This window comes from Hordeum vulgare, chromosome 5H (assembly GCF_904849725.1).
Source record: "Hordeum vulgare subsp. vulgare chromosome 5H, MorexV3_pseudomolecules_assembly, whole genome shotgun sequence".
In the NCBI taxonomy this organism is placed as follows: domain Eukaryota; kingdom Viridiplantae; phylum Streptophyta; class Magnoliopsida; order Poales; family Poaceae; genus Hordeum; species Hordeum vulgare.
The window spans coordinates 355,234,744-355,306,832 of record NC_058522.1 but is presented as its reverse complement, the minus strand read 5'-3'; the positions used below and the strand labels follow the sequence as shown (position 1 = coordinate 355,306,832).

The 72,089-nt window shown below is 43.7% G+C and overlaps 1 protein-coding gene and 1 long non-coding RNA gene across 5 annotated transcripts; both read left to right on the top strand.

Moving 5' to 3' along the window:
* Positions 1 to 37,799: 37,799 nt before the first annotated feature.
* LOC123398544 (protein DGS1, mitochondrial-like) lies at positions 37,800 to 50,193 on the top strand. Of its 3 annotated transcripts, XM_045093007.1 has the most exons (14): positions 37,800 to 39,516; positions 39,813 to 40,046; positions 40,319 to 40,433; positions 40,544 to 40,744; positions 40,942 to 41,070; positions 41,154 to 41,321; positions 44,999 to 45,190; positions 45,699 to 45,799; positions 47,520 to 47,603; positions 48,304 to 48,357; positions 49,239 to 49,350; positions 49,456 to 49,551; positions 49,845 to 49,945; positions 50,023 to 50,193. In XM_045093007.1, exons 2-14 carry the CDS (start codon positions 39,871 to 39,873, stop codon positions 50,138 to 50,140), a joined length of 1,647 nt encoding a protein of 548 aa, XP_044948942.1. In that variant the 5' UTR covers positions 37,800 to 39,516; positions 39,813 to 39,870; the 3' UTR covers positions 50,141 to 50,193. The 3 variants fall into 3 exon arrangements, with proteins under 3 accessions (XP_044948942.1, XP_044948941.1, XP_044948940.1); XM_045093006.1 differs by having other exon boundaries at positions 37,800 to 40,046; positions 49,239 to 49,341; XM_045093005.1 differs by having other exon boundaries at positions 37,800 to 40,046.
* A 2,092-nt stretch (positions 50,194 to 52,285) lies between these two features.
* LOC123398073 lies at positions 52,286 to 61,125 on the top strand. Of its 2 annotated transcripts, XR_006610065.1 has the most exons (3): positions 52,286 to 52,746; positions 54,721 to 54,808; positions 61,086 to 61,125. It is a non-coding gene; the product is annotated as an uncharacterized LOC123398073 (long non-coding RNA). The 2 variants fall into 2 exon arrangements; XR_006610064.1 differs by lacking the exon at positions 61,086 to 61,125 and having other exon boundaries at positions 54,721 to 57,854.
* The last annotated feature ends 10,964 nt before the right edge of the window (positions 61,126 to 72,089 follow it).

Sequence of the window (72,089 nt, the reverse complement as noted above, 5' to 3'; positions counted from 1 at the left end):
AGACCCGACGCATCTTTAACAAGATGACCCGGCCCTCGGAAGGCTAATGGGTGGAAGAGAATACGTAGTAGACGTACCTCATGCTTAACTTTCATCAGGTGAATCAAGCTCTTGTTAATTTCATAACTCGTCTCTAGGCGACTTGCGAAGCCAGAGCAGAGTTGGTCAAATTCCATCTTCTCATACTGGGGGAGCTTGAACTTACTGACGTCTTGATCGGTGGAAGGATGAGATTCCTTTGAGGTGTGCTTGGATAGCACTGCCGCCGAAGGTGTGGAGTAGCCAGTGCCGGTGATTATGACGGCATCTGGATCTTCAGTCGCCTTGAGAGGGCTCGACGGGTTAACCTTGTCAGCGGTTTCCTTCAAGATGACGGGCGAGTCATCCCGGACATCGGGGATATCATCCACAGGAATGTCGTGAGATGCCGCTTGGTCCTCATCAAGCTCTGGGACAGAGGCGCTCGTGCCTAAGGCCTCAGTCGTCTTAGGAGCAGAAGATAAGTCGCCAGTTTTTCTTTTCTTCGCCTGTGCTCTGAGATAAAGGCACCAAGATTAGGGCATATATCGTTATTTAGAGGAAAGAGAGTTAACAAAGGGACTCACCCTTGCACACGAATCATTGGAAGGAGAGCTGACATTGCTAAGTCACCAGATGAAGGGGGAGAAGTCTGACAGAATAAAAGTTTGAAAGCTAAGGAAGGTGAGAATCGTATTTTCCACAAGGAAGAGTATGATTAAACAAAAGTATACCTCGCTTGTGCGCTTCCGACCGGTTGTCTTCTCAGGCAGCCCGGAAATTAAGTCGCCAGAGTGACTCCGGGTTTTGCGCTTGGGAGTATATCTTGCCTTCTTCAAATGGAAATCAGGATCCATATAAGCATATGGGTGAGACATGGGGACTTTCCCACAGATCCGCATGGCTGGTCTAGGAGAAGGGGAAGGTGAGTCGGAAGAAATAGAAATTACCTCAACCACATCATCTTGGCTCTCGTTGTCCTCACCCTACACATAAAGACACATGGTATAAGCATGAGTCGGGATATAAAGGTCATAAGTAAAGGGCAAGTTTTACCTGTGACTGCTCTTCGACAGCTCGTGAAGATGAATCCTTGGCGGCGGCTTTGCCTTTGCCTGCTTTCTTCTTCTTCTTTGGCGGTGGTTTTCTGTTCTTCTGGGCTGTCACTTTTGGACCCCTTCGCCAAAAGGGATCATCTTTCTGATAAACAGAATTAAAATTCAAACCCAGAGCATTGGCAAGTGTATTTATAAGGTAAAGGAAGGCGGCTTAGACTCTTACTGGCGGAGCCGGGTTGGAGCGGCAGAAGGCCTTGAGCCCGATTTTGGCACATTCTTCCAAAGACTCGCCAACTAGCTTCTTGATTATTCCAACAATGTCACTCTCTGCGAGTTTTTTTGTGGTGGAAGCATTGCGGATGGTTCACCTTGCCATCATATTCACACATTAACCCGTCTCGGCGACTCAAGGGAAGAATGTTCCATTCCAGCCAGCAGCGGAACAGATCAATCCCAATGAGCCCGTTATTGGTCAAAGACCGTAACTCGGAGAAGATGGGGATAAATTCAGATTCTTCTCCTTTTGTGAGCTTCTCGAGCAGTTTGAAATCCATGGGAAGGTGATCCTCTCTGAAACCCGGAAGTGGGTTCTCGCCAGGTGGAGAGGTGTCGCGGCAATAAAACCATGACTCGGCCCAGCCTTTGGGATGGCTGGGCAGAAGGACTAATGGAAATCCGCGCTCACGGCATCTCTGGATGTTGACTCCTCCAAGTTCATGATTGGGTCCGTTGGTAAATTCAGTCTGGCAATTCAAGTGAAAGAAGTTCCAAAACAAAGAAACTATGGGCTCTCTTTGCAGGTATACCTCACAAAAACTTGGAACTGGCAAAGATTGCTGATGGAGTTGGGTCCCACGTCTTGAGGATGGACGTTAAGGAACTGCAAAACGTCTCAGAAAAACTTTGACCCGGGTGGCTTAAAACCTCGTTCAAGGTAGTCGGTGAAAATGACAACTTCTTCGTCGGTAGGGTTGGGGATCAACTCGCTCGGGGCGGTTTGCCAACCAATGACTTCCTTACTGTCAAGATGACCTGACTTAACAAATTTCTCGAGAGTGGCATCATCGATTTTGGTTGGTAACCAATTGCGCTTCGAAATAGCGACCATAAATACAAAAAAGAGGAAAACAAGGCAGTTCAGTGAGGACCATGAAGTGTGCTAACTCGCCAGTTCGGGTCTACAATGTGTTTGAGAAGGATTTGGTGACTCGCCAATAGGTAACAAAATATGGATGTAAGGGCATTCTAACTCGCTAGTTGGGCGATTCATGGAAACATCTTTAAAGGTATTGCGACTCGCCCTTCAACCGAAAAAAAGAGGGCGTAGCTATGATGATACGTCTATGTCGCTGTGGTGGGAGGAGCCGAGCGGCGACACTCAGAGGTCTTTTTTCCTTAGGGATATTCTCGGAAGACGGACAAACATGTTTCTTAAAAACAAGCAGTAAATTGCGGGTCTACGAGAGGACCAAATAAAAGGAATAATGCTTGATAAAATGATGAAGGCTATGAACGTAACGAAGCGACGGTACTATTGCTTGGATCTATGGTGCAAGAACTTAAGGTAACACAGAGATGCAATAAGGCGGTCGTGGTTTGCTACTGCAAAATCTACCATAAGGATATGAAGCGAGTCTGAAGCAAAAAGGGACGTTCGTTGTTGTTCAAAGCTAGCTTGCGGGAGCAATGGCAATGGCGTTTCTCGGTCTAACCCTAATGGGGAAATGTGTTTACCTGAGGAAGGAGACAGATGCAGGAGAAGTTCGCACCTCTTGTTGACTTGGGGGCGCTCGGGAACCCGCGGTGGACGAGGAAGCTTAGGGGACCGGTGAGGAAGCCGAGGCGTTGGCACGAGGAAGACGAAGTGCGCAGGGAAGACAAAGGTCGAAGAGGAGGCCGAGGTGGGGTAGGTGACGGTGTCCCCCATTCCCCCTGCGGTTATTTAAATGGTCAGAACAAGAATCGAGGCGGCCAGAGCGGGAATAGAGGCGGTCAAAGCGGAGATCGAGGCGACAAGTCAGAATCTGCAATGATGGCGCCTAGATTTTTTGGATAAGTAAATACGGAGCAAAAGATCCGTTGGGTGGTTATGGCGTTAAAAACCCCGGAATTAAGGGGATAAGGTGATGTCATCAAAGATTACCGGGCGGGTCAAATAAATTCACAACGAATGGCGGCTTATCATTCGTCGAAAGGCAAGGATGGTATGAGTCGCCCCAAGTGGGTGAAGGTTTATTGACGTGAATGAATTCAAGACAATCTAGGGCCAAATGTTGGGGATATTACCTGTGGGTAACCCGCCCTTGGTGGGCCGGGTCATCAAAGGGGCGACTCAACATTAGAAGTGTGGCCCTTGGCCCAGAAGCCGGATGGCGGTTCGAGGAACTATGCAGGTGATAGACTACCAAAGGAGTTCCCAATCTTGGAAGACACGGCGACTTAGAGATAGGGAAAGCTACGATGGGTAGCATGGCCAGGACTCTTGTAAACCCTAGGGTCTCGACCTGTATATAAAGGCGAGTCCCGGGGAAAGGTCGGGCAAGTTAGGAATTATCGAGAGCTAGGTCAGGCGAGTTACACCCTCCTTGTAATCGAAAACATCATCAATCCACACAAAGCAGGACGTAGGCTTTTACCTCGACACGAGGGGCTGAACCTAGGTAAATCTGAGTCCCGCTTTCACTCACCCCCTTCGATTTGCCACCAAGGTCTGATGGCTCCATCTTTAAGTCCTTTCACGAGGACATCTGCCGTGATAAAACCACGACATCTACCATACCCGAAGGAATCTCATAATAGATATTTTCAGTAGGTTCGACATGTTGAGGGATAATTTCCTCTACTTCCATTCGATGTGAAGATGCCCCGAACAAGCCATTCAAGGGGTGATCGTTCATAGTAACAAGTAACAGTAAATTTCGGCACATATCGAAAATGTTTCCTTACAAATTTCCACTAACCAAAGGCACTTTTTCTCCCCGGCAACGGCGCCAAAAAAGAGTCTTGATGACCCAAAAGTATAGGGGATCAATCATAGTCCTTTCAATAAGTAAGAGTGTCTAACCCAACGAGGAGCCGAAGGAAATGATAAGGAGTTTTCAGCAAGGGATTCTCTGTAAGTGTTGTAAGTAGTAGCTATAGATAGTTTCGTAGCAAGATAATTTGTAACTAGTGACAAATAACAATAGTAGCAAAGGTGCAGCAAGGTATCCCAATCCTTTTTATAGCAAAGCACATACATCAAAGTACTCTTATATTAATCAAGTGCTCCCAAGAACACATGGGAATATTTGTCAAGTCATGTTCATCATATTGAGTTGATTCACGTTCGCTACTTTGATAATTTGATATTTTGGTGGACCGGTGCTAATGTGTTGTTCTTACTTGAACTAACAACCTACTTATGATTAACCCCTCTCGCAAGCATCCGCTACTATGAATGAAGAATTAAGATAAATCTGACCATAGCATGAAACATGTGGATCCAAATCAGCCCCTTATGAAGCAACACATAAACTGGGGTTTAAGATTGTGTCACTCTCGCAACCCATCATCTACGTGTTACTCCACAATTACTTCCCTTACGCCCATAACATGGTGAAGTGTCATGTAGTCGATGTTCACATGACACGACTAAAGGAAGTAACAACATACATATCGAACGAATACTAATTTTATATGATTACTTATAACAAAACTTCTCCCATGTCCTTTGGAACAATAGTAACTACTCACACATCATCAACATGTTCAACATGAGAGGTATAATAATAATGATTAAGGATATGAACATAATGTCTTCCACCAAGTAATCAAGCTAGCATCAATTACAAGATGTAGTTAACACAACTGGCAACCCACAGGTACCAATCTGAGGTTTTGAGATAAAGATTGAATACACGAGATGAACTAGGGTTGGAGATGAGATGGTGCTGGTGAAGATGTTGATGAAGATTGATCCTCCCATGAAGGAGGAAGCGTTGGTGATGACGGTGGCTTCGATTTCCCCCTCCCGAAGAGGAATTCCTCCGGCAGAATCGCTCTATTGGAGAGCAAAAGGAACTCTGTCCAGGTTTGTGCCTCGAGACGGCGGCGCTTCATCCCGAAACTTAAGTCTTTATTTTTTTAGGGTAAAACATGCCATATAGGATAAGAGAGGCGTCGGGGGACTAGTAGGGCCCCCACAAGCCATTAGGGCGCGGCTTGGGGTGCCCTGTTGGCTTGGGCCCAGTTGGTTGCCCCTCTTCGGTATATTTTTAGCCCAATAATTCGTATATATTCAATAAAAATTCTCCGTGAAGTTTCAGGTCATTTGGAGCAACTTGATTTTTCTGCCTTTTTCTCGCTTAATCGGTCCAGAATTCAAGTTTTCACATACTTCCCTCTTCGTGATGTAACTTGCATATTCAAAGAGAAGAGGCTTAAGAATTACATAATAATAGGTAATAATGGATAATAATAAGACAAATATCAATAAAGATTCATGATGCAAAATGGACTTATCAACAGTCCACAACATGCATTTCAAAACATCCAAAGTGAGCATACTCAAAAGAGTTATAGATTAATGGCAATGAATGATATATACGCCCATTTTGCGTCATGGATTACTATTGATATTTATGTTACTCTTGTCAATCATTCCTTGTTGTCATATAGTTCTTATGCCTTTTCTCTCTTAATATGCAAGGTACATCACAAAGAGGGGAATCATTGGAATCTGGAATCCTCTACCTAAAAAACAAGGAAAAGGTTGAAAATCACTGGACTCCAAATGACCTGAAACTTCATGGAGATTTTTCATTGAATATATAATAATTATTGTCCCGAAAATATACCATAGGGGCCACCTACTGGCTACAAGCCAACACCCCCCCCCAGGGCGCACCCTGATGTCTTGTGTGGGCCTAGTAGGTCTCCCCTCTCTTCTCCTATATGGCGTGTTTTACCCTTGAAAAAATCATAAGCATACTTCCAGGATTAAGCGCTGCTTTCTCGAGGAGGAAACCTGGGTAGAGCCCTTTTTCTCTCCGGCAAAGAAATTCTACCGGGGAAACTTCCCTCCATCAGGGCTAAGAGTATAGCAGCGGAAAGTAAGACATGCAAATGTAAAGTAGAGGGTAAGGTAGGGAGATCAAACGCAAAGGTTGACACGGCGATTTTTGGCATGGTCCCGATAGGTGGCGCTATCGTACGTTCATATTAGTGGAGACTTCAACCCATAGAGGTAACGGCTGCGAGAGTCCATGGAGGGCTCCACCCACAAGGGGTCCACAAAGAAGCGGTCTTGTCTATTGGAAAGATCTTGGTTCAACTCCACAACACAAAGTAGGAGGCTCCCAAGCATCACCTAACCAATCTAGGAGGCACCACCCTCCAAAAGGTAATAGATGTGATAGAATGATGAACTCCTTACTCTTGTGCTTCTAAAGATAGTATCCTCAACACTTAATCACTTCTCACAAATTATGCATGGGTCAGAGAGATTGATATTGTGGAAAGCAACTTGGGGAGGCTATAAATAAAGGTTCAAATGGTTGGAATGGAATCTCTTGATCTCAACACATTAGTAGGTGGCTCTCTCTCAGAAAAATGGATCTCACAAGTGTAAGTGTGTTCTGAGTGCTTCCTCTGCAAATGAGAGGTAGGTGGACGGGTATATATAGGCATCCCCCAAAATCCAACCGTTATAACTTATTGCCCAACTCGGTGACACCAAAATGAATCTCGGTGGTATCGAGTTGCATTAAATCTGGCAAGTTTGAATTCTCGATTAAACCGATATTGTAATATTGATAGTAACGATCGATATAATGACCTAGACCAGCTTCCAAATCTCGGCGAGACCGATTTCAAACTCAAAAATTCCAATTCTTGAAATATTCTCAACAGAAAGTTGGTCACTGAATCTCAATGGCACCAATGTGAAAGTTGGTGGTACCGAGATGGTAGGGTTTGGTATAGTATTTGTCAAGTGTAAAATCGGTAGGGACAAATGAAAATAGTTGGTGGCACCGATTTTGCAGGTTTAGCGTTGGATAAAGATATTTTGTGGGAGAATGGTTGAGTACTTTTGGTGGCTACCTCTAAGTACTTGAGCAACCAATTCATCAGAATACCTCACCCCATTTTATAAGTATTGGCTTTCCTATGGATTCAAAGTGATCTCTCACAAATCTAAAATGTGGAGTCTTCTTGCTTGAAGCTTGAGCCAATCCTATTTCCTTCCTTGCAACAACGAGCATCTCCTCACAATCCTATAGCGAAGGCATCTTTGAACTTTTCTGAAATATACCTAAATAAGATCATTAGTACAATGATGCATATGTTGTGATTAATTACGGAAACCACCTTAGGGAGCAATTGTGCTTTCACCATCTCATCCCAAACCCTAGTTCATCTCTTGTATTCAATCTTTGTCTCGAAACCTCACATTGGCACCTAAGGGTTGCTAGTAGTGTTGATTACATCTTGTAGTTGATGCTTGTTGGTTTCCATTGGTGAAAGATATTATGTTCAGATCCTTGATCACTATTATTATACCTATGATCTTGAACATGTTGATGAGGTGTGAGTAGTTACTATTGTTCCTGAGGACAAGGGAGAAGTCCTGTCATAAGTAATCATGTGAAGTTGGTATTCGATCAATATTTTGATGATGTGTATGTTGTTGCTTCTCTTAGTGGTGTTCTGTGAACGTCGACTACACGACACTTCACCATGCTATGTGCCTAAGGGAAGGCATTGTGGAGTAACAAGTATATGATGGGTTGCAAGAGTGACAGAAGCTTAAACCCCAGTTTATGCGTTGCTTCTTAAGGGGATGATTAGGATCCACATGTTTCATGCTATGGTTAGATTTAACTTAGTTTTTATTTCATAGTTGCGGATGCTTACGAGAAGGGGTAATCATAAGTGGGTTGCTTGTTCAAGTAAGAACAACACCTTAGCACCGTTCCATCCACATATCAAATTATCAAAGTAACAAACATGAATCAACTAAACATGATGAACATGACTAGATAGAAACCCCCATGTGTCCTCGGGAGCACTTTATTCATATAAGAGTACTTTATGGCATGTCCTTTTCTATAAAAAGGATTGGACTATCTTGCTGCACACTTGCTACTACTAATACTTGTCACTTGTTACAGATTACCTTGATGCAAAACTATCTATTATTGTTACTCACAACACTTGCAAAGAATATCTTGCTGAAAACTGCTTATCATTTCCATCTGCTCCTCATTGGGTTTGACACTCTTACTTATCCTAAGGACTACGATTGGTCGCCTATACTTGTGGGTCATCAATTAATAAGACAAAAAGCTAAGTTGATGAACAGATTTTAGACTTAGAATTATTTAGCTAGATGAAAATAGCAACATTGTGTAGGCATGTTCACATGATAAAAACTATAGTTAAACATGGATTTCATGATATGGAAATAATATAAGCAACAAGTAGACATATCATAGAGAAAAACTCATGAAGAAACTACATGTAAAAGAGCTACGGATTAGGTGCAATCATCCACACAAGTTTGAATAACATAACACTTTTTGTTGATTATGACGCGAAGCACTTTTGCAATATAGATTTAAGCATGTATATGGATTCTACTATGTGTGCAAATTACACAATCATGTAGAGCATGAAACATAGATCTTTGTACATATGAAGTTCATTTTCATCGTATGAATATGCAAAAAAGTTATGCCCTCACAATATGCTAATGTGGATGAATTTTTGACACGAAATGACTTCGTCTTTTTCAGACATGAGCGTCGCATACTATAAAACGCACGACGTGAACTGGGGAAGGGGCTCACCAGAGTGGGCCGAGGCCCTAGGCGTAGTGAGGTGGTGGGATGGTTGGGGCAGAAGGCCCACACGACGCGTGCACGTGGCCAGCGCTTGAGCGGAGATCCTCCTGATCCAGATCGGATTGGGGATGAGCGATGGTGAGGTGCAGCGGCTTCGATAAGGCTGAGGTTTGGGGTATTGACAGGGAGGTGATCTGGAGGCGGGGTATTGCTGCGGTCCAGATCCAGGACGGAGCAGCGACGACCGACGGCGAATGATGCCATGATGGCGGCTGACGGATCTCCGAGGCGGCCATGGCACGGAAGGCACGACACTGCGGGCTGGCGGGGGCGGGGACTTCCAGTGGCAAGGCGACGAGGCTGGGGTGAGGTTCACTCGAGGTCGAAGGCAAGGCCCTCGAGAGGGACACGCTCCAGAGGGAGAAGGCAGGAGCTCGGGCACTTGGCACGGGCGATCTCGGGCGCACGCTCGGAAAGGGCAGCGACAACGAAGGGTTCCATGCCTGGGCGGGCCGAAACTGGGCTTGCGGGCCCGTGGGGTTGGAGAAGGGAAGAGACAGGGGTGAGTTGATGGATGGCTGGTGGAGCATGGAATTCGAGGAACAAGAATAGGGTTCAATTTAAGGAAGGAGTAGGCCTGCTTAAATAGGAAAGGGGGCTAGAAGAGGAGATTTTGCCCATTTTCGGACCATTCAATCTCGATCGGACGGTTCAGAAGCGGATGTGTTTTGGGTTAGGTGGTAGCGGGTTGCTGGGCTCTGTTTAGAGGGCTAGGTTGAGACGACAAGGAAACTTTTGACCCGTCACATATCTTGCAACACTGAAAATGCCCGACGGTTAAACCTGCTATAGTGATGCTATATGTTTAACCGTTGGGGTATCAAACGACTTCTGAATGCGATGAAATTTGGAAGTCGGTCTACCAACAATATATTAAGACCGCACACCAACTTTCATCCCATTCCAAGAATGTTTTATACACACTTTTAAAAACAATTTTTTTACAATGCCGCGGGCGCGTGCGAGTGTGTTTGGTTTCGAAACGGTTAACGATGAGAACGAGAAGAACTGACAACTAGGAATGGATGCATGTTTTGAAAAATGACGGAGACGGAGTGCTAATGCAATGTGCATGATGTGAATGATGTGATGATGAATATGACAAGCAAATAAAACACACGACAAAACTTGAAATAACTGGAAGGCATCTGAAGCGTCGGTCTCGGGCTGTTACAACCTATTTGATGTAATCTCTGCGGTGTGTTTGTTGGTATCCGATGAATTGTGATTTTATGCAAAGATTATTCATCTAAAGTGATTGATTGATCTCAGATTTATTATGTGTGATTTCATATAGCTATGTATACTTTCCAATCTATAAGTTTGCTTTGGCCAAGTAGATGAGTAGATCTTCAGATGGAGTGGTGCATAGTAGTAGGTTCAATCTTGCAATGTCCTCACTCAATGAAAGGAGGAGTAGCAAGGCATATATTTTTATTGTTTCTACTAAGGATAAAATGAAGGGGTTTGAACATATTATTTGGTCTTACTTTGTCTACATTACGTCGTCTTGCTTAAAGCATTACTTTGTTTGTTATTAACTTAATACCACAGATGCATGCTGGATGGCGGTCGATTGGTGGAGTAATAGTAGTAGACGTTAGTAAGTTTAACGGTCTACTTATCACAGACGTAATGCCTATGTATTAAACATGCCATGAATAACATCATATTTATTCTCCTTTCTATCAATTGTCCAACGGTAGCTTGTGCACCCACCGCTACCATGCTCATGAGAGAGATGCCACAAGTGAACACTATGCCCCCCGGGTCCATTCACCTATTATATAATCAGAAAATACATAAAAATACTTTCTCCAATTAGTTATATTTTTATTCATATTTATATATCCTACACTACTAGATTTGATCCTTACAATTAACGAGTACAAGGGGCTTGACAAGCTTCTTATGTGTGATGGGTGTAAATAGTTGCTCTTGTGTGTGCATGTACTGTTGATAATTTGTTTGTGTGGTTTCATATCGGTTCGATAAACCTTGGTTCTTGTATGAGGGAATACTTGTTGCTACTTTACTACATCACCCTTCCTCTTCGGAGAAAATCCCAACATATTACAAAGTAGCAAGCTAGTAGCACCAACTAGCTAGCTAGCTAGCGGGAGTAGGAAACAGTAACTAGTGGGAGCAATGGTGCTAGCAGCGACAATAGGAGCTCGCAACCGCAATGGCTCATGGTCGTAGCTTGCATAGCTCATGAAAGAAGCAGCCCGTGCAGCTTGTAGCTTGAGCAGCGGCCGCAGCTCATGGGGCGGCTCGAGCAACGACGATAGCTCGTGGGGCGACAACTAGGGTGCGATGGTCACCGGTGTCGAGGCGTTCCGACGAGGCCGCACTCAGGAAAGATCGCAGAGGGAGCTAAAAGTTCCCTCCCGTCAACCGTTTCTTGTTTTTCATATCCTTTTTAAAAAATTGCCCCCAATACCGTAAATACAGTGGAAACAGTCGAGACTCTGCATGATCCCACATTTTATTATAGGATGACCGATTTTACTGGATCTATTCAAGACGAGAAAAAAAATCTCGTCCGCTTGATCGACGGTATTATTCTGGATGACCCTTTTTACCGATTTGACAGCGCGAGTTAGAGCAACTCTAGCAAATCATGTAAATGGGACCATCCGACAAAATAACCATCGGTTTACATGATGAGAATGTTTTTTTGCACCGAATAGATCCCGCAAAATCGTCCGTCCGCTATTTTCTTGCAAGATACTGCATATTGCATACTGTTTCCTCTATATCTATGGGATAGGGACCAGAAAAACAAAAAAACTGCGAGGAGGGAACTTTCAGCTCCCGCCACAGTCTTCTCGAGCACCACCTCATCGAAACGCCTCGACGCCAATGACCATCAGACCCTAGTTATCGCTGCTCGAGCTGCCATGTGAGCTGCCGCCGCGAGCTAAAATAGATAACTAGCTCATTGTTGCTACAGCCGCCACCGCTATCGCAGCAACACCTAGCTAGCTATTGTCGCCGCTGCCACCAGCTAGATGCTGTTGATGCCGCCTATTCCTCACGCCCACCCTCGTCGTCCTCCTCCTATGTTCATCTTGATAGGATCCTCGCAGTGGAAGCGTCCCCGAGGGAAACAACTGTAATTTGGCGAACATTTTTAGAGGGGTTTATGCAATTTTGCGGGAACTATGAAATATTTTTACGGGATTTGTTCTGTCGGAACAAAAGTCATGCTGTAAAATGCGAAAACTTGTTTTGCCTTATCCGTAAATTGATAACAACAAGTATATGGGATCGCAATAGTTTTCGAGGGTAGAGTATTCAACCCAAATTTATAGATTTGACACAAGGGGAGCCAAAGAATATTTGCAGGTATTAGCAATTGAATTATCAATTTAACCACACTTGGAGATTTAGTATCTGCAGCACAGTGATCAGTAGCACAATAATATGATAGTTTTTGATAGCAGTGGTAACAGTAGCAGCAGTAACAATAACAGTGATAGCAGTTTTGTAGCGGTTGTAACAGGAGTACCAACAGTAGTAACTTAGCAAGAACAATATGTGGAAAACTCGTATGCACTAGATCGGTAATATTACTCGATGATATTCATCATGTATCAATCATAACATAGGGCGACACATAACTAGCTCCTGTTCATCGATATACTGTAAGCATGTATTTCGTAAATAGTCATACGTGCTTATGGAAAAGAACATGCATGACATTTTTTGTCCTACCTCCCATGGCAACGGGGTCCATAAGGAAACTAAAGGATATTAAGGCCTCCTTTTAATAGAGAACCGGAACAAAGCATTAATGCATATTGAATACATGAACTCCTCATACTACGGTAATCACCGGAAAGAATCCCAATTATTATCACCCAGGGGTATGCTGATCCTAACACGTAGCGGGTGCATATAACTTGCTATATAGGATCAAGAAAATAGATATAATAGTGAAAACATAAACGGTACAGATCTGAAATCAGGGCACTCGGGCCCTAGTGACAAGCATTAAGCGTAGCAAAGTCATAGCAACATCAATATCCGAACATAGTGGATACTACGATCAAGACCTAACAAAACTAACTCGATTACATAATGAATCTCATCCAACTCTTCACCGACCAGCAAGCCTACAAAGGGATTACTCACTCCCGATGGAGAGCATCACGGAATTTGGGATGAAGAAGGGTTGGTGATGACGAAGACCAAAGATTCCCGTCTTAGGAGCCCCATACGGACTCCAGATTTGGCCTCCCGGTGAAGAACAAGAGGTGGCGATGGCTCCATATCGTGAAACACGATGAAAGTTCCTTCCTGATTTTTTTCGAAAATAGAATTTAATAGCGCTAGAATTAGGGTCAGCGGAGCCCCGTGGGCCCCACTAGCATGGTTCCAGTGAGTCTTGGTTCCAGTATTTTTGTTTATTCCATAAAATTTCTCCAAAAAGTTTCGTTCCATTTCGTTTACTTATATTTCTAAACAAAAACAACACCATAGTAGTTCTGCTAAAAACAACGCCAGTCCGGGTTAGTTTGATTCAAATCATGCAAATTAGAATCCAAAACAAGAGCAAAAGCATTATGAAAAGTAGATACGATGGAGACGTATCAACTCCACCAAGCTTAACCCATTGCTTGCCCTCAAGCAATTCAGTTGACGAACTGAAAGTGAAAAAGAAAAACTTTTACGAACTATTTTGTTCTTGTTTACATATACATGCTTAGAGAGCACCCTGGTTTTCAGCATAAATCATGACTAATCATATCGGCACTAACCCTTAGAAACTATATTAGCTCATATCAATGGCATAATCAACTAGCGAGCAATAATAAAATAACTCAAATGCCAACACTTTGTCAAAACAATCATGATATAATATGTAAATAGTGGTATCTTGCTAGCGCTTTCTGAGACCGCAAAACATAAATGCAGAGCACCTTCAAAGTTCAAGCAGCGACTAGACATTGTAATTCATGGTAGAAGAGATCTAATCATGTTGCAAACTGTTAGGAATAAGCAACTTGTATTCCCATGAGGCCATAGGCCGGTATATATACATGTACAGGTGGTGGACTATATCCAGGAAACTCCTTATATATTGGGATAAATACAAAAGGGTACATGACTTATATTATAACTCTAACACCCCCCCCTCAAACTCATGGTCGATGAACAACACTGAGTTTGGAGAGATAAAAGCCATGTTGTGCTCTAGTCTGGGCCTTCATCAGGAAAGCCGCCAACTGTAACTCGGAAGGCACATACTGAAGAGCAATGACCTGATCCTGCACACCAGCGTGCACATAGAAAGCATAAACACCAATATGCTTGGTGAGCTCATGCTTCACATGATCGCGCGCAATGCTAATAGCACATGTATTGTGAGATAAGAGAAGAGACGGTGTAGTGACAGAAACACCAAAATCCTGAAGTAACCACCGTAACCAAGTCACCTCTGTCGTCAAAAGAGCCATTGATCGCAACTCAACCTCTACACTCGAACGGGAAACTGCAATCTGTTTCTTCGTCTTTCAGGCAATGAGAGAACCACCAAGAAAAACACAGTAAGCAGAAAGTGAAAGGCGATCTGAAGGATCACTAGCCCACATAGCATCCGAATAGGCCTGAAGCTGTAAAGAACTGGAGCGAGGAACGAATAGACGGTGAGAGATCGTGCCCCGAAGATATCGGAGACCACGGAGGAGATGACTATAGTGAACCGATGTGGGAGCAGAGACGAACTGACTCAGAATATGAACCGGATAAGACATATCCAGACGAGTGACAGCTAGATAAACAAGACTGTCAACAAGATGATGATAACGCGTCGGGTCGAGCAGGGGATCACCATCAGTAGCAGAGATGTGAACATTGAGCTCCATAGGAGTCTCAACAATGCGCTCATCAGTAAGAGCATCACGAGCAAGAAGATCATGGATATACTTTTCCTCGGGTATAAAAAAGGCATCAGAGGTAGAAGAGACTTCAATCCCAAGAAAGTAGCGAAGAGGTCCAAGATCAGACATAAGGAACTACTCACTAAGACGGGCCTTGACAAAGGCAATATACTCGGGGTCATCCCCAGTGATGACCATGTCATCAACATAGAGAAGAAGAAGAGTCCGACCACGAGGAGAAAGGTGAATAAACAATGCTGGATCATGAACACTGGCTGAAAAACCAGCAGCAGTCACCATAGAGGCAAAACGTGTTGGAATTATGCCATAGAGGCAATAATAAATATAGTTATTATTATAATTCCTGTATCAAGATAATCGTTTATTATCCATGCTATAATTGTATTGAATGAAGACTCATTTACATGTGTGGATACATAGACAAAACACTGTCCCTAGCAAGCCTCTAGTTGGCTAGCCAGTTGATCAAAGATAGTCAGTGTCTTCTGATTATGAACAAGGTGTTGTTGCTTGATAACTGGATCACGTCATTAGTAGAATCACGTGATGGACTAGACCCAAACTAATAGACGTAGCATGTTGATCGTGTCATTTTGTTGCTACTGTTTTCTGCGTGTCAAGTATTTGTTCCTATGACCATGAGATCATATAACTTACTAACACCGGAGGAATAATTTGTGTGTATCAAACGTCGCAACGTAACTGGGTGACTATAAAGATGCTCTACAGGTATCTCCGAAGGTGTTCGTTGAGTTAATATGGATCAAGACTGGGATTTGTCACTCCGTGTGACGGAGAGGTATCTCGGGGCCCACTCGGTAATACAACATCACACACAAGCCTTGCAAGCAATGTAACTTAGTGTAAGTTGCGGGATCTTGTATTACGGAACGAGTAAAGAGACTTGCCGGTAAACGAGATTGAAATAGGTATGCGGATACTGACGATCGAATCTCGGGCAAGTAACATACCGAAGGACAAAGGGAATGACATACGGGATTATATGAATCCTTGGCACTGAGGTTCAAACGATAAGATCTTCGTAGAATATGTAGGATCCAATATGGGCATCCAGGTCCCGCTATTGGATATTGACCGAGGAGTCTCTCGGGTCATGTCTACATAGTTCTCGAACCCGCAGGGTCTGCACACTTAAGGTTCGACGTTGTTTTATGCGTATTTGAGTTATATGGTTGGTTACCGAATGTTGTTCGGAGTCCCGGATGAGATCACGGACGTCACGAGGGTTTCCGGAATGGTCCGGAAACGAAGATTGATATATAGGATGACCTCATTTGATTACCGGAAGGTTTTCGGAGTTACCGGGAATGTACCGGGAATGACGAATGGGTTCCGGGAGTTCACCGGGGGGGCAACCCACCCCGGGGAAGCCCATAGGCCTTGAGGGTGGCGCATCAGCCCTTAGTGGGCTGGTGGGACAGCCCAAAAGGGCCCTATGCGCATTGGAAGAAAAATCAAAGAGAAAAAAAAAGGAGGTGGGAAAGGAAAGAAGGACTCCACCCACCAAACCAAGTAGGACTCGGTTTGGGGGGGAGTCCTTCCCCCCTTTGGCTCGGCCGACCCCCTTGGGGCTCCTTGAGCCCCAAGGCAAGGTCCCCCCTCTCCCACCTATATATACGGAGGTTTTAGGGCTGATTTGAGACGACTTTTCCACGGCAGCCCGACCACATACCTCCACGGTTTTTCCTCTAGATCGCGTTTCTGCGAAGCTCGGGCGGAGCCCTGCTGAGACGAGATCATCACCAACCTCCGGAGTGCCGTCACGCTGCCGGAGAACTCTTCTACCTCTCCATCTCTCTTGCTGGATCAACAAGGCCGAGATCATCGTCGAGCTGTACGTGTGCTGAACGCGGAGGTGCCGTCCGTTCGGCACTAGATCGTGGGACTGATCGCGGGATAGTTCGCGGGGCAGATCGAGGGACGTGAGGACGTTCCACTACATCAACCGGGTTCATTAACGCTTCTGCTGTACGGTCTACAAGGGTACGTAGATCACTCATCCCCTGTCGTAGATGGACATCACCATGATAGGTCTTCGTGCGCGTAGGAAAAATTTTGTTTCCCATGCGTCGTTACCCAACAGTGGCATCATGAGCTAGGTTCATGCGTAGATGTCTTCTCGAGTAGAACACAAAAGTTTTTTGTGGGCGGTGATGTGTGTTTTGCTGCCCTCCTTAGTCTTTTCTTGATTCTGCGGTATTGTTGGATTGAAGCGGCTTGGACCGACATTACTCGTACGCTTACGAGAGACTGGTTTCATCGCTACGAGTAACCCCGTTGCTCAAAGATGACTGGCAAGTGTCGGTTTCTCCAACTTTAGTTGAATCGGATTTGACCGAGGAGGTCCTTGGATGAGGTTAAATAGCAACTCATATATCTCCGTTGTGGTGTTTGCGTAAGTAAGATGCGATCCTACTAGATACCCATGGTCACCACGTAAAACATGCAACAACAAAATTAGAGGACGTCTAACTTGTTTTTGCAGGGTATGCTTGTGATGTGGTATGGCCAACGATGTGATGTGATATATTGGATGTATGAGATGATCATGTTGTAATAGATAATATCGACTTGCACGTCGATGTTACGGCAACCGGCAGGAGCCATAGGGTTGTCTTTATACTAATGTTTGTGCTTGCAGATGCGTTTACTATTTTGCTAGGATGTAGCTTTAGTACTAATAGCATGAGTAGCACGACAACCCCGATGGAGACACGTTGATGGAGATCATGGTGTGGCGCCGGTGACAAGAAGATCGTGCCGGTGCTTTGGTGATGGAGATCAAGAAGCACGTGATGATGGCCATATCATGTCACTTATGAATTGCATGTGATGTTAATCCTTTTATGCACCTTATTTTGCTTAGAACGACGTTAGCATTATGAGGTGATCTCTCACTAAAAATTCAAGATGAAATTGTGTTCTCCCCGACTGTGCACCGTTGCTACAGTTCGTCGTTTCGAGACACCACGTGATGATCGGGTGTGATAGACTAAACGTTCACATACAACGGGTGCAAAACAGTTGCGCTCGCGGAACACTCGGGTTAAGCTTGACGAGCCTAGCATGTGCAGACATGGCCTCGGAGCACATGAGACCGAAAGGTCGATCATGAATCATATAGATGATATGATTAGCATAGGGATGCTTACCACTGAAACTATACTCAACTCACGTGATGATCGGACTTGAGCTAGTGTAAGTGGATCATGAACCACTCAAATGACTAGGGAGATGTACTTTTTGAGTGGGAGTTTAGCGAATAATTTGATTAAGTTAAACTCTAATTATCTTGAACATAGTCTAAGTCCACTTTGAATATATTTGTGTTGTAGATCATGGCTCACGCGATAGTCACCCTGAATTTTAGTACGTTCCTAGAGAAAGCTAAGTTGAAAGATGATCGAAGCAACTTTGTAGACTGGGCTCGTAATCTTAAGCTAATCTTACAAGCTGGGAAGAAGGATTATGTCCTTAGTTCTGCGCTAGGAGATGAACGACCCACTACGGCTGATCAGGATGTTAAGAACGCTTGGTTAGCACGTAAGGAGGACTACTCAGTAGTTCAATGTGTAGTCTTGTATGGCTTAGAACCGGGATTTCAACGCCGCTTTGAGCATCATGGAGCATTTGAGATGTTCCAGGAGTTGAAGTTTATCTTTCAGAAGAACGCCCGGATCGAGAGGTATGAGACCTCCGATAAATTCTATGCTTGCAAGATGGAGGAGAACTCGTCTGTCAGTGAACATGTGCTCAAAATGTCTGGGTCTTCAAACCATCTAGCTGAGCTGGGGATTGAACTCCCGCAAGAGGCTATCACTGACAGAATCCTTCAATCACTGCCGCCAAGCTATAAAGGCTTTGTGTTGAACTACAACATGCAAGGGATGAACAAGTCACCCGGCGAGTTGTTTGCGATGCTGAAAGTCGTAGAGTCTGAACTCCGTAAAGAGCATCAAGTGTTGATGGTGAATAAGACCACTAGTTTCAAGAGAAACGGCAAAGGCAAGAAGGGTAATTCAAAGAAGAGCGGCAAGCCTGTTGCCAATCCGACGAAGAAACCCAAAGCTGGACCTAAGCCTGAAACAGAGTGTTACTATTGCAAGGGTATGGGTCATTGGAAGCGCAATTGCCCCAAGTATCTGGCAGATAAGAAGGCGGCCAAAGAAAAATCAGGTATATTTGATATACATGTTATTGATGTGTACTTAACCGGCTCTCGTAGTAGTGCCTGGGTATTCGATACCGGTTCTGTTGCTCATATCTGCAACTCGAATAAGGAACTGCGGAATAGACGAAGGCTGGCGAAAGATGAAGTGACGATGCGCGTAGGAAATGGTTCCAAGGTTGATGCAATCGCCGTCGGCACAGTTTCACTTCAGTTACCATCAGGATAAGTTATGAACTTGAATCATTGTTATTTAGTGCCTGCGTTGAGCATGAACATTATATCTGGATCTTGTTTATTGCGAGACGGTTACTCTTTTAAGTCAGAGAATAATGGTTGTTCTATTTCTATGAGTAACATCTTTTATGGTCATGCACCCAATGTGAGAGGATTGTTCATATTGAATCTTGATAGCGATACACACATACATAACACTGAGACCAAAAGAGTTAGAGTTAACAATGATAGCGCCATATTTTTGTGGCACTGCCGCTTAGGTCATATTGGTGTAAAGCGCATGAAGAAACTCCATGCCGATGGACTTTTGGAGTCACTTGACTTTGATTCACTTGACACGTGCGAACCATGCCTCATGGGCAAGATGACTAAAACTCCGTTCTCCGGAACAATGGAGCGTGCAAGTGACTTGTTGGAAATCATACATACCGATGTGTGTGGTCCGATGAGCGTAGAGGCACGCGGCGGATATCGTTATTTTCTCACCTTCACTGACGATTTGAGTAGATATGGTTATGTCTACTTAATGAAGCACAAGTCTGAAACATTTGAAAAGTTCAAGCAATTTCAGAGTGAAGTTGAAAATCATCGTAACAAGAAGATCAAGTTCCTACGGTGTGATCGTGGGGGTGAATATCTGAGTTTCGAGTTTGGTGCTCACTTAAGACAATGTGGAATTGTTTCACAGTCGACACCGCGTGGAACACCACAGCGTAATGGTGTGTCCAAACGTTGTAATCGTACTTTATTAGAGATGGTGCGATCTATGATGTCTCTTACCGATTTGTCGTTATCGTTTTGGGGTTATGCATTAGAAACAGCTGCATTCACTTTAAATAGGGCACCATCAAAATCCGTTGAGACGACACCATACAAACTGTGGTATGGCAAAAGGCCAAAGTTGTCGTTTCTTAAAGTTTGGGGATGTGATGCTGATGTCAAAAAGCTTCAGCCTGAAAAGCTGGAACCCAAAGCGGAAAGGTGCATCTTCATAGGTTACCCAAAAGAGACAGTTGGGTACACCTTCTATCTCAAATCCGAGGGCAAAGTGTTTGTTGCTAAAAACGGAGCTTTTCTCGAGAAGGAGTTTCTCTCGAGAGAATTGAGTGGGAGGAAGATAGAACTTGACGAGGTTGTCGAACCTCTCATCCCTCTGGATGGTGGCGCAGGGCAAGGGGAAACCTCTATCATTGCGACGCCGGTTGAGGAGGAAGTTAATGATGATGATCATGAAACTCCGGTTCAAGTTTCTGTCGAACCACGCAGGTCGACGAGACTAAGTGCTGCTCCAGAGTGGTACGGTAATCCCGTCTTATCAATCATGTTGTTGGACAACAATGAACCTGCAAATTATGAAGAAGCAATGGTGGGCCCAGATTCCAACAAATGGCTAGAAGCCATGAAGTCCGAGATAGGATCCATGTATGAGAACAAAGTGTGGACTTTGGAGGTACTGCCTGAGGGCCGCAAGGCTATTCAGAACAAATGGATCTTTAAGAGGAAGACGGACGCTGACGGCAATGTGACCGTTTATAAAGCTCGACTTGTGGCGAAGGGTTTTTCACAAGTTCAAGGAGTTGACTACGATGAGACATTCTCACCCGTAGCGATGCTTAAGTCCGTCAGAATCATGTTAGCAATAGCTGCATTTTTCGATTACGAAATCTGGCAGATGGATGTCAAAACGGCGTTCCTTAACGGTTTCCTTAAGGAAGAATTGTATATGATGCAACCCGAAGGTTTTGTCGATCCTAAGAATGCTAACAAGGTGTGCAAGCTCCAGCGATCCATTTATGGACTGGTGCAAGCATCTTGGAGTTGGAACAAACGCTTTGATGAGGTGATCAAAGCATTTGGGTTTATACAAGTGGTTGGAGAATCTTGTATTTACAAGAAAGTGAGTGGGAGCTCTGTGGCGTTTCTAATATTATATGTGGATGACATATTGCTGATTGGAAACAACGTAGAGTTTTTGGAGAGCATAAAGGATTACTTGAATAAAAGTTTCTCTATGAAGGACCTAGGAGAAGCTGCTTACATTCTAGGCATTAAGATCTATAGGGATAGATCAAAACGCCTGATATGACTTTCACAAAGCACATACCTTGATAAAGTTTTGAAGAGGTTCAAAATGGAACAGTCCAAGAAGGGGTTCTTGCCAGTTTTACAAGGTACGAGATTGAGTAAGACTCAGTGCCCAGCAACTGATGAAGATAGAGAGCATATGCGCTCCGTCCCCTATGCTTCAGCCATAGGTTCTATCATGTATGCAATGCTGTGCAGTAGACCGGACGTTAGCCTGGCCATAAGTATGGCAGGTAGGTTCCAGAGTAATCCAGGAGTGGATCACTGGACAGCGGTCAAGAATATCCTGAAGTACCTGAAAAGGACTAAGGAGATGTTTCTCGTGTATGGAGGCGACGAAGAGCTCGCCGTAAAAGGTTACGTTGATGCAAGCTTTGACACAAATCCGGACGACTCTAAGTCGCAAACCGGATACGTATTTATTCTTAATGGGGGTGCGGTAAGCTGGTGCAGTTCCAAGCAAGGCGTCGTAGCAGATTCTACATGTGAAGCGGAGTACATGGCTGCCTCGGAGGCGGCTAAGGAGGGTGTCTGGATGAAGCAGTTCATGACGGATCTTGGAGTGGTGCAAAGCGCACTGAATCCAATAACCTTGTTCTGTGACAACACGGGTGCCATTGCCTTAGCAAAGGAACCACGGTTTCACAAGAAGTCCAGACACATCAAACGACGCTTCAACCTCATCCGCGACTACGTCGAAGGAGAGGACGTAAATATATGCAAAGTGCACACGGATCTGAATGTAGCAGACCCGCTGACTAAACCTCTTCCACGGCCAAAGCATGATCAACATCAGAACTGTATGGGTGTTAGATTTATTACAATGTAATTCGCATGATGATGTGAGGGCTAGATTATTGACTCTAGTGCAAGTGGGAGACTGTTGGAATTATGCCCTAGAGGCAATAATAAATATAGTTATTATTATAATTCCTGTATCAAGATAATCGTTTATTATCCATGCTATAATTGTATTGAATGAAGACTCATTTACATGTGTGGATACATAGACAAAACACTGTCCCTAGCAAGCCTCTAGTTGGCTAGCCAGTTGATCAAAGATAGTCAGTGTCTTCTGATTATGAACAAGGTGTTGTTGCTTGATAACTGGATCACGTCATTAGTAGAATCACGTGATGGACTAGACCCAAACTAATAGACGTAGCATGTTGATCGTGTCATTTTGTTGCTACTGTTTTCTGCGTGTCAAGTATTTGTTCCTATGACCATGAGATCATATAACTTACTAACACCGGAGGAATACTTTGTGTGTATCAAACGTCGCAACGTAACTGGGTGACTATAAAGATGCGCTACAGGTATCTCCGAAGGTGTTCGTTGAGTTAATATGGATCAAGACTGGGATTTGTCACTCCGTGTGACGGAGAGGTATCTCGGGGCCCACTCGGTAATACAACATCACACACAAGCCTTGCAAGCAATGTAACTTAGTGTAAGTTGCAGGATCTTGTATTACGGAACGAGTAAAGAGACTTGCCGGTAAACGAGATTGAAATAGGTATGCGGATACTGACGATCGAATCTCGGGCAAGTAACATACCGAAGGACAAAGGGAATGACATACGGGATTATATGAATCCTTGGCACTGAGGTTCAAACGATAAGATCTTCGTAGAATATGTAGGATCCAATATGGGCATCCAGGTCCCGCTATTGGATATTGACCGAGGAGTCTCTCGGGTCATGTCTACATAGTTCTCGAACCCGCAGGGTCTGCACACTTAAGGTTCGACGTTGTTTTATGCGTATTTGAGTTATATGGTTGGTTACCGAATGTTGTTCGGAGTCCCGGATGAGATCACGGACGTCACGAGGGTTTCCGGAATGGTCCGGAAACGAAGATTGATATATAGGATGACCTCATTTGATTACCGGAAGGTTTTCGAAGTTACCGGGAATGTACCGGAATGACGAATGGGTTCCGGGAGTTCACCGGGGGGGCAACCCACCCCGGGGAAGCCCATAGGCCTTGAGGGTGGCGCATCAGCCCTTAGTGGGCTGGTGGGATAGCCCAAAAGGGCCCTATGCGCATTGGAAGAAAAATCAAAGAGAAAAGAAAAAAGAAGAAGGAGGTGGGAAAGGAAAGAAGGACTCCACCCACCAAACCAAGTAGGACTCGGTTTGGGGGGGAGTCCTTCCCCCCTTTGGCTCGGCCGACCCCCTTGGGGCTCCTTGAGCCCCAAGGCAAGGTCCCCCCTCTCCCACCTATATATACGGAGGTTTTAGGGCTGATTTGAGACGACTTCTCCACGGCAGCCCGACCACATACCTCCACGGTTTTTCCTCTAGATCGCGTTTCTGCGAAGCTCGGGCGGAGCCCTGCTGAGACGAGATCATCACCAACCTCCGGAGCGCCGTAACGCTGCCGTAGAACTCTTCTACCTCTCCGTCTGTCTTGCTGGATCAACAAGGCCGAGATCATCGTCGAGCTGTACGTGTGCTGAACGTGGAGGTGCCGTCCGTTCGGCACTAGATCGTGGGACTGATCGCGGGATAGTTCGCGGGGCGGATCGAGGGACGTGAGGACGTTCCACTACATCAACCGCGTTCACTAACGCTTCTGCTGTACGGTCTACAAGGGTACGTAGATCACTCATCCCCTCTCGTAGATGGACATCACCATGATAGGTCTTCGTGCGCGTATGAAATTTTTTGTTTCTCATGCGACGTTACCCAACAAAACGCTCAAACCAGGCGCGGGGGGCTTACTTAAGGCCATAGAGAGAGCGATGAAGACGGCATACCATGCCATCAGGAATAGAATACACAGGTGGTGGCTGCATGTACACCTCCTCACACAGCTCACCATTAAGAAAAGCATTCTTAACATCAAGCTGAGAGATTGACCAGTGGCGTGTAGAGGCCACGTCAAGAAGTGTACGAGCAGTGGTCATATGAGCCACAGGAGCAACAGTCTCTTCATAATCACAACCATGCTCCTGCTGAAAACCACGAGCCACAAGACGAGCTTTGTGACGCTCAAGAGAACCATCGGAGCGAATCTTAACCTTGTAGACCCACTAACAAGTGATGGGACGGACTCCGGGAGGAAGGGAAACAAGATCCCACGTACCAGTGCGTTCAAGAGTATTAATCTCCTCTGCCGTCACAAACTGCCATTCAGGATGAACAACAGCCTGATGATAAGTAATCGGCTCAAGAACAGCAGTACCAGCGGTGGAAAATCCAAAGCGATCAATAGGCGGATGAGGACGAGAACGCAAGCCATAAGTAGGCTGAGACGAGGATGACGACACATCCATAGAGGCATCCATAGAACGTGAACGACGAGTGTAACACTGAGAAAAAGATGGAACAATGGAAGGAGGAATCACCAAGGTAGAATCGGGGAGTGGCGACGAAGAAGTCACCGGAGATGAAGGTGTAGAATCCGGTGACATGCTAGGCGAGGAGACCGTGGAAGATGGTGGCGACAAATCGACTGGAGGTGGAGCAGCAGAGGGAGCGGAACGAATAGGCAAAGGCTCGACGGGTGTGATAGGTGTGTCAGGAAAAGTGAGGAAAGAGATATCCTCCACTGAAAAGGTCGAGGAAGATGGGCATGGGTAGAAGGGACGAGACTCATCGAAAGTCACATCCCGAGAGATACGCATCCGACGACCGATAGGATCCCAACAACGATAGCCCTTATGCTCATCACTATAGCCTAAGAAGACACACTCAACAGACTGAGCGGTCAGTTTGGTGCGTTCGCGGGGGGCAAGAAGAACATAGCAAACACAACCAAACAAGTGAAGCATCGAATAATCGGGAGAACGATCGAAAAGACGCTCGAAAGGAACACCACCCTGCAAAGCAGCGGAAGGCTGGAGATTGATGAGATAGGTGGAGGTGGAGACGACCTCAGCCCAAAAATGAGGCGGGAGAGAGGCAACAATCATCAATGCACGAGCCGTCTCAAGAAGATGACGATGTTTGCGCTCAGCCACGCCATTCTGAGCGTGAGCACCAGGACAAGAGAATTGAGAGAGTCTCTTGCTTAGCAAGAACACCACGCAACATCTTAGAGATATACTCGCCAGCGGAGTCAGCACGAAACATGCGAATGGGAGAAGAGAACTGAGTATGAACCATGGCAGCAAAACACTAACAAATAGGTTGGGAAGCGACCAGCTAGAGAGAGAGAAGACGGTCATGAACATGCTTTATGAATAATTATCATTGTATACTAGCATGAGTATGATATAAACACCCTAAATATAAATATCATGGAGGCTATGTTGGTTTTGAATCAACTACATGCGTGAACATGTGCCAAGTCAAGCCACTCGAACATTCAGAGGAGGATACATATCATCATACTATATCACAACCATTTTCATGCATGTTGACATACATGATAAGTCATTATCCACTCCTAGCTACTTAAGCATGGCATGGACAACTATAATCTCTAATTGTCATTGCAAACATGTTTGGTCATAATACGCTAAATCATGGATACTGGTCTAAACATATTTACAAAAACAAAAACAAGTTGAGTTCGTACCCACTTCCCTCTGCCACGGTCACTTCATCATGTGGCATCATTATTGCCTTTCACTTTCACGACCAAACGATATGAAAATAATAATAGTGCAAGAGCGTCGTGGACTAAGCTGGAATCTGCAACATTTTATTCAAAAGGAAAAGACAAGGTAGTGTGGGCTCTTTATTAGAGCAATAATAATGCATATAAGATCCTCTCAACACTTTCATCAAGATCTTCCCCTTGGGTGCAACTCAATAAAGGAAAAAGAAATTCAGAGAAACAAACTAAAATATTTTTGGAGTTTTTACTTTTTTTAGAAGAAGGCAAATCTAAGAAGAGAGAACTAAAACAAGAAAAACTATTTACACGGAAAAGCTCCCAACAAGTAAAAGAAGAAAAAAGAAATCTTTTTTGGTTTTCTGCAAGTCTTTCAAACAGACAAGAAGAAGGCAAGAAAACTAAATCCAACATGGATTATATAGTGCAAGAGTGTGAACACCGACAACTAGAATATGTGAGCATGAATGTAAAGTCGGTGGAAACAAGTACTCCCAAAAGCTTCGTCTTTTAGCCTAGCTTGGTAATCACCACCCGTAGTGGTCTGGATAATAGTCAGTAGGTAACTCATGGAAGCCCTTGGTGCAGCCTCCGCGGCCTGACGGGCAGCCTTCACTACCGTGTTGTACTCATGCGCCTCCCTCTCATAGACGTAATATCTTCCTTTTCCCTAGTAATCAAATAGGAATGGTGCATGCAAAATAACAGGCACAATAGATTTCATATTTAATATTAGTTTGTAGTTATAATCAGTAGTTGTGGCCTTTATGAACTTGTGGCGCTTCATGGCCTCAAAATCTAAGTACTGAGTAGGAAGAATAGGCTCACTAGACCGCGATGACACACTACACTTCTTAGCTAAACGGGAGGCATAAATTCCGCCATAAAAATGGCCACTGTAACGGTTGCGTTGCAATCTATGTTCTACGATTGCTCGAAGATTATAACATTTAATTCCAGTTAACGCAGTATGAAGGAAACTCAAGTCTGGGGCGCATAAGGTACTACAATCCTGCTTGCCCACTATCCACTTTCCATTAAAGAGTGCAAGGTAATGAATTAAAGGAAAGTGTATGTTATTTATTCTACCTTGAGTCACTCCCCTATCTTCACCATAGCAAAGTCTAGTTGAAATGCCTCTTATTCAGATTTGGTGGTTCGTCTAGCGAACCCCAACATGGATTTTTTCATGCATGAGAGAAATCATCTAGAGACATGGTGAAGACATTTCCTAGAGGTTAAAGGAGACTCTGAATTCTCGAGGATAAAATTTAAACCCCGTAGTGAAAGTTTCAGTAAGATGATAATGTTGTGTGCACTTATCTGTGATGAAGGGTCCGAGCTCATTATTATGAATGTATTCCTCAAACTCTTCCTTAATGCTTGCACCCAACATGAACTCTTCACTTGGCCAAAGGCACGATTTGGTGTGGGCTTATCGCATCGAGCTTTCACTTGGCTCAGCATAAGACCATCCTATCGAAGTATCACTCGATGATGCCTCCGAGGATTTCCTCCTCAAAGACCTCCTCCTGAACTAGCTCATTATCTTACGTACAAATTTCTGAAAACTTTGGGTCACAAAATAAAGTTAACAAAACTTCACAAGAATGATAACAACTACTCATAAGGATGCCTAGAGCCTAAAACAAGCATTCAAACTACTTGGAAATTCAAGAATTCAACATGCAAGCTCATCCATAGCAGCACCTAGAGTAGCTTATTACTTCTAAGATAAACCACTAAATCAAAAACTAATTGGAGGAGTGGGGGAGTTACATACTGTAACGACTAAGATGCGGTCCTTTCCGATCTGGGGGTCGAGGCCCCGAATAGGAAAGAAGCGCATCTAAGTGTTTTGCAAGCAAGTAAACATAGCACATAATAATAAATATAGTAGACAATCTGGGATTCAACTGTCTTCTTATTAAAGATACAGAGTACAACACAGATACAAACAAGGTAGTTCCGGTACGGACTACAAAACAAGGGAAATGCTATGCTACCCGCTGCAGGCCCACGATCACGACCACGGCTCAGTCTTCTGGATAGTTCACGTAAAGGCGATCTGTCTCCTCGTCGTACTGCCACGCCAGCTGGGTGCCGTCGTGATCGTCTGACTCTGGGGTACCTGTACCTGCTGGAAGTTTCGGAGGAATCCGTGAGTCACGGGGACTCAGCAATCTAAGACCTTGGTGCCAGACCTAGTCATGTTAATGGGTAAGGAAGGGATGAAGTGTTTCCGGCTGCTGCATCCTAAGATTGAATAAGTGGCTAACTTACGCAAAGGGAAAAGTGACAGTGATCTATACTAACGGACGTGAATACTTGATCCGAAAGTGATCCTGAACACCTACCTACGGCATTCATAACCCCGCCGTGTTCCCGATCGAAGAGAGACCTTCGAGGGGACAGTCACGGATACGCACACTGTTGACATGTTTTATTAGTTTATGTTTAAGTTTTCTAATACCGGATGTTAACAAAATATTCCAAGTTGCCACATAACCGCGGGCACGGCTTTCCGAAAAGATTAAACCCTGCAGGGGTGCTCCAACTAGTCCATCACAAACGAACACAGGCCGCAAAGTCACCCTCTATCACGAATCTCGTGATCTCGTCGGATTCCTTAGAGGAAAACCTCAACTCTGGGGTAAACCAAAGCCTCACCGGGATTCCTATACGCAAGATATACCGCTAAGGTAAGACAAGGCTAGCAGGACCTCCTGGTGTGTCGACGACCCGATAAGAGCCGCGTATCTCCGTCTCAGGACAACACCGTCTATGCAAAGTGGACAAGGACCAAACCTCAAGTTACCCCGGGGTGGTCTTGCCGACTGCTAGGTGGTTGGACCAACACTCATGAGGAGCACTGGCCCGGGTTGTTGATTAGGATCCTCGGGGTAGCTATTCCCTATGCAGATTATTGTTAGGTGATTAGCAGATAGTACCAAAGTTGGGTCCTGCGGGACAAGCCTTAACACTACGCGATTTATCAAGGGGGTCCCCATAACAACCCCGAACGTGTTAGGAGCGATCATTATGGAATCAAACACCGGTAACCGGTAACTAAGGCGGCAATAACGGAACAAGACACCCGGCAAAAGGCTAGGCCTCCCGTCATTTACCAAATATATAGATACATTAATAAAATAACAGAAATTAACATAATGATATCAAGCCCATGGCAACTCATGAGTTATAAACACCTGCAACTAGCAATGCTAACATTAGTAGCTGAGCAAGCCTACCTAGCCTTGCAAGTTTGCTAGGAAAGGGTAAGGTGTTTAGGCTCATGGCATATGAAGAGGTAATATATTTTCAGTGGTAGGCAGCGAGCAATATGACGTAGAATCGAAACTAACATAACAAGTCTAGATATGGGATCAAGGTCATGTCATCTTGCCTGTGATATCCTCAGCTTGGAATGGTTCTGGATCGTCCTGCAAGTACTCTCCTGACTCCACGTAATCGGTCTCCGCTCCCGGTGCTACCCAACACAGGAATAACAGCCAATGAACAGCAGCACCACAAAATGCAACAATCACATGATGCATGAGATGAAAGTTGAGCATGCACCACTATTTCTAACACTAGCACAAGCAAGATAAACTACAACGAGTTCCTGGACAGAACTTTGCACTAAACTATTTGTACATGCATGGAAATGATATGGACAGATGCATCTCGTAAAAACGGTGCAAAACCATATAAAGAACTTTGCAAACGGAGCTACGGATCAACGGGAATCAACGAAACACGATATGAAGCCCTACGTGAAAGATTCATCACCACACACACAATTGGCACAAATCTGGTGTTCCCAGGTTTCCAAGACATATATTAACCCAACATGAATGAAATGGAGCAAGGTAGAACACCCCAACAACAATTAAACACAAACTTTGAACAAAATGTCAAAACTACGCAATCTGCCAGTTTCTGCATCTTAGCTGTTTGTGAGCCACATGCAACATAGCTACAGGTCTTCAAACATGACAAATAATATATGTGGATGTTGACAACCAAGAACACTACCATCTCCAGCAAGAATCACAGCAAAAGGAATTAAAATCTAGAAGATACAAGGCCACAAACTTTCCCAAAACCATCAGTTCTCAGGGACTTAGTGAAAATTTCTGCACCTGAGTTTCTGTTTCTGTTCTGAAGCCTTTTGACAGCAATTAAAACACAAGCTACTGGACTCCAAATGACTTGAAAATTTACAGGAAGCTGCACAAACATACCAGGTTCAAAACACTAGCACTGAACTAAGTCCAGTTCTCAACATACTGACCTGCACAACCTTATCTACAGGGGAAGAAAATGTTTTCAGCATTCCAGACTTAGTGAAATTTTCAGAGTTCAAAATTCTGGAATTTTTCCAGCCACATGCCCACTTTGTCTAGGCATAGTTTGCACACACAAGTTCCCAAGAGGTGTTTGACACCACTATGGTATTGAGCACAAACCCCTACAACTAGCACTCCAAGATCCATGCCTTTGGGCTCCATCTATACCATGGAAACAAAGCCCAAACTTTCAACAAAATGAAAAAGGCAAATCCAAAAGGTATACTTTTAAGATGACAACTACATCGGAGGGTTTCATGTGCACAATGACAACATGACATGGGGGTTTGAACCCCATGTTTGTGTCATGCACATCAACAATTCCCACACCACAATTCCTCTCAAGCACTAGCATCAAGCTCACACATAAGAAATCTTTATCCAACAAGAGAGTATGCACACCCCCCCACATATGGGCATGTGATGGTGCAACTCTCATAAGCATCAATAGGATTTTCCTAGTATTCATGTCACCATCATTATGCAAACTACCGCAACAAACCACACCCTCACATGCTAACACAATAGCTATCTAGTGCTACTCCTCACCTCAAGACATGTGATGAGGGGGAGGCACCCACACCCCACTACATCAAAGCAAGCAAATAAAACTACAAGATCCCTTAGCCCACACCAAAGTTCAAGAATTTGGGGCTATACAAGAGTAGCTAGTGCCTCTTATCACCTCAAGGCACACACACTCAAATGTCAAGGCATCTCACATCTCCCATTTAACAAGGTTAGCTCCACTTCACTAAGGTGCACCCTCCATAGACATCCAAGCATTGCAAGTTCATACACAAACACAAACTCTTATGCACAAAACAACCCTTGTGGGTGTGCCACCATGCACACACCCCAACACCAACCTACACCAAGCCTAATACAAGCACACACTATGCAGGAAAGGAGAAAACTAAAGGCCAAGGAAGGGGGAAAAAATACCACATGCAAATAGGGAAGTTTAGCTACCATCTAGCAAGGAAGGGAAAAAAATTGACAAGAAAACAATGTTCAGAGAAAAAGGGGGAGGTGCTGGGGTCGAACCCCAGACCTGCTGGAGTGCAAGCCGCAATCCTACCACTCTGCTAGGCTCTAGGTACTCAACAAAAAGGGAACCAAACAGAGGAACTACTATCTGCTCTGCCCTGCTGATAAAACAAGAAAAAGAAAGCAAAAAGGGGGATGATTCTACTGGGATTCGAACCCTACACCTGATGAAAGATCAACGCACCTTCTACCACTGTGCTACGACGCATTGTCTGACAGAGGAGGGAAATAATGCATCCTGACATGGCCTCGCTTCAGGTCGCTGGACTGCACCTGCGATCCGGTGACAGGGAGGTCACCGGAGCTGCATCTCTGTCCCGTCTCTACTACGCCTGCGGGAGAGGGAAAGGGCTCCTGCGCGTCTACCCTGTACCGTCCCTCATCAACCAACTACCCTGCTATACACCACGCACACACACACTTCCTGACGACCTCTCCTGGGAACAGAGAACCCTCTACTATGCCTGCTAACTCATGGGGAAGGGAGGAGGCGGTCGTCACCTAGAACCGGAAGAGGGGGCGCCGATCTGCAACGGGAGAGTGCCGGAGAGGAAGAAGGGCGTCGGAGTAGCTGATCCTGAACCGAAGAAACGCTGCAGGGGAAAGAGCACCGGGAGCTTGCCGTAGACGTGGACGGATCCGGCGGAGCAGCCGGTCCCCTGGGCTCCTAGTGCCGGGAATGGATCGCGGGGATCCACCCCGAGCTCCTGGACATGGTGACGGCGGCGATCTGCAACGGGAGCGAGGCGTCCGCCGGCGAGGAGCTGCACCACTTGGTCTACCCCTACAGGAACCCTCCTGTAGACGGGAGGAGAGATGGGAAAGAGGAGAAGAGGTGGCGGCGGCGGACTGGGGAGAAGAGGAACCCTAGGAGGAGAGGGGAGGCACGGGCGCCCGGCTTATAAGGGTCCCCCTCGACGTTGGCGCCCTCACGGCGTCAACAGGAGCACCCTCAAACTGACGGGAAAACTGCAGGGAAAGCCACGGCGTCAACAGGAGGAAGGAGCTGCGGTACTGGGCCTCTACTCGCGAGGGAGGGAGTAGATGGGCCACATCTTGCGCGGGAAGCAGCCCAACTCGGCGAGATATAAGGAATAAACTCCTCCCTAAGCAGTTTCCTTTTAACAGGAAAACAAGAGAAGAAAGAAATGCCCAAGGTTATAAACACAAGACAAAAAAAAACAAAAGAAGCTCCCTGGACTTGGAAAATCTAACCTTATTTTATAAAACTCAAAACAAGAATTTAGGAGCAATTAGATATTTTACAAAACAGCAATATTTGATATGTTTTGTGATTATATATGCCCCTATGAACACCCATGCAAATCCAGCAACTTACATACTCATCCACCACAATTCTAGCTAAAACATTGGCATTATTTTTAAAAGGAAAGAAAGAGGTGAATTTTTGTATAGGAAAAAAAATATCGAGGGGGGAAGAAGGTGGTTGGTTTTGAAAGGAAATAAAAATATAGATGAGCACTTGCTACACATGCTACACTCCACACAAGGCACACAACACAAGATCACATGAAATATAACACCCACTACTCACCCTAGTAAGAGCATATGCAAGCATGATCCTGACATACAAACATAAGGCATGGCAAGGGATGATATGTGGTGCATGCATGCAAGTGAAGTAAGCACTAGGGCCACACATGAAATCATGGCACAAAATAATAACATCACAATCTCTGACAAGGTGGCCCCACAAGGAAGGTTACAAAAAGGGAAAAACCTGCACTTGGGGCATTACACATACCAAGGAGCAATCCCCCATAATAATTCCAGAAACGGAGCTTCGAGCAAAGAGATCGAAATCCGCGGGTTTGAGAGCAAGAACACGGGAAAGAAAGCAATGGTGATTTTTTTTCGGAGGTAGGTGATGGCATGGGCTAAGGAGATAAGTGAGGGGGTCCCCAAGGGCCCCACTACCCACCACAACGCGCTTGGTGGGGGTGGCACGCCCTGGTGCCTAGTGGCCACCTCGGACACCCCCTGCAGTGTTTTTAGTGTCGGATATTCTCAAATATTCGGAAAAACCATGTGAAAATTTCAGGTCATTTGGAGAACTTTTATTTTTGGGCACTTTTTTATTGCACAGAGAATTCAGAAAATAGGATAAACATGACATTTATTGTATTTAACTAAAAATAACAGGAAAGATAAAGTGGGTACAGAAAGTTGTGCCTACTAAATTCATTGACCTCGTGCCTCTAGAAAATGATTCATTAACAAGGTTGATCAAGTCTTATTAACAAGCACTTCCAATTAGCATGAATCCGAAGAATTTTCGTAAAACACTAAGTTACCTCGACGGGGAACTGCATATCCCCAATGATAAGTATTTCATATTTATTTTTGGCAGTAGGTAGAGGTAGTTGAAAACTTCCATTTGTGATAGTCGGAGATTTTTCAATAACATTAACACCATTCACTTGAAATTGTTTCCTCGAAAAATGCACCGTGTGTTCTTTACCATTGATATGAAAAGTGACTTTGCTTTTGTTTCAATCAATAACAGCCCCTGCAGTATTTACGAAAGGTCTACCAAGGATAATCGACATGTTGTCGTCCTCGGGCATATCAAGTATAACAAAGTCTGTCAAGATAGCAACATTAGCAACAACAACAGGTACATCCTCACAGATACCAATAGGTATGGCAGTTGATTTGTCATCCATTTGCAATGAAATGTCAGTAGGTGTAATTTTATTCAAGTCAAGTATTTGTATAAAGAGAAAGACATAACACTAACACCAGCTCCTAGATCACATAAAGCAGTTTTCACATAGTTATTTTTTACGGAACATGGTATAGTTGGTATTCCTCGATCTCCTGATTTTTTTAGGTACTCCATCTTAAAAGAATAATTAGCAAGCATGGTGGAGATTTCAGCTTCAGGTATCTTTCTTTTATTAGTGATGATGTCTTTCATGTACTTAGCATAAGGGGCCATCTTTAAAAGATCAGTTAAATGAGTACGCAAAAAGACTGGCCTAAGCATTTCAGTAAAGTGTTCAAATTCTTCATCATCTTTTTTCTTAGTTGGTTTGGGTGGATAAGGCATGGGTTTTTGAACCCATGGCTCTCTTTAGTTGCCATGCTTTCTAGCAACAAAATCTCTTTTATCATAACGTTTATTCTTAGGTTGTGGGTTATTAAGATCAACAACAGGTTCTATCTCAAACATCATTATCTGGTTCCTTATCATTATCAGGTTGAGCATCTACATGAGCATCATCATTATCATTTTCATTATCACTAGGTGAATGCTCACTACCATATTGAGTTTTCGTATCAGAGATAGAGGTATCATTAGCATTAGCAGAAGGTTTTTCTACTCCAGGTTCACTAGAAGTATGCAAGATCCTTTCATTTTTCTTTTTCTTTTTCTTCTAGAAGGACTAGGTGCATCAACATTAATTCTTTGTGAATTTTGTTCAATTCTTTTAGGATGACCTTCTGGATATAGTGGATCTTGAGTCATTGTTCCTCCTCTAGTCATTACTCTAACACAATGATCATTCATATTATTACTCATTCATGAAGTAACTCACTTTGAGATTTAGCAATTTGTTCTAGTTGAGTTTGAACCATAGAAACATGTTTTCCTACACCTCTTACATCATTCGTGATTCGAAATAACAAGTCACTTAAGAAAGCAATCATATCAGATTTTTGTTTCAATTGTCTCATAACATAGGAGTTAAAATGATCTTCTTTCTAAAATAATTATCAAACTCATATGATCATTGACTAGGTTGTTTATTGTAAGGGATGCCACCTTCATCAATCTTTAAAAGAGAATTTACCTCCACCACCTATGTTGATGTGTTGAGACCATTCTTAACATCTTCAGTTTTAATGCCTTTTCCTTCATACATTTTTGCCTCTTGCATAGTTTCATGACTAAGGAATAAGATACCCGTCTTCTTTGAAGTGGGTTTAGGCGGCGGTTCAGGAAGTGTCCACTCATCATGATTCTTCAATATATTAGTCAATAATTCCTTAGCTTGTTCGACCAACTTGTTCCCTAAAAACACAACCAATACAACTATCTAGGTAGTCCCTAGAAGCATCGATTAGTCCATTATAAAATATAACAAGTATTTCATTTTTCTTAAGAGGATGATCAGACAAAGCATTAAGTAATTGGATAAGCCCGCCAAGGTTGTGGGAGATTTTATTCTTCAATTTGCACAAAGTTAAATATTTCTTGTATGGCAACTTGTTTCTTATGAGCATGAAAATATTTTTCACAGAAGTAATAAATCATATCCTGGGGACTATGCACACAACTAGGAGCAAGAGTGGCCGAGTTTTAGCATCACCCTTTAATGAGAACGGAAATAATTTGAGAACATAGCAGTAGCGAATTTTCTCATCATGAGTAAATATGGTGGCTATATCGTTTAACTTAGTGAGATGTGCCACAACAGTTTCATTTTCATAGCCATGAAAAGGACCAGATTCAACCAGAGTAATTATCACTGGATCGACAGAGAACTCATAATCCTTATCGGTAACAAAGATAGGTGAAGTAACAAACTTAGGGTCATATTTCATTCTAGCATTCAAGGATTTTTCTTTCAACTTGCATAGTAGTTTCTTAAGATCTTCTCTATCCTCAGAAGCAAGAAAGTCTATAGCCATTTCTTCATCCATAACATAACCTTCAGGTATTTCAGATTTCAGTTCTAGGATAGTCATGTCTAAAAGGTATTCCAATATTTTCAGTTGCAAAGACTTCACCAGTTTCAATAGTATCATCAGTTTCAGCATGCTCAATTTCTTTAGCTCTAGCAAGTTGTTCATCAAGAAATTCACCCAGTGGGACAATATTATCAAGCAAGGTACTAGCATCATCATAATCATCATTCTTAGAAGAGGTAGCATCATCAATAACTTGCATCATATCAGGATTAATAGCATGTGGTGGTGGTGCTGCAAGTCTATTCAAAACGGAAGGTGAATCAAATGCAGAGCTAGATGGCAGTTCCTTACCTTCCCTTGTCTTAGAGGGAACAATCTTGATTCTTGGATCTCTCAGATTATTCATAGTGATCAGTAAATAGATATCCCAAGTGACTCAGCAAATATAGCTATGCTCCCCAGCAACGGCGCCAGAAAATGTTAATGATAACCCACAAGTATATGAGATTGCAATAGTTTTCGAGGGTAGAGTATTCAACCCAATTTTATAGATTCGATACAATGGGAGCCAAAGAATATTTGCAGGTCTTAACGACTGAGTTGTCAAGTCAACCACACTTGGAGCTTTAGTATTTGTAGCACAGTGATCAGTAGCACAGTAATATGATAGTTTTGATAGCATTGGTAACGGTAGCAACAGTAATGGTAATAATGATAGCAGTTTTGTAGCGGTTGTAACAGCAGCGGCAACAGTAGTAACTTAGCAAGAACAATATGTGGAAAACTCGTAGGCACTAGATCGATGATATTGTGGGATGATATTCATCATGTATCAGTCATAACATAGGGCGACACAGAACTAGCTACCGTTCATCGATATACTATGGTCATGTATTCCGCAAATAGTCATATGTGCTTATGGAAAAGAACTCGCATGACATCTTTTGTCCTACCCTCTCGTAGCAGCGGGGTCCATAACCAGAACAAAGCATTAACACAAAATGAATACATGAACTCCTCATACTACAGTAATCACCGGAAAGAATCCCAATTATTGTCACCTTGGGGTATGCGGATCCTAACACATAGTAGGTACATATAACTTGCAAGATCGGATCAAGAACATAGATATAATGGTGAAACATAAATGATTCAGATCTAGAATCAATGCACTCGGGCCCTAGTGACAAGCATTAAGCATAGCAAAGTCATAGCAACATCAATCTCCGAACATAGTGGATACTAGGGATCATGACCTAACAAAGCTAACTCGATTACATGATGAATCACATCCAGCTCTTCACCGACCAGCAAGCCTACTAAGGGATTACTCACTCCCGGTGTAGACCATCATGGAATTGACGATGAAGAAGGGTTGGTGATGACGAAGATCGAAGATTCACCTCTCCGGAGCCCCAAATGGACTCCCGATTTGGCCTCCCGATGAAGAATAGGAGGTGGCGGCGGCTCCGTATCGTGAAACGCGATGAAACTTCCACCCTGATTTTTTTTCTTCCGAAAATAGGATTTTATAGCGCTGAAATTAGGGTTTGGAGAGCCCCATGGGCCCCACTAGCTACCAGGGAGCGCTAGGGGGGCCTGGCGCGCCCTGGTGCCTAGTGGGCGCTTGGGGCCTCCCCTCCAGTGGGTCTTGGTTCTAGTATTTTTCTTTTATTTCATAAAAATTCTCCAAAAAGTTTCGTTCCATTCCGAGAACTTCTATTTCCGCACAAAAACAACACCATGGTAGTTCTGCTGAAAACAGCGTCAGTCCGGGTTAGCTTCATTCAAATCATGCAAATTAGAGTCCAAAACAAAAGCAAAAGCTTTAGGAAAAGTAGATACGATGAAGACGTATCAAAAATCGATTTTTACAGGACGATGCATATTGTTAGAATTGCTCTTACGTGCAATAAGAAAGGAAGACCGTCCAGCACTGCAATAAGAAAGGAAGACCGTCCAGCACGGCTGTACTCAGCCCTAGGGTTTGCATCCCGCCGCCGCCCTTCCTCCCTCTCCCTATGAAGATCACTAGTGGCAAGGGCGGTCCCTTGGCGCGCCTCCTCTATGGTCATGTGCGTACTAGTTTTGCAGGTGTGGTTGTGAACGTGCATATGCAGTCCAGAGTTGCACAGTTGTTAAAATATGAATACTGGTAAAACACGCGCAACAGAGAAGTGATCAATCATCATGCATATCAGATAGCTGCCAATCTTACAAGGTGGAAGATATGAAACCTACAAAAATTCTCTTTTAAGGTGACCATGACAACCATGATACTATTTTGACATTGACCATGGGTAAAATGGCAGCAGTAGTTCTTGATTTAATGAATATCAAGTTGTTGCCGGCACACTACATCTTGAAACAATGGACAAGAGAAGCACGTTCAGGATCCATCAAAGATTGTTATGGACAGACTGTGGTTGAAAATCCAAAGTTGGATGCCATCACCCGATACAATTTTCTTATACACATGTGTTGTGAGTTGGCAACTCTAGCATCCAACTCCAAGGAGTGTTGTATTTCCATTGAGAATGCACTTATTAGTGCTACTAAGCAAGTGAAAAACTATTGGGTGCATGCACAACTAATGCTGAAGAAAGATGCCATGTCGAGGTGACTCAAACATCAAATGAAATGTCGAGTGCTGCATAGGTGACTGAAATATCAAATGAATTGTCAAGTGCTACACGCCTGAAGAAAAAAGAGGTTGAGAAGAAAGGCTTTAAAAGAAAAAAAAGGTTTCCTTGAGAGGCAACACAAGAGAACAAGGAAAACACCATCTACCACCTCAGCAAGAAAAGAAAAAGAAGATATTTCCATCAGCCAACAAGAAGAAAAGGAGAAGGTAATATCACAGACTAGTTCGATAAAGAAAGTTGTCTCAGAAAAATAAGCAAAACGGGCCAAACCAATACCGAATGAAGCAAGCTTTGAAAAATACGAGTTCATGGAAAGTTTCACTGATCTGTTGACAGCTTCTATTGTTAAAGACATAGATGCTGACCCATTTTGATGCTTCCATTTTGGTTGTGGTCGAAATTATTTTGAATGCTACAGTTTGTACTCTGAAAATGTTCAGAATGGTAGAGTACAGGTAGCTAGTAAGGTAGGAGTTCCTTTTGTTTGGCACTGTAAGGATTTCTATTTTCTTAAGCTGCGACTTGGTGAGACTTTGCGATTGGCAATGTGTGGCAATGTGTATTACTCCCTCCGATCTCCGTCCCAAAATAAGTGTCTCAACTTTGTACTAGCTCTAGTACAAAATTGTACTAAGCTTGAGACAGTTATTTTGGGATGGAAGGAGTACTATGTAAGAATCAGTTTTTACACTGATTTCTAAAAAATCAGAAACTTGCTCTTACCTGCTGGAGGTGATGGAGCAATGAAGCTTCAGTCGAGGGGATGGAGACGCAGGCTGCGATGATGATGGCGACGAGCCGCCGGAGGCGCGGACGGAGCTGCGGGTGAGGTCCACGAATCGACGCCGGCGCGGGCAGGTACGCAGGTGGCCAACGGATCGGCGGCAGCGAAGAGGCGGTGACTGAGCGCGAGGTCCGTGGCCGCGAACCTGCGACGACTGAGCGCGAGGTAGAAGGTCGTCCAATCGCGGCGGCGCGGGCGAGGCGGCTGATCAGGGCGGCGCGAGCGAGGCGGCGGTGGCAGAGTCCGGCTGGGAACAGCGACTTTTCTTTACCAATTAGGAGGGGCGATTTTTTAGCAGAGTCCGGCTGGATCCGTGTGCCTTAATCAATCCCCGGTCTATAAATCCTTCGTAAAACTCCCATATGTGTAGGGTCAAGCCGGGACATCGCTTCGTAACGTCAGAGGATCCGGCTCCCCCTACGGAGGCCATGCCGCCGCTGCGTATACGTGAGTTGCCATGCCGGAGCGGGCCCGTCAACCACGCTGCCGGCGCTCCGACAGCACCCACTCGTGGATGGGATTTCCTCTTCAACCGTCTCTTCGGTGGCCGCCGGCGCCCTGCTCTCCCGCTCTCTGTCCACAGTTCCGTCGAGCTTTCTGCCTGGTGAGAAAACCCTTCTCGAATTGGCGCGCCGCCCACGCTGTGCCAGCTTTTGCTGGAGTAGTACTGCCGTGCTTGTGCTTTCGTCGATTTTGGGCTGAACTCATATTTTTCTTGTGCTGATTTTCGCTTACTTGTGATGGGGTGAGGTGTGAGGAAACTGTATTAATGTGTGGGGGAGTTAGTCACTATATGCCAACACATCACTTTCCTTGAAACAATATTCCATAGGCTTGGAAAATTTGAGATTCTTGTACTGTATATGATACTTGCAGGGATATTTATAAGATGCCCATTGGCTGTGTCATCTTGGAAGAAATTATGCAACGCACACTGTCCTATTTGCGTACTATTCAGGAAAGTTTATACTATTGGAAGTCCAGGGCTCGGGTAACATGTTCTCACGTACATCTTTCAGTTCCTTTTGCACTATATATCAGTAATGGTATATACACATAAGTTGGTCATGTTTGTTTTTGTGTTTGTGGATTCTTTTTCAGGGTTCAAATTCACAGCAGATATATTTCATGATATTTGAAAGAGGTCCAAGTGCTTTTGTTGAAACAACATGCCAACGTCTGACTAGACTTGGGAACAACGGAGGTCAGCAGAGCCTTTTAAACTCTGCAAAAGCTATGATCTCAACAAACATTGATGTCCTAATGAGTATTGAGCGCTGCTTGGCTACTTTTCTTGCTGAGGTTTGTTAGCCTAATTTGTTTTTAATGGCGAAGTAGCAACAGAGCTGTGGTACTCTACTGATATGAAATAAAATGACTGATGTAGTAATATAGTTAAATTTTGAACCCATCTTTATTCATACATTAGACATTCCTCTGTACTAAATGGCCACTTTATCTTATACAGTTATTTAAATTCTACCTCTCATGTTTGACAGGTTTATTGGAAAGCAGATATATGCAAAGTAGGATTAAAGGGAAGTCATCGCGAATCACTATATGCACTATGTATCGTCTTGAACCATGTCTTCCCCAAGTTGGAGGAATTACATAGAAAGGAGAGAGAGGTATGGATTGTTTTTTATTAATGTATAAAGTATGTAATATGTCCTTCGATGCAATAATTAATTAGTCAACTATATATTTTCAGGGGCAAACTCTTATATTCAGACATGTTGGAAATCCATCTGAACTTCAATTCAAAAGATTGCCAGAAGTTGACATTAATAGTTCACTTTGGACCGAGAGATTCTCAGAAAGTGCTATAGGCTTGATCTATCAAAACCTTGAGAAGCTAGATAGTTATGTTTCCTCTTTGGTATGCAATTCTTTCTTCATAGGTTGTATATACTTATCAAATCAGGATGCAACCGTCTATTTATAGGGATTCCTTTCTTAGGGCTCCTTTGATTCATAGGAATTTGGAGGATTAGAATGCTTAGTACTTTTCCCTATGTTGGTTGTTTGATTCATAGGACTGAGGCCCCCTTTGTTTGGGCTTTGGATTCTGAGATTCTGCTGTCAATCCTGATTTCTGAGAATCAGCTGTGATTCTTGATTTCTGGAATCAGAAGCAGACTGTTTGTTTACCCTGCTGTGGGATCTGAGAATCAGAATCTGTCTGTTTGTTTACTTTGTTGTTTGGGCAGCTTTACGGATCGTAATTAATGTAAAATATTTTAAAAATTGAAACCATCATCCAAAATGTACGTTCAATTACCAACAATCATCCTAAACGTACATCAACCATCACTCAAAAGTAGTGCGTAAAACTAAACTTCATCTGTAGCTGCCAATAATCCATCAGCTATTCTCTCCCTGGTTACTTTCATCAGAGCATCATCACCATGCACAATGTTAGATACCCGACCAGTAGGTGGAGGTAGTAGATCTCCTGGCATGTAGTACTCATCACGATCACATCTATCAAACTCTTTATCTCTCAAGTGGTTGTCCCTGATAAAATTATGAAGTGCCATACAAGCAACAATGATCAAAGCTTGCTTGTCACAGGGGTAAGATGGCATATGCAATAAAATACGCCACTTCATCTTTAACACACCAAATGCACGCTCAATGACATTGCATAGCGACGAATGGGCATGGTTAAAGATTTCTTTTTTACCATTGGGGGGATCACCATGGATAAATTCTGGCACATGGTATTTTGTTGACTTGTATGGAGCTAGATATCCCTCACAATTTGGATAACCCGAATCAACAAGATAGTACCTACCTGAAAAACAACACATGTATTGTTATGTACTATGGTATTGTATTATGGTAATGTAATAATACAATAAACAATTGTAATGTTACCTTTCGGCGGGTGTGGAAACATGGTTGCATACTTGACCAAAGTATCCTTAAATATTCTTGTGTCATGTGCCGACCCTGGCCATCCCGCAACTACAGAGGTGAATCTCATATCAAAGTCGCATACTGCCATGATATTCTGTGTTGGGTACCCATGCCGACCAACATGGTTCACTATCTCTTCAGCGGGAACAACCACAGGGATATGAGACCCATCAATTGCACCAATGCAATCATCAAAGTGAGGTGAAAATCTAGAATCTCGAAGCCTTTCATGCACGTCTCTGAAGTCCGGATCTTTTGGCTTAATAGTATCTACAGCCATCTTGTTCAAGCACTCTAGCACATGGTTGAATTTCCTGTGTATTACCTCGGTTGACCGCTTGAATCGATTCTCCACTTGGCTAACGGATTGAGGACCACCAACTATCCACAAGAACATACCCAAGCACTCCTCTGAGCTCATGTTCCTTGTTGATGTCAAACCATAATTTTGCACAAGAGTCTCATGCAATCTATCAAAACAAGGTCTGTACATCCTAAACATGGCATAGCAATCTTTGTTTGTACTCAAATTTTCAGTTACCCATTGTTGACCGGTCATGATAGGAATTCTCCTATTCCTTTTGGTTAAGAACTTCTCACCGTACATGACGGCAACACCGTACCAGATATTGTACCAGGCATGAATGAGCTCTCTCCAGTAACAAGGACATTCTCAAACATCCTGCTCATCTCATCCAAATGTTCAGGTCCACGTTTACGAAATGCCAGAAACTCCTTGTTTTCCTGAAAACATAATAGTAGGTATAGTGTTTTGTTGTAGTCACACATTCTCAAAATTACTGTACTAGAGTAAAACTTACTTCTCCCATTTTCTTCCACCAATCATCATCAGCTACCACAGTATTTGCTTCATCATTCCAACCTAAACCTGTTGTCTTGTTCTTGAAGGTCATCCAATTGGTGTACTCCTTCTTCATACTATCCCATTTATTTTTGAATTGTTGTTTGTTATAATCTCTTCTTGTTTCTCTAAAAAAACCCTCAGCAAGGTTTTTGTAACCAACGGGACTCAGAAACTTGAGAGGCCTATTCCCCTTTTCTTTCTCAATCACACAAAGTTTGCAAAAAATTGCAGTGGCTTCCGCATCCCAAATTGCTTTCTCTTTTGCCATCTATAGGTGTATACGATTAAATTAAATTTACACAAACGAGAACTAGCAGTGAACAATATAGCAGTAGTATTCACAGTTTCTAACATCACTCATATTACTTGACGGTATAGTAGTAAACAATATAGCAGTGAACAGTATAGCTGTAGTTTACACAGTGAACTCGTATTACTTCACGATATAGCAGTAAGAAATATAGCAGTAGTTTACACGAATGAGAACTATAACAGTATGCAGTTCATAAGTAACAGCAAATAAAGAAACGAAGCAATACCTTCACAGGGAACGACGCCGGGAGGAACGGGCGGCGAGCGGGCGAGGGGCAGGTCGGCGGCCGGGAGGAACGGGCGAGGAGCGGGTCGGCGGCCAGGAGGAGAGGGCGGCGAGCGGGCGCGGGCGGCGGCTGGGTCGTGCGGATCGACGCCGGGCGGGCGGCGAGCGGGCGCGGGCGGGCGGCGAGCGGGCGAGGAACGGGCGGCCGGAGGAGCAGGAGGGAGGAGCGGTTCGGTGGCCGGGATAAGCTGGCTGCGTGCCGGCGAGGGGCGGCGGCCGGCCCTGCGGGAAGCGGACGCGAGGCGGCGCCCTATCGACCAGAGGACGATGGGAAATCGAGAGGGTGGGGTTACGCGCGGGGCGGATGTGAAGAAAACGTTTCGGCCCAAAAAAAAGCTCGGGAATCACCTATTTGCTCAATTCTCAGATTGTGATACTCCGTGTGTATTTTTTAGAATCAATTCTGGACAATCTGGATATTATGAAGGGCTGTTTGTTTCAGATTCTAATTTCACAGTAGCTAGAATCCAAGAATCAAGAATTTAAGCCCAAACAAAGGGGTACTGAATCCGATAGGATTTTCTCCTGAAGATTCCTTTGTACTACATTCCATAGGAAGTTTAGCATCCACTCAAACCTCTTTGAAAGAATCCTTTATTTTTCCTGTGAACAAATAAAAAATCTTGTAGGATTGAGATGAGCATGACATTGAGATGGAAATAAGTTAATATGCAACTTTTTCCTAGCAATTCTTTAGTGAGGTTTGTCGCTACTGGTACACATGATACTTGAGTTATAAGAGTGTTTAGATCACTAAAATAGTGATCTAAATGCTCTTATATTAGTTTATAGAGGGAATAGATTAGTATTTCATATGTCTGTTTTATTCTTATGAAGGTTCTACAATTATAAGATATTTATGTCTACATGTGACTCGACAAATATAGCTAAACACGTTGGGCAGATGATTATCAAAACTGTGAGGTATCAGAATTAAGCTCTTGAATAACCTAGGGATAATGTGTTGAAACCCAAATATCTCTATGTAATACTCCCTTTGTCCGAAATTACTTGTCGCACAAATGAATAAAATCTGATGTATCTAGAACTAAAATAATCTAAATACATTCATTTTTATGACAAGTATTTCCGGACGGATGGAGTAAGTAGATATGTTTACACAAAGCAATTTTGCTCTTTTTTTAAAGCTATTTTTTTGTTGCAATGGCAGCTTTCAAGGCATAAAAAACCAACACATATGGCCTTATACTGGTTACCCTACACATGTGGAGCAATTGGCTTCTCTTTATGTTCTGTATGGCTATTACGCCATAGTAGCTTGATGGCAAGTTCTGACATCGATAACTTGGTTCGACATGCTAAGGAGTCCATCACTAGATTCTGGAGTGATCCTGTTGAACCGGTAAGATACTTTGTGTATATATTTTTCTATTATCTTATGTGTTATATTAGTGCAAGTAAACTGAATGTAAATCAAGCTATTTCAAGGAGCAAAACATTTTACTGGTCATCTATACCTGTACAAATTATATGTTTCTGTGATCTACTTTTTGTAGCCTGTGTTTATTAGTCTACTTATGCTACTAATCAGTTAACTGAAAATAGATGTATGCTGGTTTTTGCACGGCTTCCAGCTTCCACGTGCTTTTTGGTTACAGCATTAGCATCTCATATGGAACCGACGACATGCATTTTTTTCTGTAGCAAACTTTAGTAGATGAGTATATGAGCCATTAGACTTGTTAATTTGCATCTGCATATAGTCTAAATATTGTTCATTAAATTTTATGTGAAACCATTTTATTTTGTGTTACTGCTACTAGCTGGTTTATATAGTCCTTACCTTTGGAAATCAGTTGTATTATTCTGCTCCAACCATGACAGTTCTGTTCTCTCTTAACAATAATCAGATTGTTTCTGTTGGAGAGGAGCCTTTTGAGGCGATGACGCTAGCAGATAGACCTGCAATGGAAAAACAATATGCTGGACAAGCTGAAAAGTCACTGCGCAGGTTTTTATTCTCTCGTGCTGTTTTGCAAACGTGTATCTTTGCACTTGGGATTCTTTCTTCAATACAACACATGCATTTTTCCTTACTTTTGCTGAATGAATATCGATTTATAGTAGGTTAAGTTTCACAGCATTACCCACATCCTAACCTATTTCTCTCCACATACAACCATGCCATCTCAACATGCAGCAATGCATGGGAAAAGGCCCACCTCAACATGCATGGGAAAAGATTTTGCCATTTCCTTCCTATTATGCTACTTATATAAAAGAAGGACAGACCCAGTGCATAGAAGCTCTCACACAAGATGGGGTCTGGGAAGGGATTATAGGAACCTAGTCTTACCCCTGCTACAGTGCAATGAAGAAAGGCTGGTTCGAACCCGGGACCTCTTGGCACAAGTGGGAAGTACTTCACCACTGCGCCAGGCCTGCCCTCTTATTCTGCTACTTATATGCAATACATACTTTAAAATTGTACAATAATGAAATACAATACATTATATGTAATTTTAGTTGAAGTTCTCATATTATTTTAATCCAAATATCAGTGTTTTACGCAACAAATCTCTTTTTCTGCAAGACATTCCTGCAGCAACATGCAGGGTATCATCTCTAGTAAAAGTAGCATAGATCACACGTGTACCTGTCATTTCAATGCTTTGCAGATGAGTAGTTTCTCCATTTCACGTTGTTTGCTCTTTTAGGGTCTCTTTGATTTGCAAGATTCTGAAAATGCAGGAATTGAAAAAGAACACATGATTAGAGTGACACATCCTCTTCAATCCTACAAGATTGGAAAACCACATGAATTTGAAACACAGAGTATTTGACACCACGAGAAAATAAAGGAACTATACCGAGAGCTTTGAGTGTATGGAATTTTTTCTCCAAATAGAGTGCGAAGGAATTCTCTGAATGATTCTAATTGTGTGAATCCTAAGTATTCAAATCCTCTAAAATGCTATGAAATTTCTTTTAATCAATGAAGCCTTAGCTTTGTACTAAGTCAGAGTATGAAAATAAATCAGCATATTGAACACCAGATAAATACAGTATGAAAATTTGTTTGATAATGGGTCTACAATTTTAGTTTTGTACTATATATGTGTTCGTAATTTTTTCTATAGGGGGTTAAAGTTGAGAAAGTTAGACTCAGAACAGGGCCAGAGAACCAACACTGGAGGGAGTATATTAATATTTATTATCGCTTGAATCATTTACAATTTCCAATCTGGATTATTTGACTTCCACCCTAAGACTATCTTTACCTATCTAGTTTAACTTGAGCGACTGTAGCTCAAAAACTACAGTACCAATCTAATGATCTTATGCTCTTAGCATAGCGACGTGTAAGTGGCTTGCAAAAGAACACTAAGTTACTAGTTTACTAATAGTGACGTGTATTTACATTTGTCAAACTAGTTTACTGAAAGTTAAAACTTATAAAGGAGCCAATATTTAGTTGAGGGTTCAAATCCACTGTTAGTGATTATAGTTGTTAGTAATTAATATAATAGAAAAGTGTTCTGATTGTTGTTCATTATCTTTTTCTGTTTTTTAATTTTTTCTTGCATTCAGAGTGGTGTAATTTATTCAGTGTAAGATTTGATAGTTCTGATTGTTGTAAGAGTTTTTCAGTAATGTTCTCAAGTTCATGAAAATATCATGAATAGTATTTTGCACTATTTAATTCCAATATCTGCTTGCTGGACTTGTAGGATACTACTTTCCTTCTCTGAGACACCTCCAAAGGAAATAGTGCCACAACATGCATCAGGGGAAGTGATGATGGAGATCACGAGGTCAGGCTGTTTGAACTAGAATTATACATATTGTTGGGGCATGCCACCTGTGATATTGTTTTTCCATTTTCATATCGTGTCTTGTGCTAAAGAGTGGAAAGCTGCATTTTCAACCTGTTCGTCTCTTTAAAAGAAATAAATAGTTCGGACCTTCTACTTCTATTCTATGTAGGAAGTAGGAACTTACGTACCTTTTTTTGTGGAAAGAAAGGCATTGCATGTGTCATATACTACATTTGAGTTTCAGTTGATTTTGAAACTGAAGTGATTGTGTCGGCTCCAGGGACGGACCTAGGAAATTGTTCCGTGGGTTGCACAAGTAGCCATCGGGCTAATTGAAGTTTGTTGAAATATAGAGATCTATATTGGGCCCTTGCCAACTTCACGGCTTCTGGAATGGAACCAATTTACCATCCAACTTAAGTTTTGTTAGGTTTCTCTTTTGTGTCCCAGTAGAAGTTTCTGGTTTTGTAAAATAAATGGTTCCGTTTAGTAATCCAAATTTCAAGTAGGAAATGGACTGAATGTTCATAATGTAGTAGTTCCAAATAAAGCGACATTGGTATTGGTTTTTCAAATGACCCGATATTCTGGAATAAGTTGTGATATCGTTACCTAATAAGAGTGGTCAAATTACTCACTTATATTTTGCATTTTTATTATTATTTCCCAGCACAGATAATTGGATTGTTTTATGCAGGTCAATTCTGGAACTGGATCAGGTTGTTAAGGAAAATAAACTGGATCTTCAGGAGTAAGTTATACCATTTTTGTCTCTCAATCTTGATTATGTAGAGTAAATTGCATAAACGCCAACCCTTGGGGTTGCTGTTGTGCAGAAACCACATTTTTGAATATCGAAATAACATTACCACAACTTTTGGGGTAAGCATTTGCAACTTATACAAACAACTCAATTATCCTGTTTGATTCTAGAACTGATGCTTGGATCCCATTGTCAGTGTTCATATAGCAAGCCCACTGGCCACAATCCCATGCAACCCTCCTCTTCTCCAACGCCACCCCACCGATGCTGCTGGATATGTCCAATGTTATGTTCCTCCATAGCCGCTTCTTAAGGGCTGGAGAAGCCGCTGCCACTGAGCTGGCCTCGTGGATTGCACTGGGTCGTCAGGTAGGCAGGAGGAACCAAGCCAACCTAAGTGGCGCTTAGATTTGCTGAAGAGCAGAGTACATTGGTGCGGTGCAAGCTCCAGTTGCTGGGCACACAGTGCATGGCTCCATTCCTTCTGCTTGCTTGGCTGCACAGATGCAGAGGCCAGCGCAGCAGCGGGTGCTTCTGCAGCCTTTAAGGAGCGCCAACAGCTAGGTGGCATTGGAGAAGAGGAGGGTGGCATAGCATGTTGCCAACGTGGCTGAGTGGCATGTCCGGTTGGCTTGCCACATGAGCACTGACAATTGGTCCCAAGCGTAAGCTTTAGCATAGATAACTGTGATTTGGGTAAGTTGCAAATTCTTCAACAACTCTAGCAGATTCCCTATATCCGCCCCCGAACGAAATGAAAACTGCCAATATGGAGGCTAAGGGGTAAATTTGACACTAGCAGATTTGGGGAATGATGCATGTCTTATCTAATACTACTCGTCTGTGGTAATTGGATTGTTCTTACACAGGGCAATATGGGATCTGGATCCAATTCTTAAGGCATCAAAGACCAGTGTTGCTCTTCTTGCATTTGGGCTTCCTCTTCTGCTAGTCTTTCTAGTGCGAACAAGGGTAACGCATGTATGTACATATGTTGATATTGAACCTATTTGTGCCGCACATTTTGCAAATTCGCCGTGCACAAGTCTTATGTTTAATATGACACTACTACTGTAACTGTGATAGGCCCAGAGTGTAGGGGGAAGAGGTAGCATTGCGCGGCTCCTTGTTGTTGCAGAGCGAAGGTTTCTGGAATATAAGAAATCCAGTGTAAACGGGGAGGTATTTTTCTAAGATCTCTTATACATCACAGCATGCCATTTTCATGCATTATTTTTCAAGTTTTATAGGTTCCACTCGTCCTCTCAATGAGTATAATATGATAACCGCACTTGTTATATGATCTGCACAAATCTTTTCCTTCACCAAATATGAGATTGGCAGAGCCCTTTTAGGATTGTACCCCAACCTTCACCCTGGATATTTGAGTGGCCGGAATTTTTTAATTAGAAGTATTGAGGATATTAGGATTCCGATATGCCCTAACAGTAGCTTATCTATTTCCTTGTTTACAGGCGGATGAGGTGATGTGGAAGTTAGGGTTGACACTTTACTCTCTTGATAGATTGTATGAAGCTGTTGAGTTGCATGGAAATGGAACAGACGAGTGGACATGGTCAGTTAATATGGAATTTATTTATTTTCCTTGATTATTCATTGATGGCCCGCTGACCAAATCAATTTGGGTTGCAGGTTGAAGGAATACATCTTTTGTCTTGCGAAACCTGGTGTGAGCATGTCAGACAAGCTTGCTGCTCTTTCCCATGTAAAGGACATGTATGACTGCTTATTTCCGTCGCCATCGCTGTAACACCACAATTTTTTATCATGTTTTATTAATTAAAATTTTGTCAGGGATATTAATTTTTATTTTCTGGATCCTCTTTTGGTTTCAGAACCATCATTTTTCTTTGAAATTCTCAAAAATTTCCCTCCAAATAGAAACTTTTGAAAAATATTGTGGGACTTGAATGTTTGACTTAAAAGTATTTCATTTCATTTTTAAAAATCCAGTGAGAAATATTTTTATAATGAAGCTTTCCAAATTTAACTCTTTTAATGGCCTTTTTTCAATACTTTAAAGGGCTTCTACTGTACTACAACCATTTTAAATATTCATTGAAAAACCCCATAAAAATTTGGAGATGTCTTGTGATGCCTATGGAACACTTTTATGCAAAAACCCATCTTGGCCTTTTGAAAGTTTTGAGCAAACCAACCTCATCTCAATGATGTTCCAGTTTAGTGGTTTGACTGCAACCCTATTTAATTTTGCCCTAATCATCATGAGATTTTTCTACTTATAGTCCACCCTGCCAAACCCTTAAGTCGAGGAGTTTAGCTCCACTGGAGTATTTTAAACCCATGTAATTAACCCGTGGAATTTCTGTCCAGAAATGAAGTTTTGTAAAACTTGTACTAACTAGTTTCTGTTTTCCCAAACTAACCGTGCCATCCTCATTAGCACCTACTAGCACAAATGCCCGTGCGTTGCAACGGGAGAAAAATGAACAATGAAAAAAGTGTAGTCCATTGATAAAAACACACGTGGATACCGAAAAAAAAGGCACGTGCGTAAGGTCGATTATAAAATATGTACAAAAAAAGAACCTATTGCAAGTACATCATGTCCAAATATTATAACATTTATCAAATATTGATGCTTAACATGTCCAAAGATTATAACATTTATCAAATATTGATGCTTAAGTTAACATGTTACAATACAAATAGTCGATACAAAATAAAGACAAATATTGATTAGCATTATATCCTATATAGTATTTTTAAAAATATTTAACATGTAAAATAACAACATATTCAAACTCTACACATTTTTCTAATCAAATTTCATATATAACATGTCTAAATTGGATTTACGGTTTAAAAGATATTGTTATTTGAAAATTTATATTTATTCTGAATGGACTTCGAGGTTATTAACGCATATGTGAGGGGTTTACGTACAAAATTTAAAAAAAGATTCACTCTAGCTACAGTTTGGACCGTGGGTTATTTAGCATGAAAGTAAGGGGGTCTTTTGTAAAATGTGAAAAAAAAGTTCGCCTCACTTGTAAACGGACTGCGGGTTAATTAGGGGAAACTACAGGGGCCTTTCTGCAAAACCGTCACGACGGACGACAGAAACCATCGCTGCCTTATTATTAGGGAAGAAAGAGACTCCATCTTGGAAATTTTGGTCTTTAGCAAACCTCCTTAGATGGCCTTAGCATTCTGTCGAGCACCCTCGATGTATGGCCAGATTTGGCATGCTTCTAACCTTGCATTAGAAACATGTTTCCTGGCCTAACCACCATGTCCCTTAGCCTTCCCTTGTGCATAAACCTAGTCCAGTCAAGCGTCAATTGCATATGAGCCCCCTGGTATGTCCTTGCTTTTCGTCGAACACCTGATGCGCGTGCCCGGAGCGTGAGGAGAGCGCGCGTATTGCACGCAGCCACACTGAGTTGCCGCGTTCACCTACCCGTGCCTCTGGCATTTCCTCGCCCGCAGAGCCACGCCCGTGTTCGTCGAACACCCGATGCGCGTGCCCGGAGCGTGAGGAGAGCGCGCGTATTGCACGCAGCCACACCGAGTTGCCGCGTCCATCTACCCCGCGCCTCTGCCATTTCCTCGCCCGCAGAGCCACGCCCGTGTCTCCTTCGGATCGCTAGCGTCGCCCTGACCGCCCCTTCGTGCCCTGCAGCGTCGACGCTATAGCCCTTGGCGGCTAGCCACCTGCCACGTCTGTCCCCTACCATGGACGGCGTCGTCCAAGTCGTCTCCGCTCGCCAGCTGCCCCCTCGAGCAGTGTGGATCTCGTCGGCTAGCCCCTGGCGATGTTGGCCTTGCCACGTCGCCCCTCCGACGACAGAAGCGGCGAGTCACCGTGCTTATCCATAGCCGTCGCGGAATCAACCTTCGCTCGCCTATAAGAGGACCCCCTCGAGCCCTATGCCACCAGAACCGCCACCCCGCACTTCCCTTTGAACCCCGAAGCAATTAGACCACCCTGGGAGCTCGTCTCCTTTGCCTCCAGCTGAGGCACGAGCACCCCCTTCCCATTATAGCCACCATTAGCTTCTTACCGACCCAAAAACCCATCACTCGTTCCAATTTTGCTCGAGAACCAGTGAGTGTGACTCCCCCTATAACCCACAATGTTCGTCCGCCATGGTTGATACCTTGCTCATCTTCGAGCTCTCCGACGGGCGTGAGTGGCATCCCCTGAAGCGTCGTGCCTCCGTGCACATTTTGGTGGCCGTGGCACCTCAAATGGTGGTGTGTGCCGCCTGGTATCGCCGCCGAAGCCATTCTCTATTCTAGTCCACACACGCGTGAGGTAGGAGACAAACCCGACACGTGGGTCCCACCTGTTGGTGACCAACCTTCTTCACCGTCGGCACATACCATTGGGTACGTTTTCCCTTCAAGGAGTCGTACAACACGGAGTGCTCTTTCCCTATTGAAAAAACGCATTCCCGTTGGTACGAGTTCTCTCTTCCGAAAACATATTCTCAACAAAGCGTTTTTCTTTTTCTATGTATTTCAAAACTAGAGATTCGACTGAAGTTTGACTGCCTCTAGTTTCTAAACTATAACTCCAAATGAGTTGATTCTTTTTCCCACATTTCACAAATTTCACCTAGTTTATTTTAGTATTTATTTGAAAAATTTCCAAGCAACTTTTCAGCATTGTTTAGAATGGTGTGTTAATTTGCATATTTTAAAAAATAGGGAATGAAGGGAAGATTAAACTTTCAAAAGTTTTGGAGTGCACCCTACCTTTGTGCATACTCAAGGCAAGCATCTTGAACACTAATAGGACTTGATTGTGTGGTTGATTGTGGTGGTGCATGATATTCATGGCTATAGTGTTGAATTAAACATTTTCATATGGAGATCTTTCATGCATAATTGCAAATGGTGAAAATTTAATTTTTGTTAAACATGAAGTGCATGTGATAGTAGTCACCTTTACATGCCACCCATGCGTGTGCTAGCCGGATGAAATCAGGAGAAATGTTATGTCTCGGGTAGACACGACCATGGGATGGGTACTCCGTTATGACGGGGATGATCACTCGAGGCATGATAGAGCATGATAGGAGTGACTCTGTCCGTAATTGTGAAGAAACTATGTTGTGCTAATCATGGAGGGAACACATAAACCACTTGAGTCGACCTTAGATCGAGTCTTGTTCCAATAACCCCCATGCTTGTTTCGTACTGCCACTTGAACTTGCCACAGGTAGGGTACGGTTTAGGAAGTCGTCAACCCCTTTCTTGGCACACACCGTACAGAGAGGCCATAGTGAAAGATACCAGTGCCCCCTGGTAGGCATGTCACTTGGTCCGGGTATTTCGATCCCATGCTAATTGAGATTGTGGTCTCCTCACTTAGAGTTTTACTTAACGAGTGTTGTGGGTGATTCGAGGCATCGGGAAGTTAAATTGGTGTGTGCGGATCAGGTGTATTTTTTATTCAAAGACCGTAATCGGAATTAGTTGACATCCATGGTTGACTAAAGAAATCCATTACTCGTGGGTAAAGAGTACACCCTTTGCAGAGTTTAATATCTATTCGAATAGTCGTGTGTGCGGTTAAGGACTACACTGTGGGATAGGTTAAGTGTCGGTCTTGGAGTCAGTCTTTGGAGGAATTAACCGAACCATGAGGACAATCATGAATCATGATGGATGATCATTATCATTATAGAATTTGCTTTGGACTAACCTCTTCTTGTATATGAATTTTTGAGTGTCCCTCGAAAGGTTCTACCTCCTCGATACTCATTGTTATTATTATTATCTTATAAACCCTTTTCATGGTGTCGCTCATACGCCCGATTCTCGGACACATGTTATTATTTTCTTTATAAGCCCTTTATGTGGCATCGGCATGTTATTATTTTCTCTATGATCCCTTTACATGACGTCGCTCAAACGTCCGAATGTGGCACGCATGTTATTATTTTCTCTATGGGCCCTTTGCGTGACGTTGCTCCAGACGCACGACTGTGGCAACTCTTATTATTTTCATATAAGCCCTTTTTGTGGCATCGTTCAGACTCCCGATTGAAGCATGTTTTTATATTTTTACCCTTTCAAGGCATCGCTTCACACACCTGATCGAATCGTTCTATTTTCTTGGAATCTTTGGGAGCACTACAACCCGATGTTCCATTTTATTTTATTCTCATTCTTTGATTGCTTACTTATTTTCAGTATGGATAAATTACCTGCTTACTTGTATCTTATGACTGATTTACTATCTGTAAATAATTATAGTGCATGCAATTCACGTGTTGTATTGTGTCTGTTTTCATGATGTTTGCGAGTACATTCAAACGTACTCACTCGCTTGTCCCTGGCTATTGTCTTGGACAGATTGCATATTTGGAGAGGAGCACTATGACGACAACCTCCGGAACCTAGGCATCGAAGATAGCGGACACGCGAGATAGGAGTTATCCAGGTCAGTCTATGAATCGCTTCCGCCATCAGCCACTAGAAACCTTTGTTGTACTCCATAGACCATCATGGTCTTGTACTCCAAATTTTGTAAATGCTTGGATATTTTGTATCAAGGATGTGTCCATCAGCTAACCTTGGATATTTTGTATCAAGGATGTGTCCATCAGCTAACCTTGGTATCAGTAATCTCGGGGATGGTGAGCACAAAGGTCATTTTTTGGGAAATTTATATCTCGGAAATCCGGCCCTGATAACCTTAGTATCAGAGCCAGTCTAACCATTGGCTAATCCTATCTTAGCCGGGTCAATAAACCCTAGGTTACCACCCATCCAAGCCTTATCCTACCCATAGCCAAGCCTATCCTAACTGATAGCATGTATAGTGATAATCATCACCTTTCAGCAGCCGATGCCCAACCGATGAGACTAGCCGAGCGGTCACATGCCTGTGACCAACACCTGAGTTGTCCCATCCGCAAGTGTGCAAGAGAAGATTATGTTTTCTTTCTATAAAGGAAACGTTTTCTCCAACCCACTACACCACAACCACCTTCCAAATCCCAAACCGCCAAGATGTCGGTCCCCGTTGTATACAATGAGACCACCGCATCTGAGCTTGGAGATTTTGTAGATGTTCTTGCCAACCTCAGCTGTCGTGGCTTTACCATAGAAGAGCCCCTGGAATATGTTGTGTACCAGCAGCACACGAGTAATGGCATCCATCACTTCCGGGCAATGGTGCACATCTACGACAGGGGTATCTCGCCAGAATGCCCTTACCAGTTCACCAGAAGGACAACTTCCTATGAGCCACAAGCCATCCAGCTAGCAGCTCAACAGGCTATAGTTCAAAACCGGCACGTGTCATCGAGGGTTAACTGCCGCTCGTTTTACTACTACCCCTAGCCATGAAAGTAATACTAGGCCGCTCCAAATCGCCAACGGAGACCATGAGACGGACCCCACCCCGTTGCATCTTGTGCGCTACATGAGAGCACAAGAGGCACTGTTCAAGTAGGTCACCGTCGACCTGATTGCAACTCACGGAAAGCTAGCTCGCCTCACCCCGAGAAGAAGAGAAGCTGCACCCGATGCCACCAAACCAATGATGTTGTTCGGGAGATCGATCGAGCCCTCGAGGTCTATGCCTGCTGCCGACCCAAATCATGCGTCCGTCTCCGTGGAAGAGCTCCGTCACATTTTGGGGATTTTCTCCAACGGGACGGTAACCACCGCACCCCGTGATGGACATCATCGCTACCCCAGCCATGTAACTCCACATTCTACCCGAGTCGACCGCGACATCGAAGTCCCAGAAGCCTCGACGTCCGCAAGTCCCGCCCGACTAGATGTCAAGGAAGTAGACTAAGCCACTAGAGTAGTAACCCAAATTTAGTATTCCTACGCCCTGCAATATTGTGAGCTTGTATTTTCATGAGTAAATTGCAGGACATTTGTGTACCATTATTTTTAAATAGGACCACCTGTACCTGTGTAAGTATCTTTTGACTTCTATCTATAAAGAAAAAATTGGGTGAAACAACCAGGAACCAACCTGGTCGACAACCATAGTAATATGTCACATTTAGTGAATTATATGTGTGGCTTTGACCCGACCACGTTAGAGCATAACGACAACCGAGATCGACCACCCTGAAATGTGTGCGCTAGCCAAACCCTATATAAGGAGTCACCCAATAACCATCCCCAGCGCCCTCACCTTGTGCATTGCCTTCACAACCATTTTTCCCCATGTCGCGCCTTGGGATTCATTTGAGAACCCCGGGGAGTTTTGCTAAGATATTGTGGGATTTTACCCACAGTGCCATGGGTTGTCCCCACCGACCCTAGTACGAACTGTTCAAATTAAGGATCACTTCCACCACCACAAAAAATTGGGCCGTTGCGCAGATCCCACCAGTAGATCCAAACCAAGACCCTACGAAAGTTTCCTTCATCGGGAAATGTATGCCCACTCCAGAAATGGTCATAGAGGTTGCTGCCTGCGAAGCAATTACCCGCCTTCAATTTGCAGTACCCTATGCCAGTGAATTGGGGTATTATTACTTTTCGAGCCCTGTAGCACCCAGAGAAGCAGCGTCTTTTCCCAGCACCCGAGCAAAGAGAGATTCGGTGTTATCAAGCTTGTGCAGTATGTCATCGCTCAAGAGCGTTTGACCCAGCAAGTGATGGATTTCCTTCATACCATTGTTGTTATGAATCCTCATATCGCCATTGGCAGGCCTCTAAGGCCAAACCAAGAAGGACACGTTGTGCGAGTCCTCCATCCGCTCTCCCCGAAGGACGAAGGATATACCCCACTCCCGGGAATATTTCCTCATGACCTATATTTTTTTCCTGTACCGTAGACGCCATGGTTGTAATCATTAGCATAGCTTTTGATTGTATGATGTGATATCTGTGTTGTGTTTTATAATTTACTATATGGGTATCTTATGTCAATTGCAGTTGTTTTGTTGCTATGATTTGAAAATCGATTGTTTCTTATTGTAGCAAATCTCAGGGTGAGATTTTATTAAAAGACCAGTGCGACAAAAACTTTTCCAGCATAAATTTAAATTGCATGCCCTCACGTGGTCCGGCTCACATCCACACTAGAGTTGCACCAATTATTAACTTTTTCACTGTAACCACGTCACATAGTGTGAGTAGAATATTTATTCTCATGTTATTACTGGATTGCAGTGGGAGTAAAGCTTTTGCTACCACCTTAGAAAATCTCAAGGACAAGATTTTTCTTAAGGGGGTAGAGTTTGTAACACCCCAAAAAATTTATCATGTTTTTATTAATTAAAATTTTGTTAGGGATATTAATTTTTATTTTCTAGATCCTCTATTGGTTTTAGAACCATCCTTTTTCTTTGAAATTATAAAATTTTCCCCTCCAAATAGAAACCTTTGAAAAATATTGTGCGGCTTGAATGTTTGAATTAAAAGTATTTCATTTCATTTTTAAAAATTCAGGGAGAAATATTTTTATAATGAAGCTTGCCAAATTTAATTATTTTAATGGCCTTTTTGAATTCTTTAAAGGGCCTCCATTGCACTACAACCATTTTAATTATTCATTTAAAGACCCCATAAAAATTTGGAGATGTCTTGTGATGCCTATAGATCACTCTTATGCAAAAACCCATCTTGGCCTTTTGAAAATTTTGAGCAAACCATGCTCATCTGAATTATGTTCCAGTTTAGTGGTTTGAACTGCAACCCTATTTTATTTTCCCATAATCATCATGAGATATTTCCTTCTTACATTCCACCCTACCAACCCCTTAAGTACATGAGTTTAGCTCCATTGGACTATTTTAAGCCCATGTAATTAACCTATGGAGTTCCTGTCTAGAAATGAAGTTTTGTAAAACTTGCACTAACTAGTTTCTGTTTTTCTCAAACTAACCATGCCATCCTCATTAGCACCTAAAGAGGCTCCATCATTCTGTCGAGCACCCTGGGTGCATGGCGGGATTTGGCATGCTCCTAACCTTGCCTTAGAAACTTGTTTCCCTGGCCTAACTAACATGTCCCCTAGCCTTCCCTTGCCCATAAACCTAGAACAGTCAAGCCTCAATTGCATCTGAGCCCCCTGGCGTATCCTGGCTTTTTGTTGAACACCGGATGCACATGCTCGAAACACGAGAAGAGCACGCGCATTGTGTTGGGGAACATTGCACGGGAAACAAAAAAATTCCTACGCTCACCAAGATCAATCTAGGAGATGCACATCTACGAGGGGAGAGATTGTATCTACATATCCTTGTAGATCGCTAAGAGAAACCTTTAAAGAACGCGGTTGATGTAGTTGAACGTCTTCGCGATCCAAATCGCAATTCGTCCCGTGATCCCATCACGATCCATCCTGATCTAGTGCCGAACGGACGACATCTCCGCGTTCAGCACACGTACAACTCGATGGCGTTCTCCGCCTCCTTGATCCAACAAGCGAGGAAGGAGAGGTTGATGAGTTCTCTAGCAGCGCGACGGCGTGACAGTGGTGGTGGTGTTGTTGTCCCGGCAGGGCTACACCTAGATCTATCGAAGCTGCGAAAACGATCTAGGGAGAGAGAGGGGCGCCAAGGGCTTCGTGTGTCCTCTCGGGGTGCCCCTCCCCTCTATATATATAGGTGGAGGGGCGTGGGTGTGACAGCCCGAGACCGACGCCCCAGAAGATTTCCCTTTTTATTCCGTTGCCGTCCTGTGATTAGGTTGTCTGTTGCATTCATCTTCGCATCATGCACATCATCTGCATTGCATCGGCACTCCGTTGCCGCCAGTTTTCAAAACTTGCATCCGTTATTAGTTGCGGTTCTCTTCGTTCTCGTCGTTGACCGTGTTGAGCCCGACCACACACGCACGTACCCGCGGCATCGTTAAAATATTTGGTTTTAAAAGTGTGTATAAAATATTTCCGGATTGAGTCGAAACTTGGCGTGCGGTCTTATTTTAATATAGGTAGGCCGCCTGCCAATTTTCGTCGTAATCGGAGTTCGTCTGGTACCCGAACGGTCGACCATAGCGGCACCGTCTTCGGTTATCGTCGGACGTTTTTCGGTTTTAAAATATTGTTGCCGGGTCGCACCATTCCCATCTCGTATCAGCCTACACCCCTCTACACGGCCTAACCTAACCCTAGGACGTTTCCGGAGCGTCCGATCGAGATTGGAGAGTCCGAAAACGCCCTGATTAGCTAACCCTAGCCCATGTGTCTATAAAAGACACCAAACTCTTCTTCCACCTCGGTTCCCATGCCACCCTAACCCTAGCCGTCGCAGCCTCCTCCCACCTTCTCTCTCCTCCCAGCCGCCAGGGCCCGCCAGGCCCGCAGCAGGCCCTCCGGGGCCCGAACCACCGCTGCTAGCCCGCGCACCCAAGCGCCTTCACCCCGAGCGCTGCTCCCGCTCGGCCATCACCGAGGCAACGCCAGCGCGTTCAGCTCCCGTCACCTCCCCACGCAGGTGCATCACCGGACCGCCGTGCCGCCCTTGCAGCTCGTCGGAGCTCCACGAGGCCGCCTCGCCTCGCTCCTCTCCCTTCTTCTTCCTTCCTCTTCTTCTCCCTCACGACCTCTCTCTCTTCCGTGAGCCCCGACCAAAGTCCCTACGCCGCGTGGTGCCCTGCCGCCGGTGATCCAGCCGCTGTCGGAGCCCGTCCGCCGTCGGTTCCTACTGCCGAGTTCCCCCGCACTGCCCCGCGCCAGCGCCACAGCGCCCCGCCTCCTCGATCCAATCGGATAGGGACGGGTAGGAGCGCCTGGCCGTTGACCGCGCCATGCCAGACTGCGTCCCCGTGGGCCGCCTCCCTGCCTCGCGCGCTCGACCGCGCCAGTCGCCCCCTGGGCCGGCCAGCTTGCCCCTCCGCTGGCCCAGCCGGCCTCCCCTGGTCTTGGCCCAGTCGAACCAAGCCGGCCTGCTCACCTCCTCTCCAGGCCGGCCCAGGAGCCACGGTGAGCTGATTCCCCCCCAGCCGTCTATTTAGCGCCCGTGCGCCGTTTAGCTATCCCGCGCCCATGTCCTGTTTTGGGCCTGTAGCCAGATTCTGCCCAGTAGTATTATTTTAGGTTTTTTCGGATTTATTATTTTCAGGAAAAGAAGTATTTTAAAATGGTCGCAACTTTTAAACGTGCATCGGGTCGGAAAGAATTATATATGTAACTTGTGTAGAATTTCACGTAGAACATTATTTTGCAACTTGCATGCATGTTTGGAGTGGTTTGACCGTCGTTTTCCTAGAATATATGTGATGTCCTATTAGGGTTATATTTCCGTAGCTATTTTTGTGCGCGTCCGGATTGCTCAAATTACATCGATAAAATGTTCATGTTGTTCGGGACCCTTTGCCATGTATTTTAGAGTAGTTGCTTGCATTTTTTGCATGTAGGAGCTATCAATAGTTTGCTATATCGTGTTTAGGACATATTCTCGCATATATGTGTGACGTTAGTTTTATTTTGCAACCCCACATATTATATATGTTTTCAGGGTAAAAATCCGTATAATTTAACTGTGCAATTAGTTTTTCCTTTCGAGTAAGTTAGTGCGCGTGATATTTCTGCCATGTTGCCCTCTTGTCTATTTTGTGGAATTTATTCCGTGCATGATTGATACGTCTCCAACTTATCTACAATTTTTGATGGTTCCATGCTATTATCTTATCAAACTTTGGATGTTTTGTATGCCTTTTATATTTTTTTGGACTAACTTATTAACTCAGTGCCAAGTGCCAGTTCATGTTTTTTTCGTGTTTTTGATCCCTTTCAGAGGAGGATTTCAAACAGTGTCCAAACGGAATAAAACTTCTAAAAAGATTTTTTCGAAACAGAAGATACGCACGGGACGTGAGAACCAAGGCAGAGGCCACCAAGGGACGCCACAAGCCCCCTAGGCGCGGCCAGGGGGCCCGCGCCTAGCAGGCTTGTGGGTCCCGTGTGGCTCGTTTGCCCTACCTCTTCCGCCTATAAATTCCTGAAAAATCCAAAACTGCGCGAGAGATCCACGAAAATACTTTTCCGCCGCCGCAAGCTTCTGTCTCCGCAAGATCCCATCTAAGGCACGTTCTGGTGCCTTGCCGGAGGGGGGATTCGGATACAGAGGGCTTCTTCATCAACACCATGACCTCTCCGATGATGCGTGATTAGTTCACCACAGACCTTCAGGTCCATAGCTAGTAGCTAGATGACTTCTTCTCTCTCTTGTATCTTCAATACAAAGTTCTCCATGATCTTCATGGAGATCTATCCGATGTAATCTTCTTTTGCGGTGTGTTTGTCGAGATCCGATGAATTGTGGATTTATGATCAGATTATCTATGAATCTTATTTGAGTTTCTTCTGATCTCTTATATGCATGATTTCATATCCTTGTAATTCTCTTCGAGTTGTGGGTTTTGTTTGGCCAACTTGATCTATGATTCTTGCAATGGGAGAAGTGCTTGGTTTTGGGTTCATACCGTGTGGTGATCTCACCCAGTGACAGAAGGGGTAGCGAGGCACGCATGTGTTGTTGCCATCAAGGGTAAAAAGATGGCGTTTACATCATTGGTTTGAGTTTATCCCTCTACATCATGTCATCTTGCTTAAGGAGTTACTCTGTTCGTCATGAACTCAACACACTAGATGCATGCTGGATAGCGGTCGATGTGTGGAGTAATAGTAGTAGATGCATAAAGTATAGGTCTACTTGTCTTGGACGTGATGCCTACATGTATGATCATTGCCTTAGATATCGTCATGATTTTGCGCGGTTCTATCAATTGCTCGACAGTAATTTTTTCACCCACCGTAATATTTTCTATTTTGAGAGAAGCCTCTAGTGAACACTATGGCCCCCGGGTCTATTTCACACCATATTTTCAGCCTTTCACTTTTACTTCGTTGCACTTTCCGCCTTTAGATCTCACTTTGCAATCAATCTTGAAGGGATTGACAACCCCTTTATAAAGTTGGGTGCAAGCTCGTTTGTGTTTGCGCAGGTACTCCGGACACTTGGCTTGATTATCCTACTGGATTGATACCTTGGTTCTCAAACTGAGCGAAATACTTACTGCTCCTGTGCTGCATCACCCTTTCCTCTTCAAGGGAAAAACCAACGCAAGCTCAAGAGGCAGCAGAAGGATTTCTGGCGCCGTTGCCGGGGATTTCTGGTGCCGTAGCAGAAGGATTTCTGGCGCCGTTGTCTGGGAGGATCAAGTTCTAGGTGAAGCTCATCCAAGTAAGTGTCACAAACTCATCTCTTGCATTTACTTTTTTGCCTCTCGTTTTCCTCTCCCCCACTTCTGAAAAACAAAAATTTACAAAAATATTTGCCTTTTTCATTTGCCTTTCCTTTGCTCGTGTGCTATGTGCCTTCAATATGCTTGCATCTTCGCTTGCTGAAAATCTATTGATATGGATCCTCATTCACTTGCTAATCTCTTTAAGAGATCCAACTATGTTGAACCAATTGCTAGTGAGTTGAGTGCACTTGGCTTTCTCTATGGAGTTTTGCTTGTGATGCGTGAATCTGAAAATCGTGATGAAGAAATTTATGAAGTGATTCACGAAGGCTCCTTGAATGAAAAGCATCATTGCAATGGTTTTACTATAAATCCTATTAGTGTCAATCATGCTAAAAATATGCAAAACCCTAAGCTTGGGGATGCTAGTTTTGCTATGTCCACTACTTGTTGCAATGATCATGATTGGGGTAATGATTTTTCTTATGATCTTGAAAATTTGTTTAAGCCTCATGATGATTATGATATTTGCAATAATATTGAAAGTGGGTTTGGAGAAGTCATGACTTTAGTTGATGATAATCCCACTATTTTTGAAGAGCATCAACTTTGCATGCATGTGGATCATAAAAAGAATATACTATGTGATAGCTATATTGTTGAATTTGAACATGATCCCACATGTAATTGTTATGAGAGAGGAAAATATTGTGGTAGAAACTTTCATATCACTAAATCACCTCTCGTTATGTCGAGATTGCTATTGTTTCTTTCTTCTTCCTTGCATATGGTAGTTATTGTTTGTCTTGATAATTTGTTTCCCTATAAAATGCCTATGCATAGGAAGTATGTTAGAATTAGATGTGATTTTCACATGCTTTATGATGCTCTCGTTGTGCTTCAATTCTTGTCTTTTGTGTGAGCATCATTGAATTATCAATGCCTAGCTAAGGGCGTTAAACAATAGCGCTTGTTGGGAGTTAACCCAATGAATTTATCTTTGCTTTTTGCTTTCTGTTTTGTTGTGTCCACACCATCATAATTCTGTTATGATTATGTCTTTTGTGTTGCTTTTTGTGTTTGAGCCAAGCAAAACCTTTACGACTAGTTTGGTGATGGTTGTTTGATCCTGCTGGAAAAAGACAGAAACTTTTCGCTCACGAAATTATTTTTAATTTTTATCCAGAAAGAGCTTTTGAGTTGATTTTTTTGCTGCTGGTTGATATGCCTTTTTCCCAGGCGGTCGTAATTTTTCAGAATTTTTGAGATACCATAAGTATACGAAGTATACAGATTGATACAGACTGGTCTGTTTTTTACAGATTCTGTTTTTTGTTGTGTTGGTTGCTTGTTTTGATGAAACTATGGATAGTATCGGGGGGTACTAGCCATGGAAAAGTGAGAATACAGTAATATAACACCAATATAAATAGAAATCAAGTTTTCTACAGTACCTAAAGAGGTGGTAGTTTGTTTTCTTGTGCTAATGATATCACGAATTTCTGTTTAAGTTTTGTGTTGTGAAGTTTTCAAGTTTTGGGTGATGTTCTCATGGACAAAGGGATAAAGAGTGGAAAGATCTCAAGCTTGGGGATGCCCAAGGCATCCCAAGCCAAATTCAAGGACACCAAAAAGCCTAAGCTTGGGGATGCCCCGGGAAGGCATCCCCTCTTTCGTCTTCAATCCATCGGTAACACTACTTGGAGCTATATTTTTATTCACCTCATGATATGTGTTTTGCTTGGAGCGTCTTGTATCGTAGGAGTATTTTCTTTTTGTTGTGTCACAATCATCCTTGCTGCACACCTTTTGAGAGAGACATGCAGTCGTCGTGAATTTGCTACAATACTCTTTGTGCTTCACTTATATCTTTTGAGCTAGACAATTTTGCTCTATGTGCTTCACTTAGATCTTTTAGAGCACGGCGGTGCGTAACTTGGTAGTTGGCTGTGCTATGAAAGTAGTCCCAAAGGTGATAGGTACCCAAAGAGGATACAACAAAACTTCCATCTTCATGTGCATTGAGTAGAAACAGAAGTTTGATTCCTCTCAATTAGTTTTGAGATGTGGATTTGGTAATATTAAGATTTATGTTAGTAGGGTGTTGTGAATATAGAAATACTTGTGTTGAAGTTAGTGATTCCCGTAACATGCACGTATGGTGAACCGCTATGTTAGGAAGTCAGAGCATAATTGATCTATTGATTGTCATCCTTTGTGTTGCGGCTGGGGTCGCGCGATGGTTTACACCTACCAACCCTTCCCCTAGGAGTATGCGTTTAGCACTTTGTTTCGATTACTAATAAAAACTTTCGCAATAAGTATGTGAGTTCTTCATGACTAATGTGAGTCCATGGTATAGATGCACTTTCACCTTCCACCATTGCTAGCCTCTCTAGTACCGCGCAATTTTTGCCGGTGCACAAACCCACCATATGCCTTCCTCAAAACAGCCACCATACCTACCTACTATGGCATTTTTATAGCCATTCCGAGATATATTGCCATGCAACTCCCATCGTTCCGTCTCATGACTTGTGCCGTCACTCTCATATTGCCATTGCATGATCGTAAGATAGCTAGCGAGATGTTTCAACGTCATACGCCAAGCTAGATCGTTGCACATCCCGGTACACCACCGGAGGCATTTCCTATAGAGTCATCATCGTTCTAAGCTTTGAGCTGTGAGTCAATAAAAGTGTGATGACCATCATTATTAGAGCATTGTCTCATGTGAGGAAATAAAAAAAGGAGGCCAAAGTTGCCCACAGAAAAAAAGATATGGAAAGAGGCCAAAGAGCCCCAAAAAAAGAGAGAAAAAGAGAGAAGGGACAATGCTACTATCTCTTTCCACACTTGTGCTTCATAATAGGACCATGTTCTTCATGATTGAGAGTCTCTTGTTTTGTCACCACCATATGCTAGTGGGAATTTTCATTATATAACTTGGCTTGTATATTCCAATGATGGGCTTCCTCAAAATTGCCCTAGGTCTTCATGAGCAAGCAAGTTGGATGCACACCCACTAATTCTCTTTTTGAGCTTTCACATACTTATAGCTATAGTGCATCCATTGTATGGCAATCCCTACTCATTCACATTGATATCTATTAATGGGCATCTCCATAGCCCTTTGATACGCCGAGTCAATGTGACCATCTCCTTCTTTTTGTCTCACAACCTCCACCACACTCTATTCCACCATAGTGCTATATCCATGGCTCGCGCTCATGTATTGCGTGAGAGTTGAAAAAGGTTTGAGAAAGTAAGAGTGCGAAAACAATTACTTGGCCAATACCGGGGTTGTGCATGATTTAAATTAGTTGTGTGGGGATGATGGAGCATAGCCAGACTATATGATTTTGTAGGGATAACTTTCTTTGGCCTTGTTATTTCGAAAGTTCATGATTACCTTGCTAGTTTGCTTGAGGTATTATTGATTTCATGTCAATAGCAAACTATTGTTTTGAATCTTATGGATCTGAACATTCATGTCACATGAAAGATGTTACAAAGGACAACTATGCTAGGTAGCATTCCACATCAAAAATTCAGTCTTTATCACTTCCCTACTCGAGGACGAGCAAGAGTTAAGCTTGGGGATGCTTGATACGTCTCCAATGTATCTATAATTTTTGATGGTTCCATGCTATTATCTTGTCAAACTTTGGATGTTTTGTATGCCTTTTATATCTTTTTGGGACTAACTTATTAACTCAGTGCCAAGTGCGAGTTCATGTTTTTTCCGTATTTTGACCCCTTTCACAGGAGGATTTTAAATGGTGTCCAAACGGAATTAAACGTCCGAAAAGATTTTTTCCGAAACAGAAGATACGCACGGGACGTGAAAACCAAGGCAGAGGCCACCATTGGACGCCACAAGCCCCCTAGGCGCGGCCAGGGGGGCCGCGCCTAGCAGGCTTGTGGGCCCTGTGTGGCTCGTCTGCCCTACCTCTTCCTCCTATAAATTCGTGAAAAATCCAAAACTGTGCGAGAGATCCACGAAAATACTTTTCTGCCACTGCAAGCTTCTGTCTCCGCAAGATCCCAGCTGGGGCACGTTCTGGTGCCCTGCCGGAGGGGGGGTTCGGATACGGAGGGCTTCTTCATTAACACCATGACCTCTCCGATGATGCTTGAGTAGTTCACCATAGATCTTCGGGTCCATATCTAGTAGCTAGATGGCTTCTTCTCTCTCTTGGATCTTCAATACAAAGTTCTTCATGATCTTCATGCAGATCTATCCGATGTAATCTTCTTTTGCGGTGTGTTTGTTGAGATCCGATGAATTGTGGATTTACGATCAGATTATCTATGAATCTTATTTGAGTTTCTTCTGATCTCTTATATGCATGATTTCATATCCTTGTAATTCTCTTCGAGTTGTGGGTTTTGTTTGGCCAACTTGATCTATGATTCTTGCAATGGGAGAAGTGCTTGGTTTTGGGTTCATACCGTACGGTGACCTCACCCAGTGAGAGAAGGGGTAGCGAGGCACGCATCGTGTTATTTCTGTTGGAATTATGCCCTAGAGGCAATAATAAATGTATAGTTATTATTATAATTCCTGTATCAAGATAATAGTTTATTATCCATGCTATAATTGTATTGAATGAAGACTCATTTACATGTGTGGATACATAGACAAAACACCGTCCCTAGCATGCCTCTAGTTGGCTAGCCAGTTGATCGATGATAGTCAGTGTCTTCTGATTATGAACAAGGTGTTGTTGCTTGATAACTGGATCACGTCATTGGGAGAATCACGTGATGGACTAGACCCAAACTAATAGACGTAGCATGTTGATCGTGTCATTTTGTTGCTACTGTTTTCTGCGTGTCAAGTATTTATTCCTATGACCATGAGATCATATAACTCACTGACACCGGAGGAATGCTTTGTGTGTATCAAACGTCGCAACGTAACTGGGTGACTATAAAGATGCTCTACAGGTATCTCCGAAGGTGTTAGTTGAGTTAGTATGGATCAAGACTGGGATTTGTCACTCCGTGTGACGGAGAGGTATCTCGGGGCCCACTCGGTAATACAACATCACACACAAGCCTTGCAAGCAATGTAACTTAGTGTAAGTTGCGGGATCTTGTATTACGGAACGAGTAAAGAGACTTGCCGGTAAACGAGATTGAAATAGGTATGCGTATACTGACGATCGAATCTCGGGCAAGTAACATACCGAAGGACAAAGGGAATGACATACGAGATTATATGAATCCTTGGCACTGAGGTTCAAACGATAAGATCTTCGTAGAATATGTAGGATCCAATATGGGCATCCAAGTCCCGCTATTGGATATTGACCGAGGAGTCTCTCGGGTCATGTCTACATAGTTCTCGAACCCGCAGGGTCTGCACACTTAAGGTTCGACGTTGTTTTATGCGTATTTGAGTTATATGGTTGGTTACCGAATGTTGTTCGGAGTCCCGGATGAGATCACGGACGTCACGAGGGTTTCCGGAATGGTCCGGAAACAAATATTGATATATAGGATGACCTCATTTGATTACCGGAAGGTTTTCGGAGTTACCGGGAATGTACCGGGAATGACGAATGGGTTCCGGGAGTTCACCGGGGGGGGGGGGGGGGCAACCCACCCCGGGGAAGCCCATAGGCTTTGGGGAGACACACCAGCCCTTAGTGGGCTGGTGGGACAGCCCCAAGGGGGCCTATGCGCCAAGAAAAAGAAATCAAAGGAGAAAAAAAAGAGGGAGGAAGTGGGAAGGGAGGGGGACTCCTCCCACCAAACCAAGTCCAACTCGGTTTGGGGGGGGGAGTCCTCCCCCCCCTTGGCTCGGCCGACCCCTTGAGGGTCCCTTGGACCCCAAGGCAAGGTCCCCCTCCCTCCTCCTATATATATGGAGCAATTAGGGCTGATTTGAGACGACTTTCTCACGGCTGCCCGACCACATACCTCCATAGTTTTTCCTCTAGATCGCGTTTCTGCGGAGCTCGGGCGGAGCCCTGCTGAGACAAGATCATCACCAACCTCCGGAGCGCCGTCACGCTGCCGGAGAACTCTTCTACCTCTCCGTCTCTCTTGCTGGATCAAGAAGGCCGAGATCATCGTCGAGCTGTACGTGTGCTGAACGCGGAGGTGCCGTCCGTTCGTTACTAGATCGTGGGACTGATCGCGGGATTGTTCGCGGGGCGGATCGAGGGACGTGAGGACGTTCCACTACATCAACCGCGTTCTCTAACGCTTCTGCTTTACGATCTACAAGGGTACGTAGATCACTCATCCCCTCTCGTAGATGGACATCACCATGATAGGTCTTCGTGCGCGTAGGAAAATTTTTGTTTCCCATGCGACGTTCCCCAACAGTGGCATCATGAGGTAGGTTCATGCGTAGATGTCTTCTCGAGTAGAACACAAAAGTTTTTGTGGGCGGTGATGTGCGTTTTGCTGCCCTCCTTAGTCTTTTCTTGATTCCGCGGTATTGTTGGATTGAAGCGGCTTGGACCGACATTACTCGTACGCTTACGAGAGACTGGTTTCATCGTTACGAGTAACCCACTTTGCTCAAAGATGACTGGCAAGTGACGGTTTCTCCAACTTTAGTTGAATCGGATTTGACCGAGGAGGTCCTTGGATGAGGTTAAATAGCAACTCATATATCTCCGTTGTGGTGTTTGCGTAAGTAAGATGCGATCCTACTAGATACCCTTGGTCACCACGTAAAACATGCAACAACAAAATTAGAGGACGTCTAACTTGTTTTTGCAGGGTATGATTGTGATGTGATATGGCCAATGATGTGATGTGATATATTGGATGTATGAGATGATCATGTTGTAATAGAAATATCGACTTGCACGTCGATGGTACGGCAACCGGCAGGAGCCATAGGGTTGTCTTTATACTAACGTTTGTGCTTGCAGATGCGTTTACTATTTTGCTAGGATGTAGCTTTAGTAGTAATAGCATAAGTAGCACGACAACCCCGATGGCAACACGTTGATGGATGATCATGGTGTGGCGCCGGTGACAAGAAGACCGTGCCGGTGCTTTGTTGATGGAGATCAAGAAGCACGTGATGATGGCCATATCATGTCACTTATGAATTGCATGTGATGTTAATCCTTTTATGCACCTTGTTTTGCTTAGAACGACGGTAGCATTATGAGGTGATCTCTCACTAAAATTTCAAGACGAAATTGTGTTCTCCCCGACTGTGCACCGTTGCTACAGTTTGTCGTTTCGAGACACCACGTGATGATCGGGTGTGATAGACTCAACGTTCACATACAACGGGTGCAAAACAGTTGCGCACACGGAACACTCGGGTTAAGCTTGACGAGCCTAGCATGTGCAGACATGGCCTCGGAACACATGAGACCGAAAGGTCGATCATGAATCATATAGTTGATATGATTAGCATAGGGATGCTTACCACTGAAACTATACTCAACTCACGTGATGACCGGACTTGGGATAGTGTAAGTGGATCATGAACCACTCAAATGACTAGAGAGATGTACTTTTTGAGTGGGAGTTTAGCATATAATTTGATTAAGTTGAACTCTAATTATCTTGAACATAGTCTAAGTCCACTTTGAATATATTTGTGTTGTAGATCATGGCTCACGCAAGTGTCATCCTGAATTTTAATACGTTCCTAGAGAAAGCTAAGTTGAAAGATGATGGAAGCAACTTTGTAGACTGGGCTCGTAATCTTAAGCTAATATTACAAGCTGGGAAGAAGGATTATGTCCTTAATGCTGTGCTAGGAGATGAACCACCCGCTACGGCTGATCAGGATGTTAAGAACGCTTGGTTAGCGCGTAAGGAGGACTACTCAATAGTTCAATGTGCAGTCTTGTATGGCTTAGAACCGGGACTTCAACGTCGCTTTGAGCGTGATGGAGCATTTGAGATGTTCCAGGAGTTGAAGTTTATCTTTCAGAAGAACGCCCGGATCGAGAGGTATGAGACCTCCGATAAATTCTATGCTTGCAAGATGGAGGAAAACTCTTCTGTCAGTGAACATGTGCTCAAAATGTCTGGGTACTCAAACCGTCTAGCTGAACTGGGGATTGAACTCCCGCAAGAGGCTATCACTGACAGAATCCTTCAATCACTGCCGCCAAGCTATAAAGGCTTTGTGTTGAACTACAACATGCAAGGGATGAACAAGTCTCCCGGCGAGTTGTTTGCGATGCTGAAAGTCGCAGAGTCTGAACTCCGTAAAGAGCATCAAGTGTTGATGGTGAGCAAGACCACTAGTTTCAAGAGAAACGGCAAAGGCAAGAAGGGCAATTCGAAGAAGAGCGGCAAGCCTGTTGCCAATCCGCCGAAGAAACCCAAGGCTGGACCTAAGCCTGAAACAAAGTGCTTCTATTGCAAGGGTATGGGTCACTGGAAGCGCAATTGCCCCAAGTATCTGGCAGATAAGAAGGCGGGCAAAGAAAAATCAGGTATATTTGATATACATGTTATTGATGTGTACTTAACCGGCTCTCATAGTAGTGCCTGGGTATTCGATACCGGTTCTGTTGCTCACATTTGCAACTCGAAACAGGAACTGCGGAATAGACGAAGGCTGGCGAAAGACGAAGTGACGATGCGCGTAGGAAATGGTTCCAAGGTTGATGCAATCGCCGTCGGCACAGTGTCACTTCAGCTACCATCAGGATTAGTGATGAACTTAAATCATTGTTATTTAGTGCCTGCGTTGAGCATGAACATTATATCTGGATCTTGTTTATTGCGAGACGGTTACTCTTTTAAGTCTGAGAATAATGGTTGTTCTATTTCTATGAGTAACATCTTTTATGGTCATGTACCGAATGTGAGAGGATTGTTCATATTGAATCTTGATAGCGATACGCATATACATAACATTGAGACCAAAAGAGTTAGAGTAAACAATGATAGCGCCATATTTTTGTGGCACTGCCGTTTAGGTCATATTGGTGTAAAGCGCATGAAGAAACTCCATGCTGATGGACTTTTGGAGTCACTTGACTTTGATTCACTTGACACGTGCGAACCATGCCTCATGGGAAAGATGACTAAGACTCCGTTCTCCAGAACAATGGAGCGTGCAAGTGACTTGTTGGAAATCATACATACCGATGTGTGTGGTCCAATGAGCGTAGAGGCACGCGGCGGATATCGTTATTTTCTCACCTTCACTGACGATTTAAGTAGATATGGTTATGTCTACTTGATGAAACACAAGTCTGAAACATTTGAAAAGTTCAAGCAATTTCAGAGTGAAGTGGAAAATCATCGTAACAAGAAGATCAAGTTCCTACGGTCTGATCGTGGGGGTGAATATCTGAGTTTCGAGTTTGGTGCTCACTTAAGACAATGTGGAATTGTTTCGCAGTTAACACCGCCTGGAACACCATAGCGTAATGGTGTGTCCGAACGTCGTAATCGTACTTTGTTAGAGATGGTGCGATCTATGATGACTCTTACTGATTTGCCGTTATCATTTTGGGGTTATGCATTAGAAACAGCTGCATTCACTTTAAATAGGGCACCATCAAAATCCGTTGAGACGACACCATACGAACTGTGGTATG

Coding starts and splice junctions, on each gene's coding strand:
- LOC123398544 (XM_045093005.1), top strand. CDS start 39,805: ATGTGTAGGGTCAAGCCGGGACATCGCTTCGTAACGTCAGAGGATCCG. Junction 40,434..40,543: donor ATTGGAAGTCCAGGGCTCGG/GTAACATGTTCT, acceptor ATTCTTTTTCAG/GGTTCAAATTCACAGCAGAT. Junction 48,358..49,238: donor AATAAACTGGATCTTCAGGA/GTAAGTTATACC, acceptor GTTCTTACACAG/GGCAATATGGGATCTGGATC.